This window comes from Tenrec ecaudatus, chromosome 18 (assembly GCF_050624435.1).
Source record: "Tenrec ecaudatus isolate mTenEca1 chromosome 18, mTenEca1.hap1, whole genome shotgun sequence".
NCBI lineage: Eukaryota > Metazoa > Chordata > Mammalia > Afrosoricida > Tenrecidae > Tenrec > Tenrec ecaudatus.
The window spans coordinates 41679210-41751298 of record NC_134547.1 but is presented as its reverse complement, the minus strand read 5'-3'; positions in this window follow the sequence as shown (position 1 = coordinate 41751298).

The window sequence follows — 72089 nt, the reverse complement described above, 5'->3', positions numbered from 1 at the left end:
GGAAATCTGCAAGGCTATTTACCACAGATTAGGAAAAAAGCACAAGGAGGCTCATGCTTACTCACAGGAGTCTCTGGTCCTGCCAGGGACTATAAATTGAAAAAGAGAACTTGATTCCATAGGAAGATGCTGTGGGTTTGGGAGGGAGACAGCTGTCAGCGAGACCTAAGCAGAATCTTTACTGTGATGAAAAGAACGTGCAACTGCGCACGACAAGATGAGTCGGTAAGCCGGTGCTTAGCTATCCGTTAGATAATTGACAACGGAGGGGAGGCAGCTTGTGGAAAAGATAGTCTTAATAAATATTTTTAAATGTCATTTTAAAATTCATGATTCCAGGAAATAATAATTCTTTTCTTTGTCAGTTTAAAATAAATGATTTTATTGGGGGCTCTTACAACTCTTATAAACAACTCACACCATTATGCCAAGCACATTTATACATATGTTGCCGTCATTATTTTCAAAACATTTTCTTTCTATTTGAGCCCTTGGTATCATCTCCTCATTTTTCCCTCCCTCCCTCCCTCTCTCATGAACCCTTGATAAGTTATAATTTTTTTTCATGTCTTGCACAGACTGCTGTCTCCCTTCACCCACTTTTTCTGTTGTTCATCCTCTCCTGGGTGTGTGTGTGTGTTTTATATGTAGTGATTTCAGGAGGGGAAGGGGAAGGTGGGGGGAGAGAGGGGGAACCAATCACAATGATATAGGTAATAATAATTCTTATCAACATACCCTCACATAATAAACTTCTTGATTTCTTTTAAAAATTTTAAAAGATAAACACTGATATCCCGCATCTGTGATCCCTGCTGAATTTACTCTTACCAGTCAAGAATGAATTAGTACTCTCAGTAAACTTAGAAAATATAAACTCAGTAAAACAACTATGAATTGGATTTATATCAAAGAGTTTGATTGTGTGGCCAAATTATAGATTTATACAATATAGATCTTACACAATATACATATACATAAATGTATACATACATCTATATTTTATACAATATAGATGATTAAATATACAATATAGATTATTCAAAATGGCTCTGGTGGTTACTATGGGCTACGCACTATAAGTTCAAACCCACCAGCCGCGCTTCAGAAGAAAGACGAGGCTTCCTGGTCTCAAAGATTGATCACCTTGGAAATTCCAGGTGCAGTTCTCCTCTGTCCTGCAGAGCATCTCTGAGTGGGAATCGATGCAGTGTCAGCCAGTTGGAGGTTCTGAGTGTATAGCATGGACATATGTCTAAATGTCTATGCCACGGGTGTTAGGTGCTGACTCATAGCAAGCCTATATGTTCAATAGAACAAAGCACTGCTGGGTCTCGGGGCACCCTCACAATTGTTATGTTGCAGCGCATTCCCGCAGCCACAGTGCCAGGCCATCTGGTTGAGGGTCTTCCTGCTGTGTTTGGTGCTGCTGGGTGCCTCAGGTCAGTTCTATTTCGCAGTGACCCAGTGCACAGCAGGACAGAACCACGCCTGGCCCCGCGCCATCCTCACATTTGCTCCCATGTTGGAGTACATTGCTGCAGCCGCTATGTTGTTTGTCCCCAGAAAACATGCCCTGCTTTTTTCCTGCCCAGAGAGTGCTGGTCTTCTTTGAGGAGAGCAAGGGAGGAAAATGCTCCCACAAGGGCCCATGTTGCCGCTCCTTCAGAATCCACCCCCAACACATGTCCCCCAGCCTACAGGTCTGGGGAGCAATGAAAAGAATTGAGGCTACAGGGACCGAATGAGGAACTCTGGCAAAACCTTTTTTTTTTTTTCTAATTTAGAGACCACCCAGGTGTGTGCGGGTCTGTCCCCATTTTAAAGTCGGACTCTTGCTTTACATCAAGAAAAGAAACAGATGTGATGCTCATTCATCCCTAATGGAGGCAGAAGGGGAGGGGGTGGAGGCGGGATGCCAGGGCTATTTTTGATCCACAAAGTCTGCCCTGCAAGAATGGTCACATGAACGTCCACAGGTCTTAAGCCTGTGGCTGCTACCTGCCAACTAAATATTCTAAAGCAGTACAAGGAATAATGCACTTGGGGCACCCAGGAGAGTAGAATTCAGACTAGCCTGTTATGGGATTTGCTTCCTGACCAATCTCCCTGAGTTGGAGTTACTAGTTGATAGGGTCAGGGTGGGAGTGCTGGCTCCCCACAGCCACCCCCCTCTCTGCCTTGGGTAAATTCAGATTATATGGAGCAATTATCCCCAAAGGGGAAAGAGGGTCTAGGGAGGAGTGAAGCCCTGTCGAATGCTGGACTTTTGTCTCACCCTTTGCTGCAGAGCAGGGTCTCGGCTTATTCGGCCCTTCCTCTGCCCCATCCTGAGCCTGGCTGCTCTGTGGTTCTGAGTCAGTGATCAGACAGGGGAAGGGCACACTTTCCATAAGGGAGGAGGACTCTCCAGGGCTTTGATGCTGCTTCTCTTACATCCTGAATGCTTGACAGGCTTTGGGAGGGAGAGGAAGAATATGTAAACGCTGAAAGGAAGACATGTTCTTTTTTTTTAAGTTGAAGATTGAGGGGAAGTGCCTAGTTTGAGATGGAAGGATCAGTGCTGAATATTTTGGGGGGACAAAAGCTAGTTAAAAACTGAATTGAGATAAGCCAGTTCTTTTTGTGACTCATCTTCCCAAGGAATAAAGGCAAGGAGGCAGGCGGTATTTAGCAGGGAACCAATGTGCAAATAGCAGTGTCCGTGAAGCTGGGGTTAATTACAGGAAGGCCTTTGAGGGTAATTGCCGATAAACAACCCTTGTGAGCAATGTCCCCATCACAGGCTCGGAAGTTGGCTCTCTGAGATTTGAAAAGGCTCTACAAACGGGCCTGGGAGGCTGCTGGCTGAGTAGGTTCCCAAGTAAGTGTTTCAGAGGAGCCTCACCCAGCTGCCCCACCCCCGCCCCCTACCCCACCCCCTCTGTCCCTTGTGGACTAACCTAGCACCCCTACTGTCCATCCCTAAAATGCCATTTGTAAAGGAATTAGAATTACAACATTATTTGCATTCTGGTTAGCTGATTAAAAACCTGGCCCACTCTAAAAGGTCCAAAGCACCTCCAAACCTTCAATTAAATAGTACATGGCTGTGCCTAACTGGGGCTGGGGTCTCTAAAGGGCTGGGGAAAGAAGTGGATTTCACCAGGTATACCCAAACATCTTTCATCCTTATATCATGTCTTCTTTAAGGAATCTAAACCATTTTAATCATTGCATTGTAGCCATACACGTAAATGGACCTTATAATTCATCCCAGAACCCCACTGCATTCTGGAAAGACTTGCGGTTGTGAGAAGAGCTTTGGGATCGTGCAAGGAGCCTAGAAGACACTTAGCTGTGTCAGTAAGAAAAGTAGCCTTTAAAAGTGCCCTCTGGCTTGCTGCAAGTTCCCTAGCTGGTGCAAACTGTTAAGTGCCTGGCTACGAAGTTGGCAGTTCACATCTATCCAGAAGTGCCTTGCAAGAAAGGTCTGGCAATCCGATTCAGAACAGCCACAGCCATTTAAAAAATAAATAAATACAACCCTATGGGGTGCTGTTCTACTCTATACCTCGCCAGAGTCCCAATGAGTCAGAATGGACTCCAAGGTAAGTGATTTTGAGGGGGGTTGGCTGACTGCCTCTGTCGTTTCTGTCTTGTAAGAAGTGACACAATTCCGTTTCAGAGGATACTGAAAAATCTCAGCTTCCTCTGCTTCCCCTAGGAAGAGGTCGAAGGGTGGTAAAGGGTTTTCTCTCTCTCAGCTTTTCACAAATACATTTTGGCTCCCCTGCTAAGTCAGCCGAGTGAGCAGAGGGTGCGGAATGGCACAGAGCAATTGACATTCTAAAAGGACCAAGCCCCCAACCAACCCACTGCCATTGAGTCGATGCTGACTCACAGGAGCTCTATAGGACTGGGGAGAACTGCTCCTGTGTGTTCCCCAGACTGTAACTCTAGATTATGAGACTTACTCTTCCTCCTGAAGAGGGAATCGTGGTTTCTAACTCCTGGCCTTGCAGTTGGCAACCCAACTCATAACGACTATGCCACTAGCACTCCTCTGAAGGGGTGGCAGCTGATAATTAGTGGAAAGAACCTACCTCATCCAGGCCTCAGTTTCCCCACCTCGTAAGGGAAGAGATAATCAAGATGATTTCTTAGTGGGCGTCCAGTCCTAACAGCTGATTCTGTGAAACTGTCGCCGCTCTAAGAGCAAGTAGTCTGACCATGACGGCAGGACCCCCAAGCATTGTGCAAGTTTTCACGGTCCACAAGTGTCAATTCTAAAAGATAACTTAAGGAGAATACACAGGACAAGCCAAGACAAGGGCACATCAAACAGATGATGGAGACCATTAACTTCAGGTGTTCGGTTGCTGGGATGGTTCTCCCTGGTTCTTGCTTCTCAAGGCTTAAAGAAGTCACACGGCAGAAATACTTTTATAACTCCAGTAACTTTTATGAGGGAAAGGGAAGTTTCGGGTAATACAGTCTCAGGTAGCAATCACGATGTCTGGAAAATGTGCGAGTCCGCTGACGATGGCCGCTTCAGAGGATTTGAAAACCCACGTGGAAGGAGCACCCCACCAAGAAAGCAACTGCCCTTGATCTCTGCTGTGTACCCACTACTACCCCCACTTGAGGGGGTGTGGGTGAAGGTATTGGCTGTTCTTAGTGGCTGAGTTCAGGTGGATGTGGGAAACAATGTTGCTGGTATCTAGTGTGCATGCCCAGTTGACCTTCACCTGTGCCTACATGACCTTGGTCTGAGCATGCCCAGCGGTGACTTGTCCCTGTAGGTGTCTAATGTGTGCCGGATTTCTTCAGACCTCTTTATGGTGGCATGGTTGGCTAATTTTTGTTTAGCACAGGTATTTGATGGAGACAACTGCCTCCCTCCCTAATCTTTCTACGTGTCAAAGGTTGTGATGGAGCCCCAGAGTTGACAGAGCTAAAGGAAGAAGGAAGGCAAAGGGAACTGTCAGAAAGCAAGAATGATGGCCAGTCAATACATACCAGTTACAGGTTGGATGACAGACACTGGAAAGGGCTCAGGACTGGGAACCCAGTTATGCCAGACAGAAGAGCTTACAAGACTGCTACAGTGTCCTCTGACCAAAGCAGTCAGAGTGTGTCGTATGAAGATGATATGACCTCAGCCCCCAAATTTCCATTAATGGTTTGCCCAAGCAAATCCCTAAAGGCTATGAGATTCTCCCAAGACTTGCGAGGGCCGTGGCAGCAATCCATCCTGTACGTACTTTGCCTGAGGTCAAAGCTAGTCACACTGCCAGAAGGGATTCAGTGGAGGCTGAACTCAGGAGAAAACTCAGAACTAGATTTAGAGCTTCCACTGTAAACCATAGCCTTTCATAAATGTAGTGCTTAGACATGTAAGCTCTGCTATAGTGCTTGTTTCAGTTATGTCTCCAAGTATCCCAACATGGAAGCAGCTGTTCTAATCCTGGCCTCACCGATGAGGACCCAGAGACTGGACAAGATGAGGTGATGCTAAGGAGCAGATTGGGCATCAGACCAGCTCTTATTGACTGCAAACCCTTGGTGTTCAAGCACTACCTTGGATACTGAGAGTTCATAGTGTGCCCTTGGACAGGTCATTGTCCCCATCAGGGCAAGGGGTAGCCCTTCCAGGACTAGCATTCAAGCTTCTGTTGACCCCTCTGTTCTCAGATTAAATGTCTGTTCTTGGGAACCCCTGCCATGACCCGCACCACATGCTAGAGCAGACCTCGAGTCATACTCATTCAAAGAAGCTCAAAAGTTTGTGGGGGAAATACACGATCTTTCCACTGCATTTTTCCACGAATTATTTGAAGCCTTCTCATACGGTGATGATTCGATTCATGCTTCTCTTTCCCACTAAAGTGTAAACTTCTTTGAAGCAAGAAGCAGGCCTGTCTCATTCATCACTGTATCCGAAACTGGCAAGAATGAATGCTCACAAAATCTCTGCCAAACCTTTTGGAGCCCTCAATTGCTGAGAGAGGGCGATGGTGTTTCCGCAGCAATAATTCTCACCTTCCATTCTGGAGACCTGTGTTCAATTGCTGGTGAATCGTCCATTAGGAGAGTTTTGCAAGTTGTAAGTTACAGCAGAGCTTCCCAAACAGAAAGAAGGTCTGGTGTTCACCTTCGAAAAATCAGCCAATAAAACCCTGAGTCCAGGGGTTGACTTGACGACAGCGAACAACAACAACGACGACAAATGTCTGTGAGCTGTACAGATGAGACGGGGTCCATTTTAATACCAAGAAGCAGTCCAAGAGCCCCCTGGGGCTGTGGAAAGGGAATTTTTTCCAAGGTAAAGTCAAAATGGCTCGGCCATTTCCTGTTGTTTAAGTAACTCAAACTCACTGTCATAATAAAACTTATCGTGACCCTGTGTAATGGGCCAGTAAATGCAGCCCCTGGTTGGTGCAAACTGTTCATTGTTCAGCTGTGAGCAGGCAGGTTGAGTTTCAAGGCCAGTCAGAGATGCTTTAAAAGAAAAGTCTGGCGATTTCTCTCTGAAAAAAATCCGCGCTTAAAAACTCCATTGAGCGCAGCTCTGTTCTGACACACATGGGGTTGTCATGAGCCAGAATCAACTGAATGAGCAACCAGTTTGGGGGTCAGGGAACGGAGCTGGGGGCTGCGGCAGGAAAAGAGGCAGAAATGGCCCTGTGATGTCCCCCACAGACAGTGACAGAGAGAGGAGCTCCGCATTGTCCGCTTTCTCCCACAGACTTTTACGCAGGTGCCACTCGGAAGTCTAGGCGATCAAACGCTGGAAGCTTTGATAATTGAGCAGCTCAGGCCTGTCCGGCTAGGATGGAGATGCTCCTGGGCCCCCAGGAAGAGATCATAGCAACCAAGCGTGCCCTGAGGAGCGGGGGTGTTCTGGTTGGACCCAGCAATGATAATGTAATCACAATGAAAAGGCCTCCCTCCCCAGCTGGTTGTGCATGCCCCATTCAGTTGGCTGGGATGGCTTTCTCCTTTCAAGTGGGCAATCTTGGCCCCCTTTCTGCCGCCAACGCCTCCCCATTCGCTCTTTTAGTCACAAACCAGACACGTCTCACAGAGCAGCCCCAAAACTCCAGGTGGCAGAATCCCAGTTTCATATAAATTAGGCTGGGTAATGCGGCTCAGACACATTTTCTCTTTTTGTCTAAATCATGGAAAAATAAGACTTTCTCAGGGGCATAAATCTGGCCCAAATCTAAACTTGAATGTGCAATTGACTGGTATAGTTTATAGTGTAAACATGGAATTATCTGGGAGTATTCTGCTCCCAAAGAGCAGGGGCCATTTTTTATCCATTCTGAAAGAAATGATTTATCTGCCATCTAAAAAAAAGAAAGGGGAAAAAAAAAAAGAAAACCCCGCAACGATGGTGCCTGGCAAAGGGGCCAGATGCAACCCCCGATTCACCGGGAAATGCATTCTGCTCGAGCAGATAGGCAGGGACTCTGCCCAGTGCGCATAATGTGATGAATGCAGACAGGAGTCTGTACTGGGGGCACAGCCGTTTAAACACTTAGCCTCATTTAAGGTAGAGCCTATTGTGTGTTCCAACATAGGAAGCAAGGACCAAGAAAGGGGAGAAGATAAGACACAGAAGCCACGATAACTTCACCTTGCCATCAAAAAAAAAGATTCCGATGTCCTCTAGGAAATTCTTCTACATAGTGCATATTTTGTTCATCATAAACACATTAGATGGCTGAACTCAATTAAAGAGGGGTTCTCCAACACTTCATTTCTTGATTCAGCCCAGTCTTTGTACTATCAAAGTCACAGAGTAAATGCAATTGCTTCCTAGTTCTCTTCTAGAAAGGTCACAAAGCAGGGGGGGGGAGAAGAAACAAAATGGCCACGGAGTCAGTTCTGACTCCCAGCATTCCTAGGACTAAGGCGCTGCGTAGTCTCCACCGCTGCAATCTTTAGGCTTTCCAAGGCTGTGATCTGTACAGAAGCAGATTGCCGCATTTTTCTCCTGCAAAGTGGTGAGTTCAAAACACCAGCTTTTCAGCTGGCAGTGGAGTCCTACTGGCGCTGGCTCGTGGAATCGGGCTACTAGGAATTTTACACTGGGATTTGGGAGTGTGAGAGCTCTTGTTGGGAGTCAGTCATCGTTAACTATGCCTCTTCTCACCTTTCTTGTGGTGACCTTGGCGGATTAAAATGATAGAGGAAAAAACATATCTTCCCTCACAAGTTGCTTAAATTATCCTGGCAGTTTGCCATCAAGCTAGTTTTATTTGATTCACGGTGACTTCAAAGCGCTCAGAACAATAAGCTGAGGGATGCATTTCTCAAAAGTATATCAGCAACAAAGAGGCTAGATATGAAAGAAAACGATCCAGGTACCAAGAGCTAACATTTGCCAGAAGATGTGATTTATGGAGAAGTTTTGTTTGTTTGTTTTAAGTTTCAATGTACAAGGCGACTTCAAAAGTTGGTGAGAATATGCCATTATATTTTAATTCCATTTGTACATGAACTTTTTGAAGTCCCTTCCTATATGCTCCTAATTTTTATTCAATGTCTGTTGAAAATTATGCCTTTAGATGTAAATAGAAATTAAGAGGGGGAAGTATTAGAAAGAAGAGTAAATTAGAGGCAAAGTAAAATCACAGTAAGAAGTATCAGGCTATGGAAACAACCTTTATGGCCAATGGGAAGTCAGAAAGAAAGATAGACGGGGACACACTCGCTGTCATAGAGTTCATGTCGATGCCTAGTGACCCTGTAGGTCAGGGAAGCACTGCCCTGTGTTTCTTAGAGTATAACTGTTTAAGGGAGTAGAAAGCCCCATCTTTCCCCTCTGACTGAGAGTTTCCAACTTCAGACCTGGCGGATGGCAGCCCAACTTGTAATCACCCCCTCACCACGGCTCCAGTCAAAAGATGGTCAGCTTCATTTGAGCAAAATTGAGCAGAAAATGAACTTGCCTTGGTGGATCTGCTTGAGTAGTCACTGTACCAACTTTTTGTGACATCTTCCAGCTTCTTCTTGCATTCATCAGTCAATTTCCATCTCAGTATTCAAGGACATCTTGTAAGACACTCATGGAATCAACCATACCACTATTCCCACTGCTTGCCCTGGGCCCTTAAGATCCCTGCCTGCCTCACCTGCATCATTCACTCCCCACTCCCACCCTCATCATGCTCGGACATCAGCCCTAAAATGCCATGTCTTGTCTTTTAACATGAGGGGACTTCAAAATTGTGTGGGGAAATTCCATTTTCTTTTCATTTTTCCATGAGCTTTTGAAACTGATCTTGTATATCTACTTATTCTTCTAGTTTCTGATTACAAGTCGCTTGCTCAAATAACTCATTTTTGACCTCTGAAATGAAACAGTCTTACAATTGCTGCTGAGATTACAAATGGCTGCCCTCTGGCTTCATCCAGTATATTCTGAATACTAAACGTAATTGTCTAAATTAGTATACCATGTGACCTTAAAATGGCAACAATGAACAAGCTTTAGTTTATTGGATGATTTGGCCACTGAGAATTACTGAGCATTTACAACTTTCCAGATACTATGTCAAACACTTCATAGACAATATTAACTGAATGCTCATAATTACCTTATTCAGCAGGTGCTGGTATTAAACTCATTTCTACATAAATATCCTGAAACTTATAAAATATGATCTGCACAAGGTTATCAACAATTATAAAACAGACCCAGATGTGAACGAGGCTCTGTCTAATGTTTCCAACAACATAACATTACTTAAACCAATCACAAAATGATAATAGTAGTAGCAGTACCAACACCTATTATTTAGTACGGAGGCCCTGGGCTAAGCACACAATCATGACATTAGGAAGTCCTATTGTCTTCTATTGTTCGTGACTAGAGGTGGGTGACAAAGTGTCACAGGTGTGATTCCTCAAGAGAAGTGATGACACATCAGGTAACCCAGCTAAGTTGCTGAAAGTACATAGCTACTGTGGTAATTAAATAATCTGTTGTCAATTTGAGACTGGTAAGAGTGAAGGGGTGGAGTTTAGCCTGTCAATCAGGTCACAGCTAGATTACCTCATTTGAAGGCACTAAGGAGATAAATAGCTCACTAGAGGCAGGACACACACTCACTCCCTGTGAGACATTCCTGTTGACAAGCCACATGGAGCTATAGTGATGGCAGCCAGAGCCTGGGAGCTGAAGGAGCCACGTGGAGACCCATGCCAGCACTCAGATGCTTCCACCGCCACTGGATCCACAAGATGTTCCATCGTGTGATCTTCCTGCATTCAATGTCATAGCATGTTGCGTGACTGTGAAAAGGAACTTATATACTGGTACTGGACATATGGGCTAATATCGGATTTATGGACTTGATCTGGACTGGTCTGGGATGTTCTATTAATGTACAATTACCCTTTATAGAAAACTCTTTCTTATACACACGCGTGTCTCTGGATTTGTTTCTCTAGTCAATCTGAACTAACACAGCCACCTTACAGCTTTTGATGTCTTCTGTTCCCAAAGTGTAGTCTAATGCCCAACATGGGGGAGAAGCAAGCAAACAAATGACCCAAACTGCGAAAGTCCCAGCGGTTCTCAACCTGTGGGTCGTGATCCTTTTGGGGATCGAATGACCCTTTAAAGGGCTCACCCAATTCATAACATTAGCAAAATTACAGTTTTCAAGTAGCAACAAAAATAATGTTATGGTTGGGGGTCACCACAACATGAGGAACTGTATGAAAGGGTGGCGGCATTAGGAAGGTTGAGAACCACTGTGCTGACCTCTCCAGAGGGACTGCAAAAATATTAGATTGAACACTCCATGATGTTTAACCCTTTCTCTAGTCTGTTATCAAGATCTTTCTGCACTTTCCAAGTTATGTACTCCCTGTCATTGAGTCAATTCGGTCTCAAAGAGACCCTATAGGATAGTAAAGCTGCCTCTGTGGCTTTCTGAGGCTTTGGACGGCAGAAAGCGGCATCTTTCTTCAACAGAGAAATATGGTTTCAAACTGCTGCCCAGCAAGTAACCCACTACTCCATCAGGGCTCCTTGGGTTATTTACTTAAAAAAAAAACAACTCTCCAAATAACTGCCATTGAGCCGATGCCAACTCAAAGCAACCCTTTAGGACACAGTAGAACTGAACTGTATGTAACTGTTCATGGGAGTTGAAAGCCCTGTCTTTTTTCCTCAGAGAGGCTGGTGGTTTCAAACTGCCGATCATGTAGATTACAACCCAACTCGTAACCACTATTGGCCACCAGAGCTTCCTGGATTCGAGGAAGTTAAAAAGGAATTAATATCTCAGGTCGAATCCATGTTAATACAGAAGTGTTTCTACTAAATTGACCTTCTACAAGACAGATGTGTTTATTTAACCCTACAAAGTACCCTTACTATCATCTTTATTTTACTGATAAGCTAATGCAAAGCTTAGAAAAGTTAAGTAGCTTGTCCTGGATCACGCAGCTATAGCAGGGAAGGGATTAAAATACAAGTCGTGATGATTTCCAAGTTCAAGTTGTTGAGCAGAATATGGTGTACAGCGTGCCTGTAGGTCGGCATTGATCTCAAATGGAAAATCCCACTGTCATCGGGTGGACTCCAACCCATAGCAACACTCTCCACTTAGGCTCTAGAAATTGACACAAGTACAGCGGGGCTGCATTAGTGAGCATTTGCCCATTTGAATCTGGGGGACTTTTAAAACAAGTCAGCTAATACTCAAACTACCGTTTCCAACTTTTAGACAGTTTGAGAAGAAGGCTTTAGGCAGAATTTTGTACTTGATTTTGTATTGTAAAATGGCCTGAGGATTACAAGTACTAACACATTGTGATAACAACTTTAGGATTTCAAGTTTTTTTGTTTTGTTTAATGTAGCTTGAAGGTGTGGTATGATTCCTCATGAGCCTATTCCAGAGGCTTTTATAAATTATCCTTTGGAAGAAGAAACTTTTCTAATGAATGTCATGACTTCCCCATCAATCAAAATCACTTAATGTAACATTTGTTATTATATTTCATACAGAATTGGACAAAATATATATTCTGGAAATTCAAGAAAGACTAGTAAGAAAATCACTATTATAAATAGTTATTAAGAGGGGCATCCAAGTCCCTAAGAGAGCAAACTATTTTCAAGCAATTTAAAGACACCCTGTCATTAGGTTGGTGTGCTAATTACAAATCACCCTAGTTGATTCAATAGTCTCCCCCAAAGACTCATCTAATGCACTAGGGAAAGACTTTATTACACAAGTTAAGTTGCTACACATCTTTAAAAGAGAGAGAGAGGAAAGTTTGCTTGAAAGCAATAGCAAAAAAGAAAGAATGCAATAGTTTCCCCTTGGATGCGGGGTGGGGTGGAGTGGGGGGGCTCTGATGGGCCTGCCCCCTCCAGGGATGAGGCCACCTCCCCCAGGGATGCGAGGGCCCCCTCCCCCGGGAATGTGCCCACCAAGGCCCTAGACTCATCTTGTTCCTCCTCAGCTCCCTGCCTGTTTCCTGTAAGGCTGTACATAGTCCTTTCTATTTTCCTTGTGACCTATGACAGTTTGTAATAAATACTTCACAGAATATTAAAAACAAAAAGCAATAGCAAGTCAGAATTTTAACTGTTAAAGATAGCCCCTTTCCTTCATTTTATTCTCAATGTGTTTGTTTCACTCTTTTGACTTCTTAGACTTAGTTAATGAATGCTAACACGAGGCAAAGGCCCGGGACCCTGGTCTTGCCGTTGTTACATGCTTGGCTGCTCGCCCAAAGCGCAGAGCTTAAAGTCACCAACTGCTCTGAGGGAGAAAGTTATGGCGGTTTCCTGTCTTAGTGGCCATTAAATGCATACTGAATAGTTGACTGTTTAAAATTTTTAGGTATAATGGGTTTTAATGCACAGTGTGTGGAACATATGTGGGGTATCCCCCCCAAAATGGAATATTTTTCAAAGTTAAGTATTTAAATTTTTAATAAATCATTTTATTGGGGCTCATGCAACTCTTATCACAATCCATACATACATCAATTGAGTAAAGCACCCTTATACATTCATTGCCCTCATCCTTCTCAAAATTTGCCTTCCACTTGGGTTCCTGGAATCAGCTCATTTTCCTTTTCTCCCTCCCCGTGCCTCCCTGCTTCCCCCTCCCTCACGAACCCTTAATAACTTATAAATTATTACTCTATCCTATCTAACACAAAACAAACATATCACCTTAAAATACTCTCCACTACACTTAACGCATTTGTCAAAACTGTGATTCCATTCTTGGAAATATTTTCAAACTCATCCGTTTGGATACCTCACCCTCAGTATTTTTCTTCACCTTTTCTACATATTCAAATCGCTGTCCTTTCATGTACCTCTTGACTCATGGAAACAAAAAGAAGTTACACAGAGAGAGGTCAGGTGAGTAAGGTGGGAGGAGTGTGAGAGGCATGTTGTTTATTGCCAAACACTGGTACACTAAAATAGCTGTTGATCAGATGCATTATCATGGTGGTAAAACCAGCCCTCTGTCTGCCACAACCCAGGCCTTTTTTGTCACACACTGTTACACAATCTTTTCAGAACTTCTAAATAGAAAGCTTGATTAACAGTGTGACCTGGTGGAATGAACTCCAAATGCACTATGAGTTGACATTTTTCATCTGTTCAGGTAGTTGACAGATGCCCAGAATGAGGTTTGGCATCAATCAACTTTTCACTTTTTTTTTGAAATGAGAAAACCACTTGTACATTTGAGTTTTTTCCCCATAGTGTTGTCCTTGTAAGCTATGTTTAAAATCACAACAGTTTTTCTGGGGCGTTTTCCCCAAGCAGGAAACACAATTTCACAGCCACACACTGTTTTCTTAAATTGGCCATCACAAAAAGCAAGGTTTGAGAGAAACTGCTTTTACTGTGACCAGAGAAAACCTTCCAAGGCAATGCCACTGGGTGCACTAACTGGAGTGAGTTAAAGGGAAGTGAGCTACAGGGAAGAATGCACACTATGAAAGCGCCACCCAGTGGAACTTTATTCTGGGGTTGTTTTCTGCTTTTTGGTACCTCCTCTTATACTTATCCAGTGGACTCTACTGATGTGGCATGTGGAATGAGGCCTGGAAAAAACCATTCATTTGAATATTATCTAATCCCAAACACCATATCTTCCCAATAGTCCATAGGTCATAGTAATTTAGAAGAAACAGAAATTTCAGCAGATTATCTTACTCTACAGAAGCCCAAAGACACCAAAGTTTTACACAATCAGTCCCCTAGACGACATCACTTCTCACAGTAACTTCTCCACACAGCAGCAGGTGGTTTTCTGTTTTACACACTTTCACACAGTCCCTGCCCTGATCCAGAGACCCCAGGTTGCATGTGGTATCTAACGCATGTGGTTGCTAACCAAACGGTCAGAGTTGAAACTGTGGGGCAGCTCTACTCCATCCTGTAGGTTTGCTCTGAATCAGAATCAACTCCAGGGTAACATGTGTGGGGTTTTCTGGGAATGAGAGACAGAAAAAGAAGAACAGGACTTGATTTTTTTGTTTGTACCTCTCTTGTCTCCCTTTGTATAAAATGTCTATTGTTCATGCTGACCAGGGTCAATGCCCCCTTTGATGTAACAGTCTAGTTTTTATTTTCTTTGGGTAGTCACTGCATCCACATAGATTGACCCCACCGAGCGAACTGCAGGATAATCCAAGCTTTGACAATCTTCATAATGCTGGGTTCAAGGATGGGCATATGACCCAACGGAAACTTGTGGCTGCACTAGAACTGCTAGGTCAATATTACACAAGGGAAAACCCAAAAGTATTGCTACTAAGGTTCCAGTTCATACACGCCAGGCTTCATTTTTTAAAATTATGTATTTAACATGTCTCTGCAATCAGTGGGTGGCTGAAGATACGTTCTTTCCGTAACACACAGAACTCAGTCTGACTAGGTTGCCTTAAAAAGAAGGTCACGATGGTTTCCAGTGGATTTGATGAACTAGATGCTGAACCATACATTTGAGGCAGACAAGTCAGTTTAGAAGTTTATGGTTATTCTTTTTTTGTGATTCTATAGATTTTCTTGAAGAACATAAGATGATCGTAAGGGCTTATTTATGATGAATTTTTTTTTCATTGAAAACTGTACTGATAGGTACAGGTCTGGAAAGTTTTACCTAGGATTTTTTCCCCCCATCACTTCAAAGCACTGCTAATGATTCCACGGTAGCAAGGGCTGTCCTATGAGAATTCCATTGGGAAAACGCAACCCCATTCACGTCACAGTTGTGATCAGGCCCCTTCAGATGATTTTGTTGTTGTTGTTACTGTTTCTAAAACTCAACATTATAAAGCAGCAGTTCTCAACCTGTGGGTTGCGACCCCTTTGGGGGTAGAAGGACCCTTTCACAGGGGTCACCAGATTCATGAGAGTAGCAAAATGACAGTTAGGAAGCAGCAATAAAATAATTTTATGGTTGGGGATTCGCCACAATACAAGGAACTGTATTAAAGGGTCATGGCATTAGGAAGGTTGAGAAGCACTGTTTTAAAGGAACATAATTAAAATCACTTCATGATGCCCAAACTGACAGCTTGACATGGTGTAAATCAAAGAACACAAAATGTTAGGGAGCAGAGTTGAGAGATGGGAATATTATCTTCAAACGTGTGCTGACCTAGGTCAAGTGTATACATGCCAAGAAACTGATAGCTTCACATTTTAATTTTTTTGCTTAATAAAGTTTTAGATGATTAAGTGGTAGTACATAGTACTTATTCTTGTATAGTTTAAGAGACAGGGTCCAACATAGACTTAGCTGAAGAGTAATGTCAATGTAGACTTTGAGATACAGAGATAAGGAGATTCTTAATGATGTTATTTGAAGCTCTGAATTAGGATTTTCCTGAAGTCATATGTAATGATTGATTTTTTGGGGGGGAATATGGGACAATAAATTTCTTTTTAAATTTTATTTTAACACCCTCGTTTAAGTTGTATTTTTATTCCCTTGAATGGTATGAAGTAATAGTTTTCACTTAAATATTAGTTTTCCTTAGGTATAATTTTATAGGAACCCTTGTGGTACAGTGATTGAACACTGAGTCGCTAACCGAAAGGTTGACCATTCAAACTCACTAGCTGCTTTGCTAGAGAATGATACAGTTGTCTGCTTCTCATAAAGGCTCTAGCCTTGAAACCACAATAGGGTAGTTTTCCTCTGTCCATAGGGCTTCTGTGAGACAACATTTCAGCGCTTCTTACATTTTTTCCACTGGTGACTTCTTCTCACTGGAGACACCTTTGATTGATTATGCCTTTGATTTTGAATTAAATTTTAAGCATCACATGTTCAGAAACCTTCTACTATTTTCAAATTTTTCATGACTCACATTCAGTTACATGGCCACGTTAAAAACCACAATTGAAGACGCTTTAGAGCAGATAGCAATGGGTTGTGTGATTTTATCTCCTGAGTATAAAATGAACTTTTTAAAAAATGATATCCTTCTGTTTGGAAAGACTATTTGTATCACTTATCTGATAGACAATTTGTGGTGCTGTGATGACTTGCATATTACTGTGATGTTCAAAGCTAGGCCCTCACTATTTTAAATGCCATCAGGGCCACCCACATTTGACACTTGTCAGTGGAACTTCCCGACTAAGATACAGTAGGAGGAAGAAGGGGGCTTCAAGTTTTGAGAAAAAAAAGTCACTGGAAGCCTTATGATAGTAGCAAGCTACTGTCTGATATGGTGTTGGAAGATGAGCATATCAGCTGAGAAAGCACGCAAAAGATGATTCGGGAAGAGCTGCCTCTTCCAATTAGCGTTTACCTTAATGACATACATGGAATGAGCTTCAAGAGCTTCATTTGCTGCTGTGACACCATTTAAAATAAGAAGAAACAGCTCCAAACATCAAAATGCACACAGAAAGGGGATGTGCCAAGGATGAATCTAGGGAAATTAAAAGTAAAAAATTTAATAGAACCCATCAAGATCAATATCCTAGGCACCAATGAACTCCATTACCCATTCTGAATTAGATAGTCATCTTATCTACTAAGCCACAAATGACCAACAGGGGGTGGGGAGTGAGAATGGCATTGTATTCATCATTAAAAAGGACATTTGGCCATCTATCTCAAAGTACAATGCTATCAATGATAGGATTATAACCCTATGGCTGCAATAAAGACCAGTTAATACAATTACTATTCTAATTTTAACACCGACCACTAATGCCAAACAACTTTGTCTGTCTGAATTTAATCCAATATGAAATTGAGATATACTGATAATTACTAGTGATTGGAATACAACCAAGAAGCATCCACAGTTGGAAAATCTGGCCTTGGTCATAAAACAAAAGAAAATGAAAAACCACATGACCAAATTTAGCAAGACCAAATGCTTACTCATGGAAGAGCCTTTTTCCACCCCAAACAACATAAATTGTGACTAAACACAGATATCGTTGCTGACGTCAGCTAGATCTTAGCTGAAAGCAAAGAAAATACCAGAAAAAAATGGTGATTTTACGGATTTTGCAAGGCTTTTGTATGTGTGAATCATAGCAAATACTATGGATCACACTGAGAAAAATGGGAATGCCAGGATACTTCAATGTGCTCTTTAGGAACCTACACATGGAGAAGGAGGCAGTTGTTGGACAGAACAAGGGAACACTGTCTGGTTTATAATCAAGAACGGTGTGAGTCAGGATTTCATTGTTGTAGCACCCTTATTTAATCTGTATGCCGAGCATAAAATTTGAGAAGCAAGACTATATGAAGAAAAATAAGGCATTAGGATTGAAGGAAAGCGTATTAACAACCATTATATAGAGATGATACACCATGCTTGCTAAGAAGGAGGAGGGTTTCAGATACCTGCTGATGAAAATGAGGGACTTCAGCCTTTAAAATAGATTTCAACTCAATGTAAAGATAACAGAAATCCTCACAACTGGACTAATAGGTAACATCATTATAAACAAAAAAGGCTGGAGTTTTGAAGGATTCCATCTTGTCTGGATCCACAATCAGTGCTCACAGAAGGACCAGTCAAGAAATCAAATGAAATGTTGCTTTGGGTAAACGAGCTACACAAGAACTCTTTAGAGTGTCAACAGCAAGAATATCATGTTTAGCACTAAGATTCACCTGAACCGAGGGAGCTATTTTCACTGACATCATATGCATATGAAATTTGTACATTGCATAAGGAAGACTGAAGAAGAATTGATGCATTTGAATGATAGTGCTGGCGAAGAATATTGAAATCACCATCGACTGCCAAAAGAACAAACAGATCTGGTTTGGTAAAACTATAGTTGGAATGGTCCTTAGAAGTGAGGATGACAAGACTTTGTCTCCTGTACCCTGGGCATGTTATTATGAAAGGCCTATTCCTAGAGAAGGACATCTTGTTTGGTTTAAAAAAAAAAAGAAAGAAAGAAAAGAGAGAGGCAGCGAAATAGAGGAAGAGCCCCCAGGAAAGGGATAGACACAGTAGTTGCATAAATGGGCTTGAACATAACAAATGTGAGCCTGGTTCAGTGTTTCATCTGAAATACAGATGGGCACTATGAGTCAGAACAACTCACAGGAATGGAACAACAACAACAACATGCATGTAAAAGGGGACTTGACTGGGTGGTGGAGTGGGTTACATGTAGGCCTGCTAACCACAAAGTCAGCAGTTCGAACTCACCAGTCACTCTGTGGGAGAAAGTTGAAGTTCTCTGCTTCGATAAAGATTGATAGTCTCAGAAACCCAAAAGGGTAGTTCTACTTTGTCCCATTGCATCACTATGAATTGAAATAGACTCAGTTCGATGGGTTTGAGTATTTTGGGGTATAAACATGGATCTTGCCAGATGGAATACACAGGGAAAAAGTCAACTGCATTTTTGGAAAACCATGATCAACAGACAGTACAAAGCCAGAGTCTGGCTGCAGAATATATCATCAATTGCTTATATGCAAGTTCAAGTTGAAGGTAAAGAAATGTAAGAGAAGTGCACAAAAGTCAAAGTATGACTTTTGCACATCCCAGCTGAATTTAAAGACTATCTCAATAACAAGTTTGACATATTGAATGCCAATGACCAAAGAGCAGAGGAGTTGTGAGATGACTTCAAGGACCTAACACATGAAAAATGCACAAGATGATTACAAAGACAGAAAGAAAAGACCAAAATGGATCTCGGTAGAAAATCGGAAACTTGCTCTTGAATGTAGAATAGTGACAACAAATGGAAGAAAGTTTCAAAGGGTGGGCTGGGAAGACAGTAAAGTAGTATAATGGAGTGTTCAAAGACCTGGAGTTAGAAAACCAAAAAGCAACAGTGTGCTGAGCGTGTCTCAAGCACAATTAACAACAGTCCAGAGAGGAGGGAAGTATGGCGGCAAGATAACAAGCATGGGAAGATCTCTTCAGCCACTACCAGAGAATTCCCCCAGGAGGTGTAGCCTGAACTTCCTGGCAGTTAGAAATTCAGCCTAAAAGCTAAGTGGACACACCTTTCTTACAGAGTAGATCAATGGCACAAGCTGCTTCTGTGAGCTCTGCCCCTCCAAGGCCCAGCGATTTCTCCTATCCCCCAGGCAACCCAGCCCAACCTCTTACCTCAGTGGCCTCTGGGGAGCCCTGATGGGTAACGGATCACGGGGACAGCTTGGTGCAGACATAATCAGTACCAAACTTTGCTTATGCCATCCCTCCCCTCCACCTTTCCTTCTTTCATGGTTTGTTCTCCAACGCCTTCCCTCCAAACCTGCTCTACCTCCTCCATGAAATAACACTACAAAGAGAGTCGGAATCACCACGCACAAGTTAGTTTTATTTTGTATTGTATTTCGATATTGTATTTTTGTTCTATTATAATCCATCTTTTTTCTCATTCTCTCCCACTTCCTCTTCCCTTGGCCTCTTCAGTTCCACCTCACCCTCCTGAGAATATGCAAATGTAAAGGATAGAATGGGATCAGAGCTTAAAATGAGAGCACCTGGTTAGCAAAAGACTCTGCATGACAGTGGAATCCCAAAATCCAATTTTTAGGTCCCCACAGGCATGAAGTCTCCTGTGAATTCCCTTTGACCAGAGTTGGAGATGTGAGTAGCTTGGCTATCAGACCGATGGCATTGTAAAATCTGTTATGGCAGATGTGATTGGGTTAAAATGTAATGCATTTTCATGTCATCTCTCTTTTGACCTCTTTTAAAGTAATTTCCATTTTATTAAGTCCCAGTTTTCACTTTGATTGGGGCTTTTCTATGTTTTGTTTAGTCATTGAGAGGTTTTTGTTGTTTTTCTCTTAGTGTGCTTCCTCTGTGGGTTTTGTACGATTTTCAATATGTGAAACCCAGGATAGGTAGCTCTATGGAGACAGCACTGGCTAATGCTATGGTAGGGGAGGGTGATGGGAAATAGGGACTGAATAGCAATGAGTGTAAGAAGAAAACATTCTAAAAGTGGTTGTGGTGATGAATGCACAAGTCTTCTTAGTATGATTGAGCCCTTAAGTAGTAGTACAAAGCCAATAAAACTATAAAAATTTTCAAACAGTGAATTGTAATATTGAAGCTTTTTATGAACAAACTATTGAATGATGTTAGGACCATCAAATCCAGAGAGTCATTATACCCAAAATAATTTATCTACATTCAGCCAGTTCAGAGAGTAGCAGAGGAGATCAAGAAACAATAATGGCATTGAAGGAAGAAATAAAAGCCAGTGCTTCCCACAGTGGCTGATACTACTCTCTGGGGGCACTGGAATGTTCCACAGGGGCTTCAAGCAAAAGCAGGTACCTACACTTATCCTGTATTTGGGCAACAGTACAATAATTTTTAATTGCCAGGGGAGCACAGAGTCATTTTTCTGAAAATGGGGCAGGATGTCAAATAAGTTCAATAACGTAATGTCTATGTTATACTAGAGGCATTTTTGAAAAACAAAGTTCCAGTAATTGATGGAACGCCAACTGAAATGTTTCAACAAACAAATGCAGTACTGGAGGTACTCATTCATTGATACCAAGACGTTTGGAAGATAACTCCCAACCTGGCCACCAAACAGAAGAAATTCATATCTCTATACAGAGCCAAGACAAGTGATCCACCAGAAGGTGGACAATTACTAAATATTATCGTGTGCATGTAAACATCTGCTGGGAGGGGGAGCAGACTGATGAAAACCCCAGGGAATACCAAAAATAGACTTGGGAGACAGAGTGTGGTACCCCTTAATACTCAACTTGAAAATACTTTGTAAAGGCCTACAAACAGACCTTCAACTATTTATAGGCTTTTCCATCTTTGTCAGTGGCTTTCTTTTTGTTATTGTTATTTTATTCTTGCTTTCGCTATTGTGGTTCTTGTTTTGTTAGTTTTGACTTCCTTTGTTATTTTATTTGGCTTTGCCTAGTTTTTGCACTTATTAATGTACCTGCATGTCTACCTAGATAAGATATAGGGGATAAATAATCCTGAGATGAAAAGAATAGGACCAATGTTTCCGGGGTGGTGTGGTGTGTGTGTGTGTGTGTGTGTGTGTGTGTGTGTGTGTGTGTGTGTGTGTGTGTGTGTGTGTGAGACAGGGGCCGGATATGGGAGAAAGGGAGGTGGGAGAAAGGGGGGTGGGTAACTAGCCCAGGGACAAGGGAACAACAAGTGAACTATAATCAATGGAAGGAAGGTCGTAGGATGCCTAGTGGAGCTTAAACAAAGGCAATGTAGTAGCAAGGAATTACAAAGCCTGAATAAAGGCTGAACATGATGGTGGGAGAAGAGAAAAGTAAAAGGAAATAGGGGAAAGAACCAGGGGGCAAAGGATATTTACAGAGGCCTAAATATAGGCATGTACATATGTAAATACATATATAACGAGAGGGGAATAGAACTATGTGCTCTATATGTTAAGAAAAGGTTGCCGATAGACATTGGGACTTGACTCAAGTACTCAAGTACTCCGTTAACACAAGAACACTTTGTTCTAATAGTCCGGCATTCTGTGATGCTCACCTTCCCAACACAATCACTAAAAACAAAGTGAGTGCATAAGCAAATGTGGTGAAGAAAGCTGATGGTGCCCAGCTATCAAAAGAAACCGTGTCTGGGCTCTTAAAGGATCAAAGGAAAACAATCGGCCATCTAGCTGAGAAGCAACAAAGCCCACATGAAAGAAGCACACCAGCCTGTGGGATCATGGGGTGTCAATGGGATCATGTATCAGGCATCTCATACCCAGAATAAAACCATATCCAATGTGAATGAGGAGGGGCATGGAGTGGAAACCCAATGCCCATCTGGAGACAATTGGACATCCCCTCACAGAGGGGTCACAGGGAAAAGATGAACAAGTCAGGTTGCAGTATAATACCTATGAAGGAACAACTTTCCTCTTGCTCTGTGGTGCTTCTTTCCCCCCACTATCATGATCTCAATTCTACCTTACAAGTCGGATTAGACCAGAGCATGAGCACTGCTACAGATCAGAGCCTGCAACACCGGGAATCCAGGATAGATAAACCCCTCAGGCCCAACAAGAGAGCTACCAGGAGGATTAGGGGAGGGTTGGGGGAAGAAGGGGGAATTGATCACAAGGATCAACTTAGAACCCCCTCCCAGGGGGACGAATAACGGAAAAGTGGGTGAGGGTGATGAATGATGATGTAAGATATGGAAAAAATAATCTAAAACTTATCAAGGATTCATGAAGGAGGGGGAAGAAGTGGGGAGCTGATATCAGGGGCTCAGGTGGGAAGAGAATGCTTTGAAAATGATGATGGCGGCACATGTGCAAATGTACTTGACACAATGGAGTAATGTATGGACTGTGATAAGACATTTAAGAGCTCCCAATAAAAGTATTTTTTAAAAATTGCTGGGGATAATTAAAAACTAGGGCAGTACATTGACAGGTTAGCTGACAGAAATTCAAGCCATATTCAGAAGGTGAGTTGGATCTTGACTGAAAAAGACATTTGTCTGTGTTCCAAGGCATTCCACTTTGATCATAACAAACTATGAATAACATTTCAGAAAAGGGAAATTTCATAAGATTCGTTATGTTCATGTGGAACCTGTACGTAGACCAAGAGAAAGTCATGCCTATGAGGGGATATGATCTGCTTTGGGAAGAAGTACAGTGAGAATGATCCTTAGAAACAAATAAGGTGAGATTCATTTCACATTCATGTTGGCAGGAGAGAATAAGCCCTGGGAAAGGACATTGAGGTAGTAATTTTACTGTGCCAACCTGGCCAATAAACGTGTGGGGTTCATTGAAGGGCAGAGGGATAAATGGCTCAGTGAGCCTTGCCTTTCAAGTTCTTGGGTCTCTTGCTTTCTGATGGTCGGACCAGGGTGCAGCTGCCTTAGTCAATTCCCTGTTTTAGCTGGCAAGGCTGACTTCCTGCAAGACATCCCCAAGGAGAAGTCACATGGACCTACCCCAATGCAGCCCTGGATGCTGGATCCAGTACCAGTGTGGAGACACCTACCAGTGCTGAGATGCTTACACATTCACTGACTTGGCTTTCTTCCTGCAGTCGGCATCTTTGTGTCTGTTTTGTGAGATGGAGGAGGACTTTGTGGATTGGTATTGGACATATTGGGTGATGTTGGACTTGTGGGATTGGGCAGCATTGGGTTGGGATGTTTTCTTGATGTGCACTTAACCTTTATATAAAATTCTCTCTTATACATGAATTTCAGTGGATTTGTTTCTCTCAAGTACCCAGACTAACACAGACATCATGCTTGGTAAAGTGGAAAGGCAGATAAAAGATCCCTGATGAGATGGACTGACATAATTGCTGCAACAACGGGCTCCAACATAACAATTGCAAGGATGGCACAGGACCAGATGATGGTGCATTCTGTTGTGGGGAAGGCATTATGGGTTGAAATCTACTGAACAGTGCCTAACAATAACACCTAAAATCAAGAAAGGCATGGGCTAGGGCGGTAGCCTTTTACCATAGTTAACTATTCAATCTGTGTGCCGATAGTCTTAGAAGCCTGATTATATGAAGAAGAATGTGGCACCAGGATTGGAGGAAGACCCACTAACCACCTTAAGTATGCCAGTGACACAAACTTGCTTGCTGAAAGTCACAAAAACTTGAAGCATTTACTGATGAAGGTCAAAGACTACATACATACACCATTCTGACATAAAGGAAAAAATTATACCACAACATATAGAAAAAAGTCCTTAAAACTGGAACAACAAGCAATGCTAATAAGGAAAAGCTTATCATGCTAATAAGGAAAAGATTAAAATTATCAAATATTTTATTTTACTTGGTGTGTTAGTCTGGGTACTTTAGAGAAACAAATCCACAGAAACTTATATGCATAAGAGAGAGTTTTATATAAAGAGTAAGTGCACATCAAGAAAACATCCCAACCCAGTGCTGCCCAAGCCCACAAGTCCAACATTAGCCCATATGTCCGACACCAATCCACAAAGTCCTCCTCTATCTCACAAAGCATACCCAATGTTGCCGACTGCAGGAAGAAAGCCGAATCCGTGAACATGTAAGCATCTCAGATCTGGCAGGGGTCTCCACAAGGCTGCTCCAGCATCCAGGGCTGCATCAGGGAAGGTCCATGTGGCTTCTCCTCAGGGATGTCTTGCAGAAAGTGAGCCTGCAAGTGGGGAACTGGCTAAGGCAACTGCACCCTATTCTGACCATCAGAAAGCAAGAGACCTCAGAACCAGAAAGGTGAGGCTCACCGAGTCATTTATCTCTCCGCCCTTCAATTAACCCCACATGTGTTTATTGGCCAGGTTGACACAATAAACTAACTAGCTCACTTGGGTCTATAATCATTACTTATGGAAGCAGTAGTGAAGAAAGTTCTGAAATTTTATTTCATTAGATAAGTCTTCCATAAAACTACTCAGTCAAGTGTCAAAATGCACAGTGATCCTTTTGAAAACTAAGGTGGCCCTGACCCAGGACATGATGTTTCCAATCACTTTATATGCATTCAAAAGCTGGACAGTGAATAAGGAACACTGAAGAAGAAATGATACCTTTGAATTATGATATTGAACAAGCGCATCAAATATATTTTGGAAGAAATGCAACTAGAATGATCTTTAGAAATAAACATGTTGGGACTTTGTCTCACATATTTCATGGACATGTTTTCAGTACGGACTTATCCCAGAAGAAGAACTTCAAGGTTGGTGACAAAGAGAAATCCTCTCAAGGAGATGACAGGCACAGTGGCTGTACCCATGGGCCAAATCACGCAATGATGGTGAGGATGGCACACGGCAAGGCCATTCTGTTGTACTCAGGATCGCGATGAGTCAGACCAACTTGATGGCACCCAACAACATCAACAACCAGAACAAAATGCTGTTTATGAAGCTAAACGTTTCATATTTCTGGATTTTCCAGGAGCATGATTTTGGTCAAGTTCCATTTCCTCCTCAACTTAATCTCTGGGAGCTGCTTTTTAGCTCAGAAACTACCTCTTTATCCTCAGACCATTGGACCCTCAATAAGAATGGAATTTTTGAAATGGAACCCGGAAACTGCCATAATCCAGGGCAGAGACAAGGAAACACAGAACTGTGTTCTTGCCCATGGAGGTGGGATACTAAGGAGGGGCAAATACCCTACTTGAATGGCCTCAGGAAATTAAACTCTTTGAATGTAGCGAATTGGCTTCAGTTCAGAAGGTAGGGGGTGGGGTGGGGTGTGTGCGAGTAAATAGTCTCAAGCAAAAGACAAGATTCAGCATCTTATTCTATGGGTAAATTCAGACTATACTGGCAATTTTCCCTATCTAGAGCTCAGTTTTACCATTTGTAGTATGGGGATAAGCAGACTTACTTCTCCAAATACATGGCAAATATTCAAGAGCTCCCAAATCCACATCCATGCCCACCACAGTTATTAAAGAATTTGATTCCATATCTAAACCAGATCAATCTGAAATGAGCCCTGCGGAATCATGCTTTACAAAATCTCAGGGAATTCTGTAAAAGAGCCAAGTTTGAGAGCCACTTCCTCAGTGAAAAGGAAATGTTAATATTTTAATCAAGTCATTGCTCTCAAAATGGTTTCGTTAGTGAAACTATGTAAAAAGAAAGCTCAATGGGCCAAGATGAGGCTGGGGGACACTCCTGTTTAACAAATGACACTGGTGTTTCAGAGTCGGAGCCAAAATGACCCTTTAGAACATCACCTAATCATTTGCTGTCTTGGCTTTCATTGATTTAAGAACCTCAGGATCACAGAGTAAACATCCTCTAAGCCAGCGGTTCTCAACTTGTGGGTCGAACGACCCTTTCACAAGGGCCACCCAATTCATAGCAGTAGCAAAACTACAGTGATGAAGTAGCAGCGAAAATAATTTTATGGTTGGGGGGTTACTACAACATGAGGAACTGTATTAAAGGGTCACAGCATTAGGTAGATTGAGAACCACTGCTCTAAGCTGCCTCAGGAGAGCCATCACAGAGAGCTAGACTAATCATTCAGACCATCGACGAGACCAACTTGGCCACCTTAATCCTTTTCAAGAGCACAAATTAGACTTTCTACTTTCCACAACTATTAAGTAGTGTTTTATTCTTTTTCCAAGTGAAGAGGCATGTCTTTTTTATCCTACACAGCAGGAAGGCACAGAGACCTTTAATGTCTGTCTAAAATTATAACCGTGAATTTCCTGAAAGACACTGGCCAGTGGGGATACGAGTGTTCTCTGCCTTGGAATAAGAAATTTGGATGTAAATTGCAACATATTCAATTAAAGAGAGTTCTTGTCATAAGAAAGTTCAGTTTAATATTTACTGAGCTACTGGAGTAAAAACACATAATAATTGAGTTATTATAAATTTTGCTATTACCAATATATATTTAAAAGGGCACTTTGTGCCTGGAAGTTGTTAGATATTAATGGTGATAACCATAGAAATATTCCTCGTTGCTTTTTCAGTCCAGAGTTGTAATCTGGTAGACTTGATGCGGTCTCTAACCTGCACAGTTTCTTTTTTAACTAAGTGCCTACAGAATTTTAAAACATAACAGCATTTTAAAATGAAAAACCGTGCTATTCAAAAGGAAGTTTCACAACAGTTGCCAACACTAAGAATTCTTGAGATTTCCCAGGAAGATCCATACCTTGAAATCCACCCCCACCGCCCATTTTTTTATTGGGAACTCTTACAGATGTTACAACAATCCCATAGTTCCATTCGACCAAGTATGATCATACCATTATTGCCCCCATCATTTTCAAAACATTTCAAAGCCTTGGCAGCAAGGAACCTGTATTTCCGTGCAACCATATGAATGACACCGAATGTCCCTTGAGATTACTCCCTTGTTCCCTAGTTCCTTGTCACCCAGGGCCCGTGTATTCCATGTTCCCTTTGGAAGCATGTGCATTTGAGAGCTCTGTGCGGGCATTTCTTTCACCTGCAGATTCCTATTAGTGTCATTCTTCCATGAGACCATCTCAACCACCCCGAGGCATTCCTCTTTCACATGTGGCCAAAAGTCAGTGTGGGTAAAGGATTTGCCCTGCATCAAAGAACAGGCTTGCAAGGAACTCTGGTGGCACGATGTCTATGCATTCAGTTGCTAACTGAAAGGTCAGTGGTTCGAACTTACAGCTACTGTGCAAAAAAAAAAAAGTCATGACCATCTGCTTCCTAAAATATGACAGCCTTGGAAACTCTGTGAGGAAGTTCCACTCTGTACCGTAGAGATTCTCCGATTCAGAATCTATTTCACAACAATCGGTTTGGTTTTTTTGGTTTAGGGAGCAGTGCTTTTCTTGAGCCAACAGACAGTGACCTGAATAAGTCAGATCACCAGTCCCCAACCTCCAACTCCAGTTAAACACAGCAAACTACACATCACAGTTTCTGTTGGGTCGACTCCAGCTCCCAGAATCCTATGTGTTTGAGCGAAATACTCAATGGGTGGTTAAGACTGATTTTTCAGAATGAGGTTACCAGATCTTCCTTATCAGGTGTCTCTCATAAACCCACACCAGACTCATTCCCAGCGAGCCTGCCAATTCCTCGTGACCCCCTAGGACAGGGTAGAACTGTCACTGTGGGTTTCTGAGACTGGACCTCTTTACAGGCATCCAGCATCCTGTCTTTCTCCCAACGACTGGCTGGTTGCTTCGAATTGCTGACCTTGAGTTAGCAGCCCAATGCACAGCCACTGCGTTACCAGGGCTCCTGAGATGCCTCTGGATGGACTCAAACCTACAACGTTTTGGTTAACAGCCAAGCACATTAACCTTTGCACCACCCAGGAACCACCCTGCCAACCATTTCTAAGTGAGATTATTTCTCCAGCTTAGTTCAGGTGTTGCTGCCTTTGTGCTGCTATAAAAGAATTGGATTTAGCTGTTTGGCTTCCCTGTCTCCTTCCCGACAGCACTATTTAATGGACAAACAGTCTGTTTTATTTATCTGACAGGGGTTCCTCGCATTGTTTGGGGTTATCAGCCCTCCCTTACAGATCATATTACAGCTTGTGCCTGGTTCGACCCTCAGTAGGGTTCACTCTAAATCAGATCCTTATCGGGACTGCAGTGATAAATCGAGAGGCACTGGAAGCCCGAGCTGGATTATTTATTTAGTACTTCTGCGGATCATGTTTTATACAGCCGGCGCTGCTTGTCAGGCCTTTACGCATCCAGTTTAGGTGGCATTCAGGAACCAAAGCTCAAGCCCCTTAAATAACGTTAACTTAATAGTTGACATTTTTATTAAATAAGTCTGTGTGGAGGGGGACAAAAGGAGAGCAGCGTAGACGGAGGGCTGGAGCTAGCCTTCAGAGTGTGTGTGTAGTGGGGTGTGGGTGGGTTAAAGGGGGTTAGAGAAAGGAAGAAAAAAAACTCTGAGGTGTTTTTTTTTTTCATTTACGTTACGAACAATGGAGATTACTTTGCTTTTAGGTGAAGTCTCTCTTGGAAGTGTATGGTTTTAAAAATAAAAATGAAAAAAATGTGAAGTTGAATTGATCTATAATGTTTCCTTGGGACATGCATAAATAAGGTGTGAGGCCATTCGTGGATGCATGTTTATTTAGTGGGGGAGGATGCAGGAAGCATCTTGGGTAGAATTTCTGCCACAGAAACCATCTGGCAGGAACCTCATTTCCATTGAGTTCTTCAAATACAAACTTTAGACATTATCTGCAAATGAACTCACACAATCACTGTAGTGTGTGTGCCTAAGATATAAATGTTAATTTCATACAATGTCAACATTTGACACACACAAGGTTTATATGTATGTTATGGTGGTGTTGTTTTTTTTAAACATTACTGTACTTTTTTTGGTTTTAAAATTTTTTATTAATGTACTATTATTGGGTAAATTCTTACTTCTCGTGGCCCTACTATGGCACAGAGAAGAACTGATTTGTAGGGTTTCCGAGTCTGTGAATCTTTATGGGAACAGACAGGCTCACCTTTATTCCATGGAGCTATTGGTGGGTTTGAACCACCAAACTTAGTGTTAACAACCTAGTATTTAGCCTACCGCACCACCAGGACTCCTTAGCCTACTGCACCACCAGAAGCTTTAAATATAAACCCATAGTAAACTTTCAACATGCAAGGCCATTGGGAGGAGGAATTTTCTGTCTTTACAATGCTGCTGCCCCTTTTCTTATAGGGCATCCTGAGTCGTGGTGAAGGTCCCCAAGACTTGAGTTTGAGAAAAAGGATATGGTCCACTTTAAATATCTCCAGAATGGAATGGCACTTCCAACCTTCCAATGAGAGCAGAAAGAATTGCCCTTTCATCTGTTCCCCAATTGCAATGTGAATTCTCTTCCATCCTCCTAGATACCTGGGCGCCGGCCCCATTTTTCTTTACTGTACTCTGGTTAGCCTATGTGTAGAGTGACAAAGCAAGGGTCATTCTGTAAAGAAAAGAAGAAGGAAAAAAAGTAGATTCTGTGCCCCTTTCCTTACTCCACAACACGGCAGGCGGTAGTGTTGACAAGTCATGCAGTCTACTTTTGTGTTTGTTTATTTTTAACGCCTGAAAGGATGGCACTGTTCCTGGAGTTAGGCTCTTAACCAAGGAGCGGAGAGGGAATTGGCAATGCTTTCCAGCCTTGGGATCTGGGAGAGACCAGGAAGCTGGACCATCCTAATTGTTCTTTCAAAGAAATGCACCACGTCCTGGGCCAACACACTGGATGCTACCTAAGTATGCAACATCCTCTAGTTATGGTACAGGTCCCTTGTTGAACCAGGAAGTCTGGCTGTGAGGGCGCCTGCAACAAGACACCCACAGATTGCCAGATGAGTTTTCCTGTTGAGATGGCAGTTCCTCCAGGTCCCAGCATGGAATGTAATCAACTTGAAGGCTTTGGAAGCTGATAGGTGGCATTCTGTGTCAACACAAAGGTAAAGATCTGAAACATGTGAGGGTTGATTACTCAGTCTAATACCTAGAAGGTGCATGAGCTGGGAGCTCGGTTTATCAACCAATGGGCACAGCGGCAAATACACCTGGTATTAAGGGAAGATGTGATTGCATGGGGGCAGGGAGTCATACTGAGAACCTCGTGTAAATAATTGTGCTTGATGCTTCTACTGTCATATGAGTCACATCAGATGCACAACATCTCTTCTGACCAAAGAAGGTGGGAAAGCACGAGTAATGTAGATTGCAGGGAGCAGTGGTAAGACTGACCCTGGAAGAGCTAGCAAAGCGTTGCCACAGTTCATCTTGAGTAAATACTTTATCTTTTGTGTGTCTGAGTATAGTAGTTAGCTTTGGCTGCTGCTTCCTTCTGGCATCAATGTGTTGGGATGATATTTTCAAGTGAGAGTGTGCCTCAGGAGTGTAGGTGTAGGGTGCATGAATGCATGAGTGAATAAATTAGCTAACAAACCAGATCACCGACAAGCACCGAGACCTTACCCAGAAACATAAAGGTTACAGTATTTATTTCCTTGATTTCTTAAATATCATGTCAGCATATAGGGCAGGAGTTCTCCACCTGTGGGACCCTTTCACAGGGTTATTCATCACAGTAGCAAAATTACAGTTATGAAGTAACAACGAACATGAGTTTATGGTTGGGGTCATGACAACATGAGAAACTGGATTAAAGGGCCACGGCATTAGGAAGGTGGAGATCACTGATACAGGTGAAAGAACATACCAGCAAGAAGAATTTTCTCTTTGCTATCTTTCTGAAAAGCAATAGGAAAGTACTTGGGGAAAAAATGTGCCAAATAACATTTTAAATAATGAACACAATATTGAAATCTGATTATAAAATGATTATAAAAATCATTTATCTATAGCCAATAACTAGGTAAGATATAAGGAAAAATGAAAATGATTATTATTTAGAGTATTACATTTTAATTTTAAAAATCTACCAATTTTGTTCCACCACTCCTGTGTCAGTTATCAGTTTATCATGTTGGTAGATTATTTGTTTTCGTGATGCTGGAAGCTATGACCCTAGCATTTCAAGTATTAGCAGTAAGGTAGGTAGTTTATTGTGCCAACCTGGCTGATAAACACATGGGCTTAATTGAAGGGCGGGGAGAGAAATGGTTCGGTGAGCCTTGCCTTTCCAGTTCTGGGGTCTCTTGCTTTCTGATGGTCGGACCAGGGTGCAGCTGCCTTAGCCAGTTCCCTGCTTCAGCTGGCAAGGCTCACTTTCTGCGAGACATCCCTAAGGAGAAGCCACATGGAGCTATCGTGTGGAGACCCCTGCCAGCGCTGTGATGCTTGTACGTTCACTGACTTGACTTTCCTCCTGCAGTCAGCATCACTGGGTGTGTTTCGTGAGATGGAGGAGGACTTTGCAGATTGGTGTTGGACATATATGTTAATGTTGGACTTGTGGGCTTGGGCAGCACTGGGTTGGGATGTTTTCTTGATGTCCACTTACCCTTTATATGGAACTCTGTCTTATACACATGAGTTTCTGTGGATTTGTTTCTCTAATGAACCCAGACTAACACAAGCAGTCATCCAATGTGGACAGGTTTCAACGTATCTGACAAACTAGTAATAAGGGAGAGGCATCCTATTTCTTTAAAAAAAAATAGGTTTCCCCTTTCCAACCCAACTTCCCTTCACCCTCCCAGTATTGCCACTCACACAACTGGTCCTGAAGGGATCATCTACCCTGGATTCCCTGCGTTTCCAGTCCCTATCTGTACAGTGTTTCCAGTTCCTATTTGTACAATGTATATCCTCTGGTCTAGCCAGACTTGCAAGGTGGGAAGGAAGCATTTAGGAACTAGACAAAGTTGTATGTTTCATCATTGCTACACTGCACTCTGACTGGCTCATCTCCTTCCAGAGACCCTTCTGTAAGGGTATGTCCAGTGGCCTACAAATGGGCTTTGGGTCTCCACTCCGCACTCCCAACCTCATTCATTATGATAATATTTTTTGTTCTGATGATGCCTGATATCTGATCCCTTTGATACCTCGTGATCGTACAGGCTGGTGTGCTTCTTCCATGCGGGCTTTTTTACTTCTGAGCTAGATGGTCGCTTGTTTACCTTCAAGCCTTTAAGACCCCAGACACTATTTCTTTTGATAGCTGGACATCATCAGCTTTCTTCATGGCATTAGCAAGTTTGAATCAAATAATCATATGGCCTATTATGCCAAGGAAGAAAAATTAAAGAGGAATTCCTGCAGAAAATGAATGTTTAACGATCTATATTGAAGTACAATAATGCCCATGATGTCCATGATAGTCATGTCTATATAGTCATAATCAACCAACTAATGCAAATACTTAAATTTGCACACCAACTACTAAAAGACAAAGATGAAGAAATTAAAGTAGTAGTCTGAAATTGATCAAACATGCAATCAGGATACACTGAAAATGACTAGTCATTGAAATGTAAACGTTTAAAGCAAAGAGATAGGTTCAGCAATTGGAAAATGTGGCCTGGGTGACAGACACAATGCATTTTGCACACCAACAAATTCTTAACTACAAATGTCTCTTTCCACAACATAAATGATGACTATACATGTGAAAGGATCAAATGAACTACATCTATGCAAAGCTGTAAGGTACTTTGGTAGCACTCACTGTTGGGTCACCATTGGACTGCTAACCTCAAAGTTGGTAGTTGGAACCTTCTAGTTGTTCATTAGGAGAAAGAAGAGGTTTTCTGCACCTATAAATATCTATAACCTTGGGAACCCTACCTAGGGTGGCTATGAATCTGAATGCGTTTGAATTGTGGTGCTGAGGAAGAATATTGAAAGTACCATGGACTAATAAGAGGGAACACTGATCTGTATTGGAAGAAGTATGGCCAGAGTGTTCTTTAGAGGCAAGGATTGCAAGTCTTACAGACTTTTCACATGTTGTCAGGAGAGACCAGTCTCAGGAGAAGGACATGATGCTTGGTAAAGAAAGTAGAGGGGCAGTGAAAAAGAGGAAGGACATCTGGGAGATGGATTGACACTGCCTACAACATTGGGTTCAAGCATAAACACAATTGTGAGGATGGTGCGAGACCCAGTGGTGTTTCACTCAGTTGTGCATAAAATCACTATGGGTCAGAACCAAGTGATAGCATCTAACAACCACAACTACAACAGCATAAATCTGAATTAACTACAAAATAGTGGGTTTGGGTCATGGTAATGCATGAAAGAGAAACTCAGTATCAGCCAGTATGAGATCAGGGGCCAACAACCAAACAGACCATCTATTGCTCTTATGCAAGTTTAAGTTAAAGAAAATTAAAATAAGTGAATGAAAGTAAAAATATGACTTTGAGTGTATCCCACCTGAATGTAGAGACAATCTTAAGAATAATTGACATATTGAACAGTAATGACTGAGGACCAGAGGACTTATAGGATGACATCAAGGACATCATACATGAAGAAAGCAAAGGTCATTTAGAAGACAGGAAAGACAGAACAGACCAAAATGGATTTCAGAAGATACTATGAAATTTCCTTGTTCCTGAATGTACAGTAGCTAAAGCAAGTGATGATATAAAGGGATTGAAACAATTTCAAAGTGTCTTGAGAAGACAGAGTAAAAATATTACAACACAATGTTCTAACTAAACTGTAGTTAGAAACCAAAAGGTAAGAACATGCTCAGCATTTCTCAAGCTGAAAGAACTAAAGAAAGATAGAAAAAAATCCTTGATTTGTAATATTGAAGAAGCCTATGGGGAAAATATTGAAAAGCATTAAAAGAAGATGGGAGAAATATAAAGTCACTGCACCAAAAAGAATTGCTTGACCGTCAACTTTTTCAGGAGGTAGCATAAAAACCAACGGTGCTGAAGAATGAAGACCAAGGTATAAGGAAAGCAATGTGTGGTAGTTACAGAATCTGGTGTCAGTTTGGGACTTCAGAGGATTAAGGGTGAAGAAATGGAGTCTAGTCTGTCAATCAAGTCATAGCCAATGAGCCCTCCATGTGGGCCTGGCTACCTTCGGAGAATTCTGGGAACTCTTGGATTTTCTCCTTGGAGGCAGAAGACGCCTATCTCTCTTGGCTCACTCCCTGCAAGACATTCCTGCATGTAACCTGATGCAGCCCTGGGTGCTGAAGAAGCCATGTGGAGACCCTTCCCACCCACTGGGCTGTGATCTTCCTGCATTCAGCATCATTGCATGTGTTTTGAAGAGGATTTTATAGATTGGTATTGGACATAATGGGCTAATATCGGACTTATGGACTTGATTTGGACTGGGTTGGGATGCTTTCTTAGTGTAAACTTAAGCCTTTATATAAAACTCTCTCTTATACACATATGACTCTCCATGAATTTGTTTCTCTAGTCTACCCTGCTAGCACACATTGCTTGAAAAAACAAAGCTCCTGAAACTGATGAAATGCCGATTAAAATGTTTAAACAAGCAGATATAGTGCTACAAGTACTAGCTTGTCTATGTCAAAAAAATTGGAAGAAAGCTAATGGTTAGCCAAATGGGAGACATCCATATTTGTGTACATTCAAAGAAAGGTGATCCAAGAAAATGTAAAAACTATTGAACAATATTTTTAATAATACATACAAGTAAATTTTCCTTAAAGTAATTTTTAAATGGCCGCAGCAGCTCATTAATAGGGATATGTCAGAAAGTCAGTCGAGGGTTTCATTGGCTATGCAAAGATATTCAAGCATGAGGGTTTTATTGGCCATGCAAAGACTATGTGAATCAGCAAATTATGGATGGCATTGCAAAGGCTGGGAATTCTAGAATAATTAATTGTGCGTACGTTGAACCTGTTCATACACCATAAGAGAGCTACCATAACAGAACAAAGAGATACTGTGAGGTTTAAAACCAGGAAAGATATGTGTGAGGGTTGTACGTTTTCACCATCCTAATCAAATATGTATGCTAAGCGGATAATTTGAGAAGGTAGACTAAATGAAAGAGACTTAGGAAAAACCTTTAGTATGCAGACTGTTAAAAGCAAAGACAACTGGAAGAGCACTTATTGGGGAAGATCAGAGACTGCAGCATTCAGTACGGATTACACCTCAGCACAACAAAACGTCTCATAAATGGGCCAATATTTACCCGCACAATAATAAATTTAGAAAAGATTGAAGTTATCACGTATTTCATCAAGAAATAAAATGAAATATTTATTGTGCTGGGCATAACTGCTACAAAGAACTCTTTAAAGTGTTCTTAAAAATATTTTTTAATGTGAAACTATCACTTTGAGGACTAAGGTGTATGTGGCCTGTGCCATGATATTTTCAATTGTCTTATATGTATATAAAACCTGAACAGTGCATAAAGAAGACTGAGGAATAATTGATGCCTTTGAATTATGATGATGGTGAAGAGTATTTCATGTACCACAGACTTCCAGAAGAATGATAAAGTCTGCCCTAGAAGAAGTACATCAAAACTTTTCTTTAGAAGGAAGGCTGGCAAGATTTCAGCTCCCCTAGTTTGGACATGTAATCAAGGGGTACTAGTCCCTGAAGAAGGGCATCATCCGTGGAAAGTATAGGATCAGCAAAACACAGTCAATTCCTCCATGAAATGGATTGACACAGTGTCCGTAAGAGGGGGCTCAAATGTAGGAATGGCCGCGAGGGCAGCGCATGACCTGGCTGTCACTGTGGGCTGGAGTGTATCCAGGATTGTGAGGCTGATGGAGGACCAGGTAGTGTTTGGGTCTATCATACTTGGAATCGCTATGGGTCAGAACTGACTTGACAGCACCAAATGACAACAAGTTTTCTTGTTTGTGTTATTGTTGTTATTTATGCATGTGGGTGTGGGTGTTTGCATACACATGCATGAGGATATGAAAGCAACAGCACATCAAAACAATGACTATGCCGCCATCTAGAAATGAAGACACCAAACTTTTGAACTGTTCTACAAAAACTGACCGGGTGGATAGCCCAAGACCTACCTTGACAGGGACAGTGGTGTGGACTGTCAAATTGACACCGGCCCTATAATTTCGTAAGCACATTGCACTTTGGTCACAAGGGGAGTGTCCTCTGACACAATATTGAAGGCACTTGGCATTTAAAGAACAGCTGAATCAACATTGTATTTGACTATTAATAATATTTCAAATAATTAGAAAAATCAGAATATAACAGTCACTATGCTTTTTAATTGAAGGTCATTTTATTTCTTTTTCACCATTTTATTGATATATAATTCATATACTACACTATTCAATGGTCTAATTATTTTTAAAGAGCTATGCAATAAATAATCACCACATTTTATTCGTTGCTGTATCTCTTATTATAACTAGCTCCCCATTCCCCTCCAACCTCCTCTGCCATAACCCCAAGGAACTATTAATCTAGTTAATTCTCTCTATGGATTTAGCTATCCTAAATTTCATATAAATAAAACAATTTTTAAAAACTCCAACAATTACATGAAAATAAGACTTTAGAAAACTTTAACCCAAGAGAAAGCATAGGATAATAGAAACTAGACCAAATTTAAAATAAGCCAAAGGGAAAACAAATGATAATATGTTAAGCTTGAATCTAAATATATCTTCAACAATCCACTTTCCAATAAACTCTGTCTAGGACCAAGATCATTCACATCCCTAGCCAATGGTCTCAGGGAGTTCATGGAGCCTAAATCTGTGTATGGACTCTGTAAATGGATTTTGAATTTTCACATAACCTCCCATGACCTTAGCTCAGAATTTTAACTATAATTCAATTCTCTCCTCTGATCTTGGATTTTATTATTTACAATCCTTGGATAACATGGGCTGGTGTACTCTTTCCTTGTGGATTTAGTTGAAACCTCACATAGATGGCTGTTTGTTTTAAGATAAGCCTTTAAGACCCCAGATACTGTTCTTTCTCTTAGATGGGCATCATCTAATTTTTTTTACCACACTTTGCTATAGCCTCCATACCTTCAATGAATACTTCATGAGGGCAAGTACTGAATAGGGCCACATCATAAGAACTAATAGTTCTTGGATTAGGGTGGATGATCAAGTGCAACTTCAACATACATTTGTGTAACTAAATGTATAGATATCTCTGCTCCATTTTTAGAGGCAGCATTATCAATTTACTAATTCTCATAAGAGTATCATTAATCTAGTCAATGGAATGGATTTTAAAGTGATATTACATATATAGGAAAGGAAAAGATACATATATAGGAAAGCTTTGTAGACTAAAACATATAGGATTATTTCACTTAAACAAGTCAGTTAATTTAGGAATATGAATTCTACTATCATTGAAGTAATATTCAAATGGCAGAGTTTGAGTATACCAAAAAGAAAAATATACATCTATAGGAAAGCATTTTAGGTTAAAATATATGGTATGTTCACTATTACAGGCCAGTAATTATTAACTGCTATTCTTCTATGATTGAAGTAATATTCAAATGGAAAAGTTTGGTGTTATTCTTTTGCATAAAAATAAGGCCCCCAAATAATTTTCAACATATTTGATGGATAAATGAGCAAATAAAGTTATCTAATATTTGGAATTACCTTTTTCAAATGTGATATTTAATTATAGCCATATATTAACTCATGTATTAGTATATAAATAAACAAAATTGTCAACTTTATAAAATGATAAATATCTTAAGTTATCCAGAAGGAAATATTTAGATCAAGATGTAGGTGTATGGGAGTTAGTTACCATTAAGACATCTTTGATTCATGGTTACCTCATGTATACAGAATGAAACATTTCCTGGTCCTCCACCTTTGTGATCATTCGACACTTTCAGGCTATTGTTTATGGCTCTTGTGTCATTCTATGTCATTAAGAGTGTCCTTCATTGTTCTTGATCCTTTACTTTAGGAAACACAATAGCCTTTTCTAGCAAGTGATCTTTCCTTTTAATTTATCCAAAGTATGTGAATCTAAGTTTGTCATCCTTCCTTCTAAGGAACGTTCTAATTTATTTTTTTCCCTAATACTGTAATGTTATGATTGGGTAGTTAATGGCTCATGGCTGCTCCCCTTTCTCAAGACAGCTTATAGACAATGACTAACTGCTCCAACGATACAGAGGACTGGCACCCCACAATGCACGACGACTTGACATACACGAAGAGAAGGTGACATAAACAATGGAAAACAACAAGTGTTGGTGAGGATGACAAGACATAATAATACTTGTACATTGCTGGTCATAATGTAAAATGGTGATGAAATGTGACAAACACTTTGGAAGTTCTCCCGTAAGTTAAACATAGGGTTACCTTATGAAACAGCAAGTCCGCTCCTGTTCTTGTTTCTAGGTGCTGTCAAGTGTATTAGTGATCGCCATGCCTGGTGAAAACATAAACTAGAAGTCATTGTTTTTGTGAGTACAATTTCTTTGGGGGGGGAGGTGATAAAAAGTTGTGGATATAAATCATTGTGATGGTTTCGCATTTTGCCATTACATCAATACCATTGAATGGCTTTTGGAATGGTTAAGTCTACAGTAAGACGCATTTTATCCCAATAAACAATACAAAAAAGCTGAATTGGCATCTTGCCTCTCCAGAGACCCCAGTTTTGCTAGGTTCTTTCCTTTCACAATCTGGTGTCCCTCAGAACCTGAGCGCTTTTACCAAGGGTATTCCCTTAGTAAATCAAGGGTATCTTAATCTGTTGGCCTAAAACAGTAAACGAACCAGTGAATAAAATGAATGGGTAAGTATATATATAATATAATTCATATATAATATATTAATATATAATATATCATTAAATATATAATATAATTAATATATAATATATTATTATATATCATTAAATATATATATATATTAATTCCTTAAACCAGAGGTTAAATTCAAATTTAAATGGTTAGACTTCAGAGTGCATTTTCTAATCACTATGCTGCCTTCCCGAATGCGTTCACCAAATGTCAGGCCAGGTCTATGGAGTTAGCTGATGTTCCCTAGGGACAGCACTCCCTTCCCTTTCCATACCCTACTTGAACATCTGCACCTCAGACTGAGTGAAAAGTGCATATCTGTTGGTGTGTGTTGATCGTGTAACTTCAACCCATGTAGCACAAAAGAAACACAAAAACAGTTTACCCCACCAACCCTCCATGTCACAGAGAAGTGACTATATGTGGAAAAGACAGCTGTCCAAACTGACATTGCCCAAGCATCCCCAAGCATATAAAAAGATTAGATTAACTCACTTGTTCTTGGGAAGACATTAATATTGTTCCATTACCGAGCAGCTGAAACCCTCAATAAATCTCCATTCAATGACAAATTTGAATGGAGTGCAGTCATAATAGTGTTGTAATTCTTATTGAACATGCTCAGAGTAGCATTATTTATAACATCATGTTCAATATTAAGCACATCAGAACACAAATTATAAACTCTTAGAGTTGGGGGAAGTTTATAGAAAGGGCGACAAGAAAAGTAAAATGTAATTTGGAAGAACGATGGTGAGAAATTACTCAACCAAATTAGAAAAATTTTTTCTTAGTTCATGGATGATGTCTAGACTAGAAAATAAAAATGAGCATGGACAATGTTCAGTAAATGCAACTAATAGACAGAAGTAGTCGAGTATGATCTTATTCCTCATTCTTCTTCGTGGTTAGGTTTAAGGGAGAAAATATCTTTGTCGACTGCTGCTTAGTAATAAACAGCCATAACATGTTGATGGCACAAAGCATTAAGGCGTATATTTTATGCATGGGTCTACAGTTGATTTTGGTTCAGTGACTATCATTTTGACCTGGTTAGAGGTGGCTTCAGATAGCAAGTGAGGTTCAGGTTTGTCCCCGTGCTTGATGATGTGTGACCAGCAGGTACCTCAGGCACATTATTCTCACCATTGTGGCAGGAGTACAAGATCAACTACTCTGGAAGATTTCAAACCATTGCACATAACCAAGTGCAAGGTCGTGGAGTAGCCACATGTATCCACCAGCATGGGGATAAAGCAAGGCTGCAAAGGCACTCTTTTACTACAGGGCGTGTAGAGGTGGAACCAAAAGTTAAATCTGGCACAGAGAGCCTTAAGTAACAAATAGATCTATAGTTCTTTTCTGTAAATCTGGAGACTAGAAAGGAAAAAAGGCAAAGCATTATTTAAAGGAGAGGTGGACATCTGGTGATGTTGCCTTCCACATGGTCATCTTAGTGATTCCTCTTTGTACAACGAACTACCTTCTATATATAATACTTATGAGGCTAATCTCCCTCTGTCTTAAAGACAGTACATAAGACATAATCGTGTTGCAAAGGGCTTACATGGAGAGCAAATGCTTTGAAATTGATGAGGGCAAAGAATGTACAGATGTGCTTTACACAATTGATATATGTATGGATTGTGATAAGAGTTGTATGAGTCCCTAATAAAATGTTTTAAAAATAAAAGACAAATTAAAAAAAGACATAATCAGAGTAACGTATCCTAAGATAAGACAGTAAATGCTCATCCTGGGACTTTTGGTAGAGCTATCAGAAAAAAGCCTCTTGTTACATATGCACAACATATCAGATTATTTTCCTCACACGTGGCATGTTTTAAAACCATGCTTCTTTCTATTTGCTCAGGTCTTTCCAACCTCTTCACCTACATAAACCTGACTTTCTGATGATTCGGCTTTAGCTAATTTCCCCAGCTTGGGTTTTGCTCTAACCTCCCAACTATTCAACCATTTTGATTCATACAATCTTGCCGCTTGAACTCAGGAAATAAATCAGAAACATCACCATATTCATAACATTATTAGTTCAATTAAAATGTTGCCAATTTAAATGGAGGCCAGGCAGGTAGGTAGGTAGATAGGTAGGTCAATCAATCGATAGATAGAAAAATAGATAAAATTACATTAAGAGCAAAGAAAAATATTCTAGCAATTAAATTAAATGCATAAGTGCTAACTTTATTGGTATTTAGATAAAAAATGTTGGGTGCAAAATCAAGAGATTTGAGTGGTTATCATTTACAAAGTTGATTTTAACAATCAAATATTTTTCTTTGCTCTCCTGCTTTTCCAATTAATAGAGAATTTATTATACATGTTTCACTCTCCCTTCATAATGTTTTGGAATGCTAAACCTTTTATTGTAATATCTCCGGGCAGATAAACATTTTAAGTGATTAAAAAAATAAATCAAAACACATTTAGAAAATTATCTTCTCCAAAGCCTGCAGGAAGTAATTCACACGAGTTTTTACAATTTCCTTACAGAAGATGAGTACGTGTCTGTCAAATTCACCTGGCTTAGTCTTGTAAATGGCAGGAATACCACACAAAGGCCCATACCAAATCACATATAGTTTCTTCAGATGGGAAACACATGGGTTCTCCCATGTATTGCAGGGCCCCATTGACAATCCCAGGGTGGGAGCCAGGTAGAGTAAGAGTCATGCCTTAGACATGCACATGTATATACTGAAAAGATAGACGGGGAAAGGGAAAAAGGAACTGTGTGGTCAACTTCCCCCACTGATCCTGGCACTTTGTAGTTCCGTGCCTTCATGGCATGACCTGGAATGTCTAGTATCCCAAAACCCAAGTTCTAGAACTCTTGGCTTGATTCAATGTCACCTCTATTGGACTTCTTTTAGCTATTGTATCAATCATTATTGCAATGTGAAGTTATTGTTAGTTGTCCACCCAGTCTAAACTCATGCGTAACCTCAGGTGGGCAGAAAAGAACTGGTCTACTCCAGTTTCAAAGCTGTGACTGTTACCAAATAGATGAACACTTGCAGGTGGGTCTAATTCATCAATCTGTTGGCTAGTAGTTGAGCACTGAACCCCTTGGCCATCTATGTAACCCAAATTTAATAAGCTATACCGGTGGCTTAAGACAGTAATCACAAATTATTTTTCTTGAAACCACGAGAAATAAAGTTAATGGGCTGCAACTGCCTCTGTTCCACATTTGTTTCTTTAATTAAAAACTGTCTAAAATAATATTTTATTGTGTTTTAAGGTACTTATCTTTTTAAGTTTTCATTGTGAATTAGGTGAAGGTTTACAGAGATCACTGGTTTTACATTTAGCAACTCACATTTTGTTTCAACTCCTCTTTTAATCCACTCAATTTACTAACCCATCTTACTTTTTCTCCCTGTGTTTCCTATTTCTGTGCCTCTTACTTTCCTAAGCCTCTGTACTTTGTATTTGGGTAGATGCTGTGATTGTGATGTAAGATGATCGACTACTCTTCACAGGGGTGCATTCAGTCCCCAGCCTGCAGGGGAACAGAGGGGTTTTGCAGTTCCCACCTGTGTCTCTCCAGCCAGTAAGCATAGTCTTTTTTTTTATTATATTGAGGGTATATTCCCCACATTGTCCTTCCACTCTATAAAGAATCTTTTTATTTTATCCTTTCCAATGCAATGTGTGGTAGGGAACAGGTATCATCTAGTCCATCTGCTGAGAGGGTTGTGGAAACTGGCGCATGCACGATGCAGACATTGGACTAATTTTTTTCATATATTTTAACTTTTATTCCTCTTCTATCCTGAGAAAGACTGGGAAAGAGCCTGGGCTAAAACGTGGATGGCTGCTTACACTGTCTAAGTAGGACACTGAACCTTGGCTTTGTGAACTGTGCTGTGCTAATAGACCCAGGTGACCCTGGAGACTACACTCCTTATGTCCTTGGCCCAGTAGCTCATTCCTCAAAAGAGTTTGGTTATAAGTTGATGCAGTCCATTAATTTTATCTCTTCTATATTTTGCCACAATCATGCCTATATTCACAGTTAAGATAAATATATGCATATACATACATACATGCATACAAATATCCTATGTAAAATCTACATAGGTACCACCCTCCAAGCAGAATTTTTTCAAAGATTTGTATTTAATTTTTTTAATAATACAACCTTATCACCATCAAAGTACTCTACATTACACTACATTTGTCAAATCTGCGATTCTCTTTTTGGAAACATTTTTCAAACTCATGTTTGGATAGCTGACAGCACCTCCCTCATTTTTTTCTTCACCTCGTCCACATCAACAAGTTGTTGTGCTTTCATGTCCCTCTTCACTCTTGGAAGCTAAAAGAAGGCACCTCGAGCAGAGCCAGGTGAATAAAGTGTGTGGGGAAAGAGAGGCTGACTGTTTTATGCCCCAAACTGGTGCAATGAGAGGGTTGTGTGAGCAGGTACATTGTTGTGGTGGCAAAATCAGTCCCCTGTTGGCCCAAAATAGGGCCTTTTTTGTTACACACTGTTACACTATCTTTTGAAAGCCTCTAAATAGAAAGGTTGATGAACAGTCTGACCTGGTAGAATGAACTGCAAATGCACGAGTCTACATTTTCATCTCTTTGACAGATATCCAGAACAGGGTTTGTCATCAATCTCCCTTTCACCTTTTTTGAAACAATTGAAAAATTGTGATGCTGGAGAAGATTGTTGAATGTACCATGGACTGCTGAAAGGATAAACAGATTTGTATTGGAAAAAGTAAAGCCAACGAGCACCTTAGAGGCAAGGAATGGCAAGACTTTGTCTTACATACTTTGGACATATTGTCAGGAGAGACCAGTCCCGTTATGGTTGGTAAAGTGGAGGGGCGGTGAACAAGAGGAAGGTCCTCGAGGAGATGGATTGACATGGTGGCTGCATCAGTGGGCTGAGGCATGGGAACAATTATGAGGATGATAAAGGATTGGACAATGTTTTGGTCTGTTGTGTATAATGTGGCGATGGCTTGGAAGTGACTAGATGTTACCAGGCAATACCTCTGAGAACACTTCCTTTCTTTTGCTTCAGAACTGTGACCTTAGGAAAGGTTACAACTGATTGGTGATGTACGGGAGATCCCATTATGGAGTTGATTTCAGTGGGTTGGGTCACATCATGGTGGATGATGAGGCTGCCCCAAAGCTGAGAGACTTAACCCAGCTAAATTGACAGACGACCCAACTACAGGAGTACCACTTTACTTGCTCCTTCCTCTAGCAATAGGCATTTAGAATTGCTTCCATCAGTTTGTTATTGTGAATAGTGCGGTGATGAACACGGGTATGCACGTATCTGTTTTTGCCGTGGCTCTTGTTTCTTTGAAATATATGAAATAGAGGGGTTTCTGGATTGAATGTTACTTTTACTTCCAATCATTTGAGGAAGTGCCACACCTCTCTCCACACAAGAAGTACCAGAGCAATTGTCCCACCAGCAGTGAATACGGATTCCCATCACATCGCACACTCTTCAACATTTATTGTTTTGTTTGTTTGTTTGTTTGTAATTCTCTACACATGATGGGGTGAGGTGGTATCTCATCATTGTTTTAATTCGCATCTCAAATGGATAATCATTTTTTCGTAAGTTGGTTGACCACCTGGATGTCTTCTTTGGTAAACTCTTCTGGTTCTCTGACAGTTTTTCAATTGAATTCTTCATCTTTTTGACGTACAACTATTTACATTTCTGAAACTTTTATAGATTATCAATCCATTGTCCAATAAATCATTGCCAAAATTTCCCCCAGTCTGTAGCTTCTCTTTTTACTCTTTTAGTGAAGGCTTTGATACACATAAGTATCTTATTTTAAGCAGGTCTCAGTCATCTGTTTTGTCTTCTGATGTGTGTTTTTTGCTATTTTTTCTAGTGTATTTATTCTATATATTAGGGTCTCTGAGATTTCCCCCCTTCATTCATTGATGACCTTTGTAGTTCTGGGTTTCACACTACATCTTGAGCTCACTTTTTATGTGGAGTAAAACCTGGGTCCTATTTCCTTCTTGCGCAAATGCTGATCCAGTTTTGCCAACACCCTGCGTTGAAGAGACTATTTCCCCCCATTTAATGTGTTTTGGTCCTTCGTTAAAAATAAGTTCTTTGTTAAAAATAAGTTGTCTGTTGGAGGATGTGTTTAACTTCTGGGTTCACAATTCTGTTCCATTGGTCTATATCATTATACCAAGTGGTTTTGATTGCCATGGCTGAGTAGAGGGTTGTGAGATCAAGGAAGTGAGAGTCCTCCTCCTTTGTTCTTTTTCTTTTTTTATCCTGGGTCTCTTTTCTTTCCATGTAAAGTTGATAATTAGTGTACTTATGCCTTTGAAGAATGCTGCTGGGATTTGAATTGGGATTTCATTATATTTATAGATAGGTTTCCGTAGTATCGAGATTTTCACAATTGTGATGTTTCCTATCCATGAATATGGTATATTCTTCCATTGATGTGTGTTTCTCCTAGTTTCTTATAGTAGTTCTCTGTATTTTTGTTTTTATAGAGCTTTTGTTTATCTGATTAGATTTATTCCTGAGTATTCCATCTTTTGGCCAGCTATTATAAATGGTACTGTTTTCTTGATTTCATTTTCAATGTGGTATTTTTTGTTAGTAAACAGGGAAGCAGAATGGTTTTTCTATGTTGATCTTGCATCTTGCCACATTGCTGAATCTTTCCATTAATTTCAACAATTTTCTTGCCAAGCCTCTGTTATTTTCTTTCCTTTTTTTAATTCATGATAAAGGGTTTTTTTTAAAACAATTTATTAGGGGCTCATACAACTCTTATCACAGTCCATACATATACATACATCAATTGTATAAAGCACATCTGTACATTCTTTGCCCTAATCATTTTTTCTCCTCTTTTCTTTTTTTTACATTTTATTAGGGACTCATACAACTCTTATCACAATCCATACATATACATACATCAATTGTATAAAGCACATCCATACATTTCCTGCCCCAATCATTCTCAAAGCATTTGCTCTCCACTTAAGCCCTTTGCATCAGGTCCTCTTTTTTTTGCCCTCCCTCCCCTCTCCCCCCTCCCTCATGTGCCCTTTGTAATTTATACATCGTTATTTTGTCATATCTTGCCCTATCCGGAGTCTCCCTTCCCCCCCTTCTCTGCTGTCCCTCTCCCAGGGAAGAGGTCACATGTGGATCCTTGTAATCAGTTCCCCCTTTCCAACCCACTCACCCTCCACTCTCCCAGCCTCTGATATTTTCAATGTATAGAGTCACACAATCTGTAAATAGAGTTTTACTTCTACTTTACCAGTTTGTGTGACTTTAATTTCCCTTGTGGCACGATAGTTCTGGTAATGTCTTCCAGCACAATATTGAATGAAAGAGGTGATAAAGAACATCTCTGTCTTATTGATGTTTTCAAGAAGAATGCTTTAAAGTCCCTCTTCATTGAGCATAATACTGTGTGCTAGATTTGCATATACGCTCTTATTATATTGAGAAATTTTCTTATTATTCCTATTTTGTTGAGCGTTTTTATCAGGAATTGGTACTGAATTTTGTCAAATGCTTTCCTATGTCAACTGATATGATCATATAAATCTTTTCCTTTTTTATGGATATGATGAGTTATGTTGATTGTTTTTCTAATGTTGACCTATCTTGAATACCTTCTATGAATCCTACTTTGTCATGACATGTTTTTTGTTATGTACAGTTGCAGTCGATGGTGTGTCAGTCTGGGTCAACTAGAAACAAATTCATAAACACGCACATGTGTATAAGAGAAAGTTTTATAAAAAGGGCAATTGTACATTAAGAGAAAGCATCCCAACTGAGTCTAGTCCAAGTCCATAAGTCCAATATTAGCCCATATGTCTGATACCAATCTATAAAGTCCTGTTCAGACTCACGAAGCACATGCAATAATGCCCAGTGCAGGATAATCACAGGCCAGTGGGTAGAAAGTCTTTGGATCTAGTGGCATTGTAAGCATTTCAGCGCTGCCAGGAGTCTCTACATGGCTTCTCCAGGTCCATGGATCTGGCTGTATTAGGGTAGGTCCATGTGACTTCTCCTCAGGGATGTCTCACAGGGAGTCAGACTTGTGTCTTGTCAGCAGAGGAGCGTTTCTGATGGAGTGAGCCAAGAGAATCTCTCCCACCTCAAAGCAGGAAAAACCACATTCCCCGGAATTCTCAGGAGAAAGCCATGCCCACAGAGGCCTCTTTGGCTATGATCCAATTGAAAGACTAGACTCCATGCTTTCACTGTTAATCCTCTCAAGTCCCAAATTGACACCAGATTATGTAACTACCACATATGGCAAGCATTTTTTTGAGAAATTTTGTACCTATGTTTAAGAAGGGCACTAGTCTATAATTTCTTGTATTGGCAATGTCTTTGTCTGGTTTATAAAAACCATTTTATATTATGCTTATATAAAATGAATTCAGGTGTATGCGGTCCTTTTCTATATTCTAGAACAGTTTATGCCAGTTTATCACTGAATGGAAGAATTCCCCAGTGAATCTATCTGGTCTTGGACTATTTATGTTGGGATATTTTTAATAATCTGAACAATATCTTCTTTTGTTATGTGTCTCAAGTGTTTTCTGTCAGTCAGCTTTAATTTAAGTAACTAGTGTTTTTCAAGAGATTAATTCATTTTTCTATGTGTTCAAATTTGTTGGATTACAATCTATCATTGTATTGTGTTGTTTTCTTTTTTATTTCAGTTAATTCTGTTGTGATGTCACCATTTCATTTCTTATTCTTGATATTTGCATCTTCTCCTGCTTTTTCTTTTTTTGAGTTTGACAGTATCTTATCAATATTGTGTCTATTCTCTAAAATAACCAAATTCTTACTGATTATTTGTCTTTATGCTTTTTGATCCATTTATTTGTATTTTAATTTTTATTAATTATTTTTCCCATGACTATAGACTAATTTTGTTCATGACTATAGACAAATTTTGCTGCTCTGGTTTTAATTTTTGGAGATAGTGGGCTAAAATATTGATTTGGGTTCTTGTGTGAGTTTAGTACTATAAATTTTCCCTTGAAGACTGATTTTACTGTATTGCAAAAATTTTGGACTGTTATGTTTTCATTCTCATTGTTTAAAGGAGTATTAAAACTTTGTTCTACAATCCAGTAGTTTTTAAGCAGGGCTTTGTTCAATTTCAATGTATTTTATTTTCCCCCCTTGATCTTCATCTGGTTGATTTCTAATTTTATAGTGTTTTGATGTCAGAAGATCAAACACTGGTAATTAAAGACTGGTAATATCTTGATATTTTGAAATTAATTGACACTTTCTGTGTAGCCTAACATATGGTATTTTTGAAGAATGGCTCTGTCTGCTATCAAATAATATATATTTTGCTGTTGGTGGGTGGATTGTACTGTATGTAGTCTCTGAGGTGAGTTTGGTTCTCTAGAGAAGGAAAACCACTAATGCTTGCATGTATGTATGTAAGTATATGTAGAAAGAAATTCCTATCAATCAATTATCTATAGAAATAGGCATGTCCAGTCTGAATCAAATCTGCAAGTAAGAAATAAGCTGAAGGGTTGTCCTGACTCATTTAGCTTTAAAAAAACAAGAAACAGAAAGATGTAGCAGGAGGGCCACAGGTGGAAGATGCAGAGCCGAAGCAACCCAAGGTCAGCCAAATGAATTCAAAGTTGGCAGCCTCCTAATAGCTCCTGGCATTGGTAGGCAATGTAACAGAATACCAACAAACCAGCCAGAGGATTCAGCAGAAGGCAAAGAGAACAGAGGTTCTGCTCAAGGTCTCTCCTACTCAAAAGGTCCGCCTTCAAAGAGTGTCATCAGGCTGCAACCTGATGGGTTGGACTCTACCTTCACCAAGGTACATCCAGTTGACAGAAAATCTAAACATCACAGTCTATGAGGTTAAGTTGGTTGTGTTTTTTCCATTTATCTGTGTCTTCATTGACTTACTTGTTGTTAGCAGCCATTGGGTCAGTTCTATAGTACAACACATTGAAAAGCAGGTTAATCCTATGCCATCCTTACAATGGTTCTTATGATTGAATCCATTGTTATCACCACAACATCATTCCTCTTTTTCATTGTTCCTCCACTTTACTTAGCATGATGTTATCCTCCAAGGACTGCTTTCTACTGCTAACCTATCCAAGGTTTGTGAGATGAAGTTTCACTATTCCTATTTCTAAGGGGCATTCTGGCTTCTAGTGTAGTTTTATGTTATTTTCCCAACAGTTTTATTGGCAAGTAATTTATATATCATATAATTCAAAAGTTCAATCAAGAAGAATTGTACAGTCACCCCTGCATCCCCCCTCCATGGTTAATTCACCTTTAAGATGAGTTATGCAATCACTATCTATTCTAGTGGTTCCTCCCCCTCCTGTCTTCATTATTTATTCTCTGTGTTAGTCTGGGTAGACTAGAGAAACAAATCCACAGAAACGCATATGTATATAAAAGAGAGTTATATATAAAAAGTGAGTGTCCATTAAGAAAGCATCCCAACCCAGTGCTGTCCAAGCCCATAAGTCCAACATTAGCCCATATGTCCAACACCAATCTACAATGCCTTCCTCAATCCCACAAAACACATGCAATGATGCTGACTGCAGGAGGAATACCAAATCAGTGAATGTGTAAGCATCTCCACGCTGCCAGGGGTCTCCACATGGCTGCTCCAGGACCCGGGAATGCATCAGGGTAGGTCCACATGGCTACTCCTCATAAATGTCTTGCAGGAAGTAAGCCTTGCCAGGTTAAGCAGAGAACTGGCTAAGGTAACTGCACCTGCTCCAACCATCAGAAAGCACGAAACAGGAGAACTAGGCAGGGGAGGCTCACTGAGCCATTTATTTCTCCTCCCTTCAATTAATCCCACATGTGTTTATCAGCCAGGTTGGCACGATAATTTTTAACTATCTCACTCCCCAAATCTCCTTGCCCTCCCTATCATTCACCCACCCCTCTATTCTCTATATCCCCTGTATCAGTTATTTTCATATTGCATCCACTCCTCCTGTGCTTCACAGCTGGGTGACCAACAGAAGACAAAACAAATCTAAAAATAATCACTTTAAGGATGGTGTGATAATTAAGGTTTATTGTGCTAACCTGGTCAATAAACACATGGTCAGACCAGGGTGCAGCTGCCTTAGCTAGTTCTCTGCCTTAGCTGGCAAGGCTCACTTCCTGTGAGACATCCCTGAGGAGAAATCATGTGGACCTACCGTGATGCAGCCCTGGGTGCTGGAGGAGCCGCATGGAGACCCCTGCCAGCCCTGAGATGCTTACATGCTCTCTGATCCAGCTTTCCTCCTGTAGTTGGCATCATTGCGTGTGTTTTGTGACTTGAGTAGGACTTGTAGATCGGTGTTGAACATATGGGCTAAATCAGACTTATGGGCTTGGACTGGACTGGGTTGGGATGCTTTCTTAATGTACACTTACTTACCTTTTATATAAAACTCTTTCTTATACACATATGAATTTCTGTGGATTTGTTTCTCTAGTCTACCCAAACTAACACAGGTGGTAAGGATAAACATAATATTAAACAGACAAACATATAAATAATGCATAAGAAGAGATACCTGCACCCAATTTAATTTTAAGTTGTGTCTATAGGGTTGTCAACTTGTCAAGTATCACGTTTGATCCAGCATAACCAAGATTAGAATGGTCTCTGTCTGATAGCAAGGCCGTTTAAGACTCTTTATAGCTAGAGTGCATCTCCCAGTGGCTGTCTGACTAGATACATTGTAAATGGGTTTGGGGGTTCCACCATCCCCCATAGCCCTCCACAAATTGGATGTTCATGATTTTTTCTCTGATACTTTTCTTTTCACTATATTTGAGCTTTTTAATTTTCATCATTGGGTCATACAAGCTGGTGTACTTCTTTTGTGTGGACTTGGCTCCTCGCTTAGATGGCTGCTTGTTTGCATATAAGACTTTAAGCAAAAAAGCCCACATGGAAGCACACCGGCCAGTGCGATCACGAGGTGCCAAGGGACCAGGTATAAGGCATTATGCAAAAAAAACACAACGACATAAGTGTGTGTATGTATGTGTATATATGTGTATATGTATATATATACCATATTAAATGAAGGGGGAAGTGCAGAGTGGAGACCCAAGGCCCAAATGTCGGCCAGTGGAGATCCCCTCATAGAGGCGTTTAGGAGAGGAGATGGGTTAATTAGGGTGCGAGGTAGTACCGATGAAGAACACAGCTTTCCCCCAGATCCTGGATGCTTCCTCCCCCCAACTACCATGATCCGAATTCTACCTTGCAGGCCTGGATAGGACAGAGACTGTACACTGGTACATATGAGGGTTGGAGGTACAGGGAATCCAGGGTGGATGATACCTTCAGGACCAAGGGTGTGAGGGACGATGCTGGGAGAGTGGAGGGTGAGTGGGTTGGAAAGGGGGAACTGATTACAAGGATCCACATGTGACCTCTTCCCTGGGAGAGGGACAGCAGAGAAGGGGGGAAGGGAGACTCCGGATAGGGCACGATATGACAAAATAACGATGTATAAATTACCAAGGGCACATGAGGGAGGGGGGAGAGGGGAGGGAGGGGAAAAAAAAGAGGACCTGATGCAAGGGGCTTAAGTGGAGAGCAAATGCCTTGAGAATGATTGGGGCAGGGAATGTATGGATGTGCTTTATACAATTGATGTACGTATATGTATGGATGGTGATAAGAGTTGTATGAGTCCCTAATAAAATGTAAAAAAAGAAAAGAGGAGAAAAAAATGATTAGGGCAAAGAATGTACAGATGTGCTTTATACAATTGATGTATGTATATGTATGAACTGTGATAAGAATTGTATGAGCCCCTAATAAATTGTTAAAATTTAAAAAAAAGACTTTAAGGCCCTGGACAGAATTGTGATTAGACAGTACTGTTGTCAATAGATGGTCTGTGTGTATTTATACTATTGATATTTTTGTTACTCATAATTTTCTGTGCTGAGTTCATTTTGTTTTTGGTTTTTCCTGTCATGTTCACCTGCTTTGTTTTACTATTTATTTAGTTTTTCAATATTCCTCTTTTATATTTTGATGAGGTTATTAATTTTCTTTGAGGTTGTCTGCCTTGTTATTATTTTCTTCTAAAGTGTAAACAAATCTGTTCTCTCTTGAAGACTACTTGCCTTCTTCATTTGAAATTCTGTATCTACACTATTCTCTATGTTTATTTTATAATTATCTTCAGTGGGAATGGGCATTCTGCTTCTCTATTTTCAGATTTGTAAGTTTATTTCACTCAGTGGACTTCTATGACTGGGTTAACATTTGAGAGATGTTGTCGTGTTTGTTAATCTCAGGTGGATGTTAACTGTTGCTGATTCTATAGCCAAAGAAATTCCCTTCGTGTTTTTTGAATGGTTGGTCCTGTGTTTATAAATTCCTTTAATTTCCTTTTACTTGAAAGTGCCCTTTTCCACTCTGGCATTTTAATGACGGTTGTACTGAGTATGTGATTCTTAGTTGATGATATTGTTTTAGAGTTTTATTTATGTAATCACACTGCCTCCTTGCCTGTCTGGTTTCTGAAAAATCAGAGCTAGTCTTATTGGTTTCCCTTTATAACTTTTTGTTTTTCTAAGTTGCTCTCAAGATTCTTCCCTTGTTTAGATTTTAGGAAGTTTGCTTATGATGTATCATAGTGATTTTCGTTCAGAGTCTATTCTGTTTGATTTTTGTTCAGCTTCTTGAATGTATACTTTTCTCATCTTTCATGATATTAAAGAGGTTTTCTTCCAACAACCCTTCAGTTAATTCTCTATGGTTGTTTTTTGTTGTTGGTGGTAGTGTTTTTTTTTTGTTTTGTTTGTTTCTTTCCATTCTAGATTATCTATCACATATACATTATTCTTCCTGATATTATCCCACATAATTCTTAGGCTTTCTTCAGATTTTATTCATTACTTTTTATTCTTTTTAAAAGTTGTTTAACAGATTTACATAGAATGGTTTGCCTTCAAACTCACTAATCCAGCCTTCTGTTGCTTCATTCTATTTCTTTGTTCTTTTAATGTATTATCTATTTCTAAAAGTTCATATTACACTTTTGAATTTCTATTTGTTATATTTGTAGGGTTTCCATATTTTCATTAATTTTGCTAGCTTATTCATATAGTATTTCCCTACAGTATTTTCTTGATTTTGTTTATAGTTTTCTTAATATTTCTCCTATTCCATTGAAAGTACCTAAGTAACATCCTTCTGATTTCTTATTTGGCGGTTCCCATGTCTTTTCTTCTTCTAAACATTCTTTTGGCTCTATGGATTCGTGGCTTGCTTGTACCATTCTATCTTCTTTCTTTGTATGAACTGAAATTGTTTGTTGTCTCTGGGACATTGTATTCTTGCTGCATTTGTGTTTATTGGAAAGTGAGGTGGTTCTGGAATAGGTAATGTCCCTTGCCCAAGGGGTAAAACTATTGAAGATACAGGTGTAGTTGGGCCCTTTTGAAGACAGTTGAATTCAGCCAGGTGAGACAAAAAAAACCCCAAAAACAAGCAGTTGTTTTCTCTCTGTCGGTAATGTTGTTAGGATCTTATTTTGTCGGGGCTGTGCCGCTGATTTGCCCTCTCATTTTTTGTTCTATAACCCTGGGGATACACGGGGGCAGTGCAGGTTGGGGCCTGGCCAGGTCTCTGCTCACAAGGGGAGCAAGGGTAGATCTCTTTATACCTGTCAGTCACCAGTGAGAATACTGGCTGTAGGCTAGCAGTCTCTCGAGGCCATATGCTACAACATTTTGCTCCCTTTCTGATTAATTCTCTCAATTGACATCCAATCATCCTGGACAAGCCAGAGGCTTGTAACCAGCTGCTGGGCGTCTCATCTGCTTACTAGGAGAGTTTGAGAAGCAAGAGGGGTCCCACCTTTCTATTGTCACACAGTGTACAGCTGCATTGTGAGTGGGCTGAGTTAATAAGCCAACAAGTCACCAACTTGCTTACCCCCTGGAAGCTCAGATTCTACATATTCGCTTAGTTACTTGATTCAATGGGTTATCACAGAGACAGTGGAGAAAATATGACCTCTTGAGTCCTGGGCTCTCAAATGGCACAACATCCCACCGACCAGAGCAAGCCCATGGCCATCCCACAAATGTAGAGGTGGGAAAATACACATTTTCCATTTTATTCCTTGTATTTTTTTAGATGGACTTATTTGTCACCAAAGACTCCAAATCGATTCCAAATTTTATTATTACTTCTTTTTTCTAAGCCACTCAGACCACTAGTTAGGTTTAAGGAGTAAGCTGGGAAATATACATCTTCCCTTTTATAGGCAAAAATTCAAAGTCACATGGTAAAGAGCATGTTGAGGAATGGGAACTGTTGATCCAATCAACCACCCAACCCTCTAACCCCTTATGCATCCATACATTTGACTTGTTTGGTCACTATCATTCATTAATTGAAAAGGGATTTGCTGAGCACCAACCATATATAGAGTTGCTATGAGTTGGAATTGACTTGATGGCAATGAGTTTTTGAGTTTAGCCGTGTATTGAACATAGCAATCCAATGTGAAAAGATGTCTTCATTAAAGTTGCATCTCTATGGAAAGGATAAATGGAAAAGAGGTTAAAAGGGTAAACAATAAATAGGTGAACAGATTAATAATATAATGTCATATAATATTGTTATATGAGTTAGAGGTAGTTCAGTAGTAGAACACTCATGCTCTATGAAGATAGAGATTTGATTCTCAGTCAGTGGACCTCAAGTGTAGCAACCATCAGTCTTTCAGTGGAGGCATGTCTGTTGCTATGCTGTTGAACACTTTTTAGTGGAAATTCTGGACTAAGACAACAGGAGAAAGGCCTGGTTTTCTATTTCTGAAAATCGCTACTGAAAATTCCATGAATCAAAATAATGCAACCTCTTTGTGAATTGGGTCACTATAAGTCAGGAATTAAATCAACAACAGTTAAAATAACATTATTTTTTTAACAGGCTATGAAAAAATGAAGAAAATTCTGATAGCGAACAGTGGAATGATTCAAGATAGATAGAGGATACTTTAGAAAGTTGCCCACTTTCAAACTGTTACTTAATTTAGAAAACCTCTCTTTCCAGATTTATCTCCCTGATTTGCATAGTTCATCAAGTATGAAAGCCAAATCTTCAGTATCTAATTATTACTCAACTTATATCAGTTCTGAGATGTGTTGGTTAGACCAAGTGAATTAAACATAATAAAACTTATTGTAGTTACTTGACCCCTTAAATTTTACAAAGTGTTTTCTCAACTGTTTCATCATTTAAGTCTCAAAGCCTTGCTCGCTAATTGGAGGATAATAAGACTTTGGCTAACTTATTTTGGATATGTCATCAATAAAGACCAGTTGCTAGAAAAGGACATCATAGTTAGTAAAGGATTCATAAAAATGAGGGAAACCCTCAATGAGATGGATTGACATGTAAACACAACAATGGACTCAAACATACCAACAATTTTAAGGATGGATCGGGACTAGGCAATATTTTATTCTATTATACGTAAGGTAGCTATGGGCTAGAGCCAATTTGATGACAACTAATACTAACAACAAAATAATTCCATTTTTTCCCACAGAAATAACAGAAAAATGTGTGTAACAGAATTGAAATTCTGAAGTACAATATAAAATTAATGAAACAATAGAGATGGATATATATATATATATTATGAATAGATTTTCCTTACCCATACACACAAAAAGTAAAGCCTCAAAGGAATGAAAGGACTGAATCAAATTCCTGTGGGACCAGAAACAGGGTCCTACCTCTCTTACTCCCAGTTGATGATGTTCCATTCTACCAAAGAGGTTAATAAGAGAATCCAGAACATATATATTGGTAGAGAAAAGATCTTACAATACAGTTGTGTTAGATAGGCTTCTCTAGAGAAACAAAACCAGAATGTTAATAATTATATATATATATATATTTATACAGATAGATAACATAAGAAATAAACAGTTAATTAAATTATAAAGCAGAACAGTTGGCTGAGTGCAACTCAGTCCCATGAGAGAGTTGTGAGACACTGGCAGTCCTTCAAGTCTTGAGGGCCGCCGGGTAGTCCTCTGTAGAGCAATTCAGGCTATCCGGGAACAGGCAGCAAGCAGCAAGACAAGTCATCAACAGTCAGCTAGATGACAGGGTCCAACAGTCCCCAGCTCAAGAGATGTAAATTCCAATAGTGTGGCGAAGCGGGTCTTGAAGGAACGTCAAATTACAGTGACACAGTCCACGGGTTAGGTGTCCCACAGGTAGTGTAGCTTTCAAATTGAGGCACAGAACAAGCAAGGCAGCCACACACTGGTCCTATGATCAAAGAGCAAGAGACAAGTAAGGCAAGGCTTGCTGAGCCATTTATCTCTCTGTCCTTCAACTAATCCCACATGTGTTTACCCACCAGGTTGACACAATCAACTAACTACCTCAACAGGGAATCCAGAACAGATAAATCCCTCAGGACCACAAAGGGAAGCAGTGATATTAGGAGGGCAACAGAAGTTGGGAGGGTGGGTGGCGGTGAGTAGAGGGTAACTAATCACAATAATTGACATTTGGTCCCCCGCCCAGGAGGACAGATAGCAGAAAAAGGGTGAGACAGTGGTCAGTGTTGGATATGTTTAAAAAATTATAAATTATCAAGGGAAAGGGAAGGTGGGGAAAGGAGGGGGGAAATGAGGAGATGATACCAAGGGCTAAAGTAGAAAGAAAATGTTCAAAAAAGATGATGACAACATATAAACGGATGTGTTTAACACAATGGCTATATGTATGGATTGTGATAAGATTTATAAGAGCCCCCAATAAAATTAAAATTTTAAAAAGAGAGAGAGTCTAGGAAGTTTGTTTTAGGGATTAATATCTATTTAATCAGAAATTTTTTTCTTCTTGAAACTGTGTAGAAAACTCATTTTAATATTTTCAAAGTACAACTGTCCTTTTCTTTGCTCCCAAAGAACAGCAAGCAGAATTCAAGTGATATTGACTTTTGCTGAGACAAATTCTAGATTTATGAACCCGAGAGATAAATATTAATAGAGGTTAAATTGGGGTCAAATTTTACTCCAAGAGATGATAAGTCTTGCTATTTCTCCTGTAGTTGTCCAGAAACTATGTGCCACTGGCTTCCATGTTCCCCATTATCCTAATCACCTCAAGAAAAGGGCACCTCAGAAGACGGAGCTAGAGGAGTAATAGCTCCTTCTTCAACCTGCTGCTCCATAAAGTGCTGAGGACACACAAATCCGGTTTTAACCCAGTTTATTATCACATGGCTTTCCCCACAGACCAAATCAAATATGTGCCTAAGAAAAGAGTGACCTGTTATGGTATTTCAGCAATATTTTTAGAGCCTTCTTTTCATACAGACACATGCACATATATACAAGCAAACATAAACATTTCTGATTCATACAGCGAGAAAGATTGAAATTTAGTGACATTAAATACATATATAATCCTCAGGCTTTACTGAGGGAAGAGATTTAGCGTCCTCATCCGCTGAGACATTCTCCTTTATTCACCTATTTCTGCTCAATTGTTATTTCAACCAACATCTCCCTCATGTGAAAGTAAATTGGCTCCAACAAAGTTTTCGGGACTGTAATCTCTGCACGGGGCAACGACCGGGTCTTTCTCTTGAAGAACATATGGGTAGGCTGCAACTTTTGGGTCCTGTGCCAAGCACCTAAAAGTTTTGCCATAGGATTACTTATTGGAGTCATTGCTGTTGATGGTGATGCTGTTTGGTGCCATAGACTTGATTCTGACTCATAGCAATACCACGTACAATATAAAACACGTCCGTCCTGCACCTTCATCGCAATTGCTATGTTTGAGCCCATTGAGGCAACCACTGTGGTGTCAATATATCTCACTGTTCTTTCTTTTCTTTTTTTTTTGCTGATTCTCTACCAAGTGTGTTAATCTGGGTTTTCTGGAAAAGTAAAACCAGCAATAAGCATGTGTAGTGTGTAAGTATATATACTTTATATTTATATAAGGAAACTTATATTGAGAGAGTGACTTACACAGTTGTGGGAGTAGGTGAATCCAGTCCAATTCAAGTCCATGGGTCAAATGTTCAGCTGGAGGCTCACATAGCTTCCAGGGCTGATGAGTCAGGGGGCAGGAAGACGAAGCAGGAAGACCGCCTCCAGAGGATGCTGAAGTGGATGAGTTCAAAGTCATTTGGGCCAATGGCAGGTTCTGATGGCTCCTAGACAATATGGCAGCTGTTGTCCCAAGTCCAAAGTACTGGAATTTAATACACTAGATGCAGGATCGATACGAGCAAGAAGCAAATGCACTTACATGATTGTAGACCATACGCCTGAAGAGACTTTCTTACAATGGTATCAGGGTTGTGATGTGTACAAGTCAATAATGTATATATTTTAGTCCAAAAAACTGTGCTAACACATATACTTTCCTTTTCACAACAGTATTTTAAATTTTAGTTCATTGGTTAAATTAATCATACTATCAATAGAATTACCGTGCCATATGGAGATGGCTTAAATATACTCCAATAAAATTATAAGGATGTCCCAAAAATGAACCCGGAACATATGTAAACCATAGATATATAAATGGATTTTGAGCTCACATTTAATCATCACCCTCATCTAGAATGATTAATTCTAAAACATGGCCCCACTAAATGCCCCCATGAAGAGGTCACTGAAGATATGGATGCTCTAGCAACTTGTGGGCGGGGGGAATCAGAAAATGGCCAGATATCAAAAAGAATAGCATCTGGCAAGTGGCCATCTAGCTGAGAAGTAACAAAGCCCACATGGAAGAAGCACACCAACCTGTGTGATTATGAGGTATCAATGGGATCAGGTTATCAAAGACCCAAAACAAAACAAAAAAATCATATCGATGTGAATGAGAGGGAGGGCAGAGTGGAGACCCAAAGCCCATCTTTAGTCAATTGGACACCCCCTTGAGAGGGTCACAAGGAAGAGATGAGCCAGTCAGGGTACAGTATAGCACCAATGAAACATACAACTTTCCTCTAGGTTTTTAATGCTTCCCCCACCTCCACTATCATGACCTCAATTCTTCCTTACAAATCTGGATAGACCAGAACGTGTACACTTGTACAGATAAGAGCTGTCAACAGAGGGAATCCAGGACAGATAAACCCCTCAGGACCAACAATGAGAGTAGTTATACTAGAAGGGTAAGGGAAGGGGCCGGCGGAGTAAGGGGGAACTGACCACAGTGATTGAAATATAAGCTCCTCCTAGGGAGACAGATAATAGAAAAGTAGGTGAAAGGAGACAGCGGGTAGTGTATGATATGGAAAACACTTTTGATAAATTATCAAGGGCTCATGAGGGAGGGGGAGGGGAAAATGAGCTGATATCAAGGCTTAAGTAGAAAGAAAATATTTTTAAAATGATGACAGTAGAAAGAAAATGTTTTAAAAATGATGATGGCAACAAATGTACAAATGTGCTTGACGCAATAGATGTATGTATGGATTGTGATGAGTTGTATGAGTCCTCAATAAAATGATGCAAAAAAAAAAAGAATCAAGGGCTCAAGTAGAAAGCAAATATTTTGAGAATAATGAGGGCAACAAATGTAAAAATGTGCTTGACACAATGGATGGATGTATAGATTGTGATAAGAGTTGTAAGAGCCCCCAATACAATTATTTTTTTTAATTTCTTAAAATAAGTAGCCATCTAAGTGATGTCAGCCAAGTCCATACCAAAGAAACATAGCATCTAGTGTGATCTAAGGATTGTAAATAATAAAATCCAAGACTGGAGGAGGGAGTAGCTTTAGATCTTAAATTCTGAGCACCCATATATATATGACAGTGAAATCCCAAAATCCATTTGCAGAGCCTCCTTGTGGATTAAGCCTCCAGTGAACCTCCTCTGCCCTTTGACCAGGCACGAGAATAGCCGTGCTATCAGAATGCATGAAAAATGAATTAATGCAGATGTGGTTAGGTTAAAATTAAACCTCTTATATTTTGTTCTCCCTTTTAACCAATTTAAAATTGTTGTGATTTTTAATATTGAATGCTTTCTTTACTATGGAAATTTTTTTATTATTTTTGTTTTGTATACTTTTCAGTATATGAAATTCAGGATATTGTTGTTGTTTGGTGTCATTGAGTTGGTTCTTAATCATAGCAACCCTATACACAACAGAACAAGACTGCCTGGGTCCTCCACAATCCTAACAATGTTTTCTATGCTTGAGCTAATTGTTGCAGCCACAATGTCAATCCATCTCATCAAGGGCCTTCCTCTTTTTTCACTGCCCCTCCACTTTATCAAGTATACTGTTCTTCCTCAGAGACTGGTCCCTCCTGACAACATGTCCAAAGGACATGAGATTAAGTCTTGCCACTCTTGCCTCTGTCAAGCACTCTGGACATGCTTCCTTAAAGATAAATTGGTTTCTTCTTTTAGTTCATGGTACTTGCAATATTTTTCTCCAACACCACAATTCAAGGTCATCAATTTTTCTTCAGTATTCTTTATTCAATATCCAATTTTCACATACATATGAGGCAACTGAAAATATCATGACTTGGGACAAGTAAACCATAGTCCTTAGAGAAATATCTACTTTTCAATACTCTAAAGAGGTTTTATGAAGCAGATTTACCCAATGCAATGGGACTTTTGATTTCTGGACCACTGCTTCCATGAACATTGATTGTGGATTCAACCAAGACATAATCCTTGACAACTTCAACCTTTTCTCGATCTATCATGAGTCATTTATTGATCCAGTTATGATGATGTTGATCTTCTTTACACTGAGTTATAATGCACACCAAGGGATGCAATCCTTGATCTTCATCAGCAAGTGCTTCAAGTCCTCCTCACTTTCAACAAGCAAGGCTGATGGCTGAACATCACAAGTTTTTAATAAAACTTCCTCCCATCCCAATGCTGCATTTTTCTTCCTATAATCCAGCTTCTCTAATTATTTGCTCAGCATACAGATTGAATAAGCATGGTGAGAAGATACAGCCCTGTTGCACACCTCTCCTAATATTACAATATGCAGTATTCCCTTGTTCTGCTGGCACAGCCGCCTCTTGATCCATGTACAAGTTCTGCGTTAGTACATTGACGTGTTCTGGGATTCCAGTCTTCCTAAGACTGTGCATAGTTTGCTATGATCCACACAGTTGGATGCCTAGGAAGAGTCAACAAAACGGAAGTAAACATCTTTCTGGTATTCTCTACTTTGAGCCAAGACCCACCTGACATCAGCAATGGTACCCACTGGTACACATTCCTTCTGAATCAGGCCCGAGCCTCTGGCAGCTCCCTGTCAGTGGAATCATTATATGGTAATCTTCTGCAAAATTTTACTTTTAGGTATTATCATTAATATTATTCTATAACTTGAGCATTCTGTTGGGTCACCTTTTTATGAAATGAGTACAAATATGGGTCTCTTCCAGTGAGTTGGCCAAGTAGCTGTTTCCAAATTTTCTGGCATAGATGACTAAGTGCTCCCAGTATTCATCAGCTGTTGAAAAACTGCAGTTGGTAGTCCAACAATCCCGTAAGGCTTCATTTTGGCTAATGCTTTCAGTGGAGCTTGAATATCTTCCTTCAACATCATTGACTCTTGTGCATATGCTACCTCCTCAAATGGTGGACTGTTGACCAGTTCTTTTTGGTCCAATGACTATCTTATCTTTATCTTCCTTTGATGCTTCCTGTATCATTCAATATTTTTCCCATTGAATCTTTTAAGATTTCAACTGGAGGCTGGTCATTGTCCTTTGTTTTCTACCCCGAGGTCTTCGAGCATTTCCTTATCATGTTGGACTTTGTTGTCTCGAGCTGCCCTTCAACATTTTCTGTCCAGCTCTCTGACTTTACTATTTCTTCCATTTGCTTTAGTTACTCTTCAAGTAAAAGCAGGCATGGGAACTCTCGTGATGATGGTGCAGGCTCATGCCATGGTTTGTCCTGTTGTGCAGAGGATTGCAATGGGTTGGAGCCAACTCGACGACACATCACAACAGCAACAATTAAAGGCAAGTCTTAGAGTCTCTTCTGACTTCCACACTGATCCTTCCTTTTCTTCCTGTCTTTTAAACGACGTGTTGCTTTCTTCACGACTGATGTTCTTAATATCCTCTCACAGCTAATCAAGTCTTCTGTCATTAGTGGTCAATGCATCAAGTCTGTTTTTGTGGTATTCTTGCAGTTCAGGTGGAATGGTCTCAAGGTCATATTTTGCCATTGTGAACTTGTCTGAATGCTCTTCAGCTTTATCCTGAACTTAATACTTGTGCAATTGATGGTCTGTTACATAGTCAACCCCAGTTTTACCTGCTAATATTTAGCTTCTCCATCATCATTCCCCAAAGAAAATTTCAATTGGAGTTCTGTGTATCTCACCTGGAGAAGTCCATGTGTAGAGTTGCTGCTTGTATTATTGGAAAAAGGTCTTTTCTATGAACAAACCATTGGTCTTACAAAATTCTATCATGTGATCTCCAGCTTCATTCCTATCATAGAAACCGTATTTGCCAGAATTAGTAAAGTGCACAGAAACAATAATTAAATCAATTGCTTCTCCAGATTATGGCAGAGGAAATGGGGAGTTAATAATAATGAGTACAAGAAAGAAGAAAATGCCCTAAGATTAATTATGATGATTGTACAACTCTATTTAACATGATTTAATGATTAATTGTATATTTTAATTATATGTCAACAAAATTGTTTAAAAATATCCCATGAGGACTTTAGTTTTCTTTACATTGAGGCTAGACTGAAGGCTGTAAACGTTGGTGTGATTTCAATGCCATGAAGTCAATTCTGATAGTGATGGCTGATTCCTTCAGTATATTTTGATTACCTAGTATATTAATTTTAGCTCACATATGTTGGGTACCATTTTAAAAGTTTATACACATTAGTTCTCTTATTTTATATAAGGGAGGGGCCCGTGTGACATGGGGCCACATGTTGAGTAGCTCTCTGCAGGTCAGTGGTGTGAACTAAGTGGCTACTCTGCTGCAGAAAAGCGAGGTCTTAACCCCAGAATGAGTTTCCGCCTCAGAAACACACAGAGCAAGTTCTTCTCTGTCCAAATGGTTGCTATGAATTGGAATGGACTTGATGCGTGAGTTTGGTTTGGTTTCAGGTATTCACTCTGACCTCCCATGGTAGATAGACTATGGTATTTATCTCACAATATATGTGTCAAATGAAAAAAAGTAAAGCACATCATGTTCCAATTAAAATTTTTAACAATCTTAAAATATCCTGTGATCCTGCACCACAGAACCAAAAGCCTAATCCTGGTAATCTGGTGGCAATTACTAACGTGTGTGTGTGTGTGTGTGTGTATGGGGGTGGGGGGTTAACAAGAAGTCTTGAGGAAATTGTTCAACAAAATTGTCCTGAGAGCCATCTCTGAGGACACCAGATCGGTCTATATATACACAGCTCCATTCTTAGTAGATACTAAGCTTTTAGTTCTCAAGCTTGTCAGCACATGCATCACAAGTTAGATAGTTCAGCTTCTGACTTCATGTGTTGTCAACTTCAACAATGCCGACATTTGATATTGCCAGGGGTTTTTGGTTTTTGTTGTTTTAGGTTTAGATATTCTGGTCAGTATGTAATGATTTCATGTTGCAGTATTAATTTTAATTTCTCTGGATCTTAATATGCATATTTGATAGGTATCTCATTTGCAATATCTGTACTTTTGACCATTTATGTATTATTCAGTTGTATTGTTTCTTAATATATGAGAACTTTTTATTTACTCTGAATAAAAATTCTCTGTTATATAATATATAATTTTGCCTTATTAATTTACATGGTATATTTTTATATTTGTGCAATTATATATTTATTCAAACAAATTGCCTCATGCTATTTGAATTTCAAGAGGAAATTTGAATATTAAAAATTACCTTTTAAAAATGATTGTTGCTACCTACCCTGGGGTTGGTTGCTACTCATAGCAGCAAAACACTGCTAGGTTCAATGCCATTCTTAGAATCATTGCTATCTCTGCTTCCACTGTCGCAGCAACTTTGTCAATCCATCTCATGGAGGATCTTCTTTTTCACGGACCAAGAATAACGTCCTTCTCCAGAAACCGATCTCTTCTGGTAACGTGTCCAAAGTATAGGAGGCAGAGTTGCTCCATCCTCACGTCTACAGATTATTCTTCATTCAAGACAGATTTGTTGATTCTTCTGGCAGTCCATCATATAGTCAGTCACTGCTCATCATCAATCCCATAATTAAAATCCATCAACTCCTGTTTGGTCTTCCCTACTCATTGTCCAGCTTTCACATGTATATGAGGTGACTGCTCCTGTAAATAGTCACAGTCTCAGAAACTCAAAGAGGGCAGTTATATCCTGCCCTACAGGGTTCTTATGAATTGGCATCAACTCAATGGCAGCGAGTTTGTTTGTTTGCTTGTTTTACTCTGATGCACCTTAGATCTCAGAGTGACATCTTTACCATAGAGTTCCTCAGTGATATACATCATTTGATTTCTTAACTGCTTCTTCCATGAGCATTGTTTATAGATCCAAGCACAATGAAATCCTTGACCACATCATTCTTTTCTCCATTTATCATGGCACATTGTCTATGCTCCTATTGTGGATGTTGGTTTCCTTGACACTGAGTTGCCATCTCTACTGAAAGCTTTGATATTCATCCAGCAAGAGTTAGCTTTCAACAAACAGGGTTGTGTCATCTGCATATCAAAAACTGTGGAGTACTTGAGTAGAGGCCCAATTTCCATCTGCTTCCTTATTACTAAACCTATAAATATATGTGCATAGATATACTTCTCCATCATCATATATAAATATATTTGCATATGTACATGCCTGCATTTAGACCTCTATAAATGCCCTTTGCCTACCAGTTCTTTCCTCTATTTCCTTTTACTTTCCTCTTGTCCCACTATCATGTTCAGCCTTCATTTGGGTTTCAGTAATTCCTTTCGGTTACATTGCCCTTGATCAAGTCCTGCCAGACCGCCTACATCCTCCTCCCCATCATTTTTGGTCACTTGTTGTTCCCTTGTCCCTTAACACAAGAACACTTTGTTCTAATATTCTGGCACTCTGAAATATTCACCTTCCCAACATGATCTCTGAAGACAAAGCGGATGCATAAGCAAATGTGGTGAAGAAAGCTAATAGTGTCTGGCTATCAAAAGATATAGTGTCTGGGGTCTTAAAGGCTTGAAGATAAACAAGTGGCCATCTAGCTGAGAAACAACAAAACCCACATGGATGAAGCACACCAGCCTGTATGATAGTGAGGTATCGATGAAATCAGGTATCAGGCACCAAAGATCCAGAGCAAAAAATCATAATGTGAATGAGGGGGGGAGTAGGGAATGGAGGCCCAAAGACAATCTGTATGCAATTGGACATCCCTTTACAGAAGGGTGGTGGAGAGAAGACGGGCCAGTCAGGGTGGAGTATACCATCGATGAAACATACAGCTTTCCTCTGGTTCTTTAATGCTTCCTCCCCCTGATTATCATGACCTTAATTCTACCTTGCAAATCTGGCTAGAGCATGTACATGGGTACAGACAAGAACTGGAAATACAGGGAATACAGGACAGATAAACTCTTCGAGACCAATATTGAGAATAGCCATACAAAGAGGGTAAGGGGAAGGTGGGGGGAGAAAGGGGGAACCAATCACAATGACCGAACTATAACTCCTTCCCAGGGGGATGGACAGCAGACAAGGGGGTGGGGAGAGGCATTGGACATGAAAATGCAGGACATGAAAAATAATAATTTGTAAATTATCCAGGGTTCGTGAGGGAGGGTGGGAGAGGGAAGGGAAAAAATGAGGAGCTGATACCGAGGGCTCAAGTAGAAAGAAAATGCTTTGAAAACAATGATGGCAACATATGTACAAATGTGCTTGAGGCAATGGATGGATGTATGGATTGCAATAAGAGTTGTATGATCCCCCAATAAAATGATTAAATAATAATAATAAATAAAAGTTGTGGATAAAACTTTCTCCATTCCTGATATTATATTCTTCTTCATATAATCTAGCTTCTCAGATTATTTTCTTGGCATGCAGATTGAATAAGTATGGTGAAATGATACAAGTCTCACATACCTCTTTCTTGATTTGAAATAATGCAGTATCCTCTTGGATCTGCATGATCAAAATGTAGTGTTTTAGAATTCTTTTTCTTTACAGTATTATCAATAATGTATGATCCACACAGACAGCACCACTGCTTTCAGCCAAAATCCATCTGACATTAGCAATGATAACGCTTGTTCCACATGCTTGTTCCACATGCTTGTTCCACATGCTTGTTCCACATGCTTGTTCCACATGCTCTTCTGTATTCAGTTTGAATTGCTGGTCATTTCCACAACCTGTTTTAAAACAAAAAACAAAAACATTTTGGTTTAATCATATCAAGAAGAATGGTACAAATATCACCACAATCAATTTTAGAACATTTTATTCTTTCTTTCACTCTTTATTATTAGCTCCCCCATTTCTCCTCCAACTCCCCTGCTGTAAACCAAGAAACTGTTAATGCGGTTATCACTTACCCTGGATTTCATAATACTGAGAAACAGAAACAAGATAAGAAAGAAACAAAAACAACAAAATAAAATGTAGCAATATCTCAATTGATAAGAAAAATATTAAAAATTAGAACCACTTTAAAATGGGCCAAAAGGAAGATGAAATGATAAGGTGTTACATTTTAATTTAGCTACATCTGCCACAATCTACTTTCCAATGCACTCTGCATGACAGCAAGATTATTCACTTCCTTAGCCTATATTCAGAGAAGGTTCACAGCAAGCTTAATTTATGTGTGTACCCTGCACATGGATTTTGGGTATTCACTGTTATCCATAACCTTCTGAAAACTGGATGTTCACATTTTAAGCTCTGATACTGTTCCCTCTTTCAGATTTGGATTACATTATTTATAATCCTTAGATTACACAAACTGGTGTGCTTCTTTCATGGGGACTTAATTGATGCCTGCCTTAGATGGTTGTTTGTTTAAGATAAGCCTTTAAGACCCCAGACACTATTCATTCTGACAGCCAGTCATGATCTGGTTCCTTCCCCACATTTTTCTTTCTCTCTCTCTTTCTTTCTTTTGTAATCATTTTATTAGGGGCTCTTACAACTCTTTTTTTTTGACACCCCGCCCCTGCTCATACAACTCTTATTGCAATCTATACATACATCAATTGTGTAAACTACATTTGTACATTCATTGCCCTCATCATTCTCAAAACATTTGCTTTCCACTTAAGCCCCTGGCATCAGCTCCTCATTTCCCCCCGCCCTCCCCTCCCTCATGAATCCTTGATAATCTATAAATTATTACTTTGTCTTATATTGCCCTGTCTGATGTCTCCCTTCGCCCACTTTTCTGTTTTCCGTTCCCCTTGGAGGAGGTTATATGTACATCCTTGTAATCAGTTCCCTCTTCCCATCCCACCCTCCCATCACCCTCCCAGTATCGCCACTCTCACCACTGGTCCTGAAGGGATCATCCATCCTAGATTCCCTGTGTTTCTATTTCCTATCTGTACCAGTGTACATCCTCTGGTCTAACCAGATTTGTAAGGTAGAATTGGGATAATGATAGTGGGGAGGAAGAAGCATTAAAGTACTAGAGGAAAGTTGTATGTTTCATCATTGCTATACTGCACCCTGACTGACTCATCTCCTCCCTGAGACCCTTCCATAAGGGGATGCCTGATTGTCTACAGATGGGCTTTAGTTCAACATTCTGCAACCCCCCTCATTCACAATGATACGATTTTTTGTTCTGCTGATGCCTGATACCTGATCCCTTCAACACCTCCTGATCACACAGGCTGGTGTGCTTCTGTCCCCACACTTTTCTATAGCCCCCATATCTTTAGTGATCTCTTCATGAGGATGAGCATCAGTCAGGACCATGTCATAAGAACTAATTGTTCTTAAATTGGGGCCATAATTGTCTATTCATGTATCCATGGTTCAAATATGTTTCTGGTTCACCTTAGAGACATCTTTGTTATTTTATGGTAGAAAACATTACCCATTAGCTCCCTGGGGTATAAGCTAATTCTGTTGATAGTGTCATTAATTAATCAATGGTATAGAATTTAAAGTGTGGTTGAGAAAAGGAGATAATATTATCTTCAGCAAATTTTACTTGTCTGTGATGTTAATGGTTCAGTAATTTACATATTCTACTGGATCACTTTTCATTGGAACGGGCATAGATATGCATCTCTTCCAGGTAGTTGGCCAGGTAGAGCTACCTCTGAAGTTTCTTTACATAGATGTGTAAAAACTTCCAGCATGGCATGCACTTGTTGAACTATCTCCATTGTTATTTCAGCAATTTCTAGAGCCTTGCTGCTTGCCACTGCCTTCAGTGTAAAGCAGATTTCTGGAAGCAGATTCCTAAGCTTTCTTTCTAGACTGTCTAAATCTGGAAGCTCCAGGGAAACCGGTTCAGAATCATAATAAAATTCAAGCATCCATTGAGAGACAGGTGGTGACTACATATGTGCTGTTCTGGTTGGGAATAGGACCTGAATTCTGGTCTTGTAGCCAAACCAGAAGTCACCTGTGTTCATAAGATTTCTTGGGGAATAGAAGAAGAGAAGAAGGGGATTCATCTACACTTAACATTTATTGACATCAGATTAAGACAGCCAGAGATTTTCATTTTGCACAAATTACTTTTATCCCAAAGGAACAGAAAAGTCAAAATACCCAACGTGTATATGCCGTTTTGTTGGTGTCATGCTACGGCATGAAATGACACTCTTGGGCTCTTTTTCAAAGCTAATTACTCATCAGCTCTTTCGATATGTTAACATTCCCAGTGAGATAATCTCATGCTGTTCTGTGAGTGTATCCTGGCTCTTCTTTCTATTGACTTTGCACATCTCTGAGGTAGATTCTGAGAGCAACCATGCTTTCTTCATTTTTAGATCGTTCGGATGAACTATAGCCCAAAATACAATAACATTTTATATCTAGGACTCTTCAAACATAAATTGGCTTCAGATTAAACTCTACCTTACTCACAAAATATCCTTCACAAATTATGGAATGCCTGAAGTAGATAAAGCATATTTTAATGACTAAAGAGGTTAGTATTTCATAAACCCAAGAAACATGTAAATTGACTTCCACTATCAACAGTTTAAAATCAATTTGGAGGCATTTGGAAAGCATTTTAAAGAGCAACTAGGCATCAATAAAATTTAATTAATTGGTTCTATGGATGCACATGTAAATTGAGTGTTAATTATGCTAGCAATGCTCTTCCATTAAAAATTAAACTCATGATTAGTAACCGGGGAAAACAAGCCATCATTTCCTAAACAAATCTCATTCCCTCGTATTTGAACCCAACCTTTTGGCAATTAAATAATAATTCTCTATTTACTCAGAGGAGCAGGAGACCTGATGCATGAGTGGCAAGCTGGCCAAGAGGTCTTCACTTGGCTGCTCCATAAAAACAATGGACAGTAGTGGAGATGAGTTATGTGTGGTTTAAAGCCGCCCTTTAATTCGGAATTATTTAAAGTTCTCCCCTGTCCCATGGACACCAAAGGAGTGTTTGGTTATTGCAAGAGATATAGTAGACATTACTGAACATTTCTGAGTTGATGACATTTGAAGATGAAAGGCCTGGAACAAGAAGCGATGAACTGGAAACCGGAGTCCTGACTGGACCCCCCATCTACCACCAAGCTGAAGCTTTTATATTTGCAGATTAAAAGCAGTGAACATTTTGTAGACACACCGTAGTCAGGCTATCATCTGCTTATTTTTCTTGGCCCTGGGTGGGTGACATCTAATCTGGGCCTAGAGTTACGATCAGCTCCCAGTACTTTTTCTTAATTGACAAATGAGTACAGCTATATTTCAGAATTGAAAATGGTCTATAACATTAACACTTAAACACTTTCCCTAAACTACTTGTTGTTGTTGTTTTTTGTTGTTGTTCACCCCATAGAGTTTTCCAAGGGAAATAAAGTTCATACTGTTTGGATCCATCTTTTTAAGAATCAAGGTGCTGTTTTACTAGAGATGTTGGATGGATTATTTTAGATATTTCAATGATCCCTTCTCATGGAAACATGGCCCTAAGAGAGATGGACTGACAGAGTGGCTGCAACAATGGGCCCAAGCCTACAAACAACTGTGAAGTTGGCGCAGAGTCCGGCAGTGCTTCCTTCTGCTGTGCATAGGGTACTGTGGGTCAGAAAGGACTGGATGATAAAAAAAAAAAGAAAGGACTGGATGGCACCAAACAGCAGCAACAACAAGAACATTTTAGCCCTCGTCTGTAGTGTGAGGGCCTCCTAATGTGGTAGGTTTCATGGTCCTTGCTGAGGTGTGTCGTAAATAGAAATTGTTTTTTATCATCTAGGAAGAGTGGGAGGGAAAACAAAAGAGTGAAAAGTCTCATAATGAACTGTCAGATAATCTGGGAATGCATTTTGGCCAAATTGTGAACATTATACAAATGAAAGATCATAATCACTCAGCGTGGATCATTGTAAAGGGGCAAAAAAAAATCAGTACATGTTCCTAAAACAGGGCCAGATAAGGTGATAGGAAAGAAGTACTTAGGACAGATATGTTAAGGAGGAACTTACTTTTAGGTTTCGGACTCTGGACTCTAAGGAGGAGTACCGTTGCCACCTGTGAACCCTAGGTGCCTCCCTTGTTTTCAGTCTACTCCAGGCTCGTACTAACACTGCCCATTAACCAGCAGTATGAACAGCTTTGCCCTAACGGAGAGTGTATTAGCGTGTAGATTGCTACCATCCTCCTCGCTGGTCCAGGGAGGCGGCATTTCCCTTAGGGATTTGCCTGGGTGTGCTCTTAATGGAAATTAATGGAAATTAGGGTGCTAGTGTCCTATAGGCATGCATTGTACCCTGACTACCTTGGTCAAAGGGCCCTGAAACAATCTTGTAATCTCTTCAAATGAGTGATATTGGCATTGAATGATACAGAAGGCATTGAAATGTCATTGGAATGATCCAGGAATGATCACTTTAGCCTGGATTCTTGGCTATAATACAAAAGGTTTTCATCCTAGAAGGGGATTGAGTAATTTTTTTTCTGACGAGGGAAAAGAAATTCGGGAGCCTATGGTCTAACATAATGGTCATGTCCCACTTATCATAGCATTCCTGCATCTGTCCCGTCTGTTATTGTGATGGATTTATCTGCAACTGTTCATACTCTTGTAACACTTTCCTTTGGTCTCACATGTCCTTTTTTCAGATCATTTTATTGGTACAGCTCTTATCACAATCCATACATACATTAACTGTGTTAAGCACATTTGTACATACATTGCCATATCATATCCTCATTTCCCTCTACCCCTCCTTCCTCATGAACCCTTGATCATTTATAAATTACTATTATATTTTCATGCCTTACACTGACGGCTGTCTCCCTTCACCCACTTTTCTGTTGTGTGTCATCCTGGGAGAGGGGTATGTGTAGATCATGGTGATCTCCCCCTGTCTCCCCCAGCTTCCATGTCTTTTTTCAGTTTCTGGATCTCAGTAAAACGTTGGACACGATTACAACCTGGTGCTAATGATCTCCCTCGTCCTCATGATGCCACTTGATCTGTGTCTTGTCTTTTCCTTTTTAAGATTGAATATATTTTCTTCTTGAATTATATTTGAGATTTGTAATTTTTTGTACCTTACGATAGCCCTTTTTAAAAACTCTTCAGCTCTTTACTCATTGAAAAAGGGGAAGTAGATCCTTGGTGTGCAACTGTCAAACCATTTTTATTGTCCTCACGGG